Source organism: Rhea pennata, chromosome 1 (genome assembly GCF_028389875.1).
Source record: "Rhea pennata isolate bPtePen1 chromosome 1, bPtePen1.pri, whole genome shotgun sequence".
Taxonomy (NCBI): Eukaryota; Metazoa; Chordata; class Aves; order Rheiformes; family Rheidae; genus Rhea; species Rhea pennata.
In genome coordinates, this window is record NC_084663.1 from 17356486 (window position 1) to 17420587 (window position 64102).

A 64102-nucleotide genomic window follows, 5' to 3' on the forward strand; every position below is an offset into this window, starting at 1 on the left:
AGCTCAATATAGCTAGCATAAAGTTGGATTGCATGGTATTGCTGAGGGCTATGGAAGCAAAAAGTAGTTCACCAAGTAGGCTGGGAATTAGAGAGACATGAGTTACAATATGCGGAAGCTTAATTATCATTGTAATGAAACCCAGAGTGTGTTTGTGGCAGCAAAAACATCTCTGTTCCCTTATACATATATATGCATGGATATATCCTTACAGAGAGAGAGAGATTTTTCAGAGTAACACACTACGTTCATCTGCAGAGGAAGCAAACCATATCCATTTAAAACGCTATTGCTTTGTTTGATTCAGGAAGAGTACAGCAAGCTCCTGAGGGAGCCATCACTAGCTTCTCAGTGCCCCTGAGAGGGATGGGGAGATGTAGGCTCCTTGGTGCTTTCATAAGAAATTTCATAAGAAGCAAGAGAAAGTTTGCTTGCCTTATTTCAGAACACCATGGGATATAACGTCTCAGGCTGTTCAAGCCCAAATTTTAGACTTTTCTATTCATACAGCACATGTAGAAATTCTTAAAAGTGTTTATAAAAAATGCATAGACAAAAAAGGAATGATGCAATTTTCCTGTTTTCTTTTCTAATTCAAATGCCTGCTCTTATGCAACACAGCCCACTGTTGGCCACTTGTATGTCCAGTAGAGCCTATGTCCAAAAAGGAGCTTACCTTCCTTTTGAGACCTGACCTGAAGAGCAGGTAGGAGACAGTAAGTACAAAAAGAAAAATTTGAACACAGTGTTTAGGGAAAGGGAACAGTGTCAAATTAAAAAGATGCTTTGAAAGAGATGGCTGGGGAGAAAACTGCATTAGCCAGGCATGAACTACAGTTCATGTAATAACTCCCATAATGATTATAGAAAGTAGCTCCCCGCCACCCCCAATGAAGCCGCAAGGAGTAATATAGACCTCTGTTTTGTGAGGTCAAAACAGCCACATGAAACATTTTTTAAGAACAGGAACAAAGTAGTGAAAATAAATGAGCTGAAATGACACAATATTCCCCAAAACAAGGAATAAAATCCTGACCCTCTTACCTTCAAATGGCCAAGTCCCCTCAAGACATCACAGATTGTAATAGAAATTGAATTATTTGCCAGATTTTTAAGAACTCATAGAATCAATAAAAGCCCGTGATATTTGTAATATTTTTAAGAGAATATAATTCTGCTGTGTTCCTCCTAAGGGCAGACTTTGGCCCCAGGCTGGGTACGTGCTTGGCAGATACAAGCACCTTAGCATGGAGGAGGAAGGCCGTACTTTTAGCTGCATCATTCAGCTCCATTAAGCCTATGGGGTAGCTTTCATTGCAATTTCATCAAGCCACATTGAACAGTGAAAAAATATCACAAGCAATCTACTCTGTACATGAATTACTATTTTAAGTAATTTAAGAAAATGAATACAAGAGTAAAAAATGTCTGTTCTGCAATAAAAGACAAAGAGAAAAATGACTTAAATATATTGAGAGTATTATTCATTGTATACAGGTGTCGTGATTGAGTTTCTTGTGCCCTAGTTTAGACTTCCAAAACACAGTAAACCTCTCCCTCCAGTTGTGAACCTACATTTAGACACAGTGAAATTTCCCCAGACTAGAGAACTGATTTCTCTGGATTCCTGACACCCCACTAGATGTCTAGGCATTCGTTCCTAGCAGTTCAGCCCCACTTAGGCTCATTTACTATCTACGCCCTCATGCCTGAAAGGTGACTGTAAGACATGTAAGTTCATCACACTCTACTCTTATCCTCTGCTTTTCTTCAGCTCAATACACAGGCACATTTCTTCCTCACAGCTCTCACAACTTCTTCTCTGAAAAAAAACCCAACCACCCTCCTTCCCCTCCCTTCCCCCAACTTAGAGACATATACTTCCTTCCTGGCAGAAAGATGTCCCGTATCACAAGTGTCTGGCAGGCAATAAAGGTGCACAGCATGGACAGAAGAGGGGCTAGCCACAGAACTGAAAGCAGAGCCATGGTTATCTGTCTGTGGAAATCCTGATCAAGAACAGTGCTGCTCGCCAAACTTCATTTTTCCCTAGCCACAGGCGTTGCAGCACCCAGTATCCAAAGAGATAGGTTGTTGCTGTTGCACACATTCCAGCCTTGCTTAGTGAGTCCTCTGTGCTTAGTCCATGTCGTAATTTCCAGATTGTCAGGCTACTAGTGGAAAAATTTGGAAACCTTGGTCTGTAACTATCCTGGAGTAAGATGGGGCCAAGGGAAGGAAAACCTAAAGAAAGTAAACAGTTTTCCATACTCAGTTGCCCATTTTTTACAGGTACTGTCAAGGAAATGTCCCAGGAACACAATCAGAGGTCTCTTCAACATCTCCAAGAACATTACAGATGGAGTTTAAGCACTGCCACTCGCCAGGAGCTTTGCACCCAAATCTGATTACTATGGCAAGCTTTCCCCCATTCATAGCATCATGAAATACTTTGCCATCACAGATTACACTGAAAGGAGGAAAAAGCTGATATTGACAGATTTCCATACTCACAGGTTTTCTCAGGTAGGACAAAAGATCTCTCTCGTTCCCAGCTCTGCCCTTCTCCCAGTGCTCCTGCTTCATATCAAGTCACCAACCTACTCCATATCCCATTCTTCATCACGGGCCAAAGTGGAGAGCTGTCTGCTAGTTAGACACTTGCACATGTGCACGCCAGCTTGCCCACGTCCCCAGTAAGCAAGCTGGGGCAATGGCACAGAATCTGCTTCTCCTTTCCAGCCACCCTCATCATAGAAGGAGCCCAGGAGGTGAGTAGATGCACAGCACCCTTGGAAGGTTGGTCCATGAGGGCAGCTAGGAGGCAACCAACACCTCCCCACATTCAGCAGACTTCTAACTCAGAGGTGATGCAGCTCAGACAGTGCCAGGCAGTGACTCAGTAGTCATTCAGTATTTTGGCAGGGGTTAGGTGTCCGGTGCAGGCTTTTGCTACTGCCTTGCAACACACAGACAGTGCCAAACTTGGCTTGAAATGGCAGTTGCTAATAAGAAGATCCAGTAAGCAACATGGAGACATAGCCCGGCACTTGTCTTGTTCAGAGATGTCTAGTGAGAAAAGGTGGCTCCAGGAGGAGCAGGGGGACCACAATGGGCAGTGTCGTGTGACATGTCAGGGATCAGCTACCTCAGGAGGAAGTGTGGGGCAGCTCCATTTAGGCTGGGTACGTCCTGATGCCATTCCGCCTTTGGGAGGGTCAAGCTGAGCAGATGTCATTGGTAAGATCCTCCTTGAGGCAGCATCGAGGAGCTTGGAGGAGGTAAGGAGCTGGGAGGTAAGGAGCTGGTGGAGAGCATACATGTGGAAAGAGCTAATGAAGGTGAGGAAAAAGAAATGAAAAAGAGAGAGAGGATTCTATCAGTGTTTAGCATACAAGAGGGCACTAAGAAGGGGTCTGGGTAGGGTACCTATTACTGTTGTCTGAGGGCAACAAGTGGGAGCAACCTCCATTAGGCAAGAGAGGGTTAGCCAGGGCTTGTTAATCATGGGGGCAGGCAGTGTGAATATCTCTCAGACTGATTCAGTGACAGAGAGTGCACTGGGACTGACCACTGCAGAAGAGCAGCAGGCATTAGCAAGAATTTGGCAGATGTACTCATGAAGTGCAGCTGGTCACAGCAGATGGCCCTTGCAGTCATGGTGTCTAACGGTGGAAATAGCACTGTGGGAGTGGCTTACAGTCAGGTATCTTCCATCTCTCATTCTTGGCTTAGTGGAATGGACAATGAAGGAATTCATGGTCTAATTTTGCAGCCTCCAGCTAGGGGGTAGGCTAACAAAATATTTCTTGATGGACTTGAAGAGTGTATTCACAAATTTCCCCGAAGACCATGGACTAGCTGATACTAGTCATTAGCCTGGTCATGTACTGAAAAGGCCAGTGGTCAGAGTGATTAAGGTAGGGTTCACAGACATCTCAGGAAAGATGATGACTAATTCTGCTGAGAACCTGTCTAAAAAACATCACAAAGATACTGTATAATGCACATGCCATGCCTCACCTGGACTATTTGATGCAGGCTTCATCTGTGAGACCTGAAAGCTGGATGAAAGTCAAAGGGTTTAGTGACCAGGCTGTCTCCTGTCAGGTGCAGTCCTGCTCCTTTAACTACTCCGGCAGAAAGCTAGTGATAGGTGCACCAGGACAATTAGGGCAGGTTGCATGCAGGTCCTGTCTCTGCCTCTCACTCCTTGTGTCCTCATGCACAACACCCTTTCCATATGCTTTTCTTCCCTATTAACCTTCTATTCCTTTTGCTCCTTAGCCCAGATCCTGTCCTAAGCCCAGATCATCACCCTTCCTGTCTCGCTACATGTAGAGTATACCCCATCACCTTGTCCTGCAGCCTTAACGCTGTCCCCAGCTAGAAGAATCCTGTCAAAACATGCAGCCAGAATATCTATAGAAGTATAACAGGTTTTATTTGATTTAACATTTGTTGTTACATTTTCTCCAACACTTTTTAATCCAAGCGATTTCAACAGAGACAACTGGGGTCTTATCTGAGCACATGACCCAAAAAAAAAATCGCAACTCTGACAAGAGCTGTAGACTCCAGCTGGTTAAGCTCTCTGGGCCTGAGTAATTAGCCTGTGTAGATGTGGGAAGCTCACACTGAAGTGTTAGACTACAAAAGAATGGGAAGACACTGTAACAAATTCATTTACAGCCAAATTCAAGCCCCCAATGTTGGCTTTTTAGCTGGTGACCATGTGTTTTTTGTGAAAATCTGAACTGCCAAAAAATGACCCTGGTTATCAGCATCATTATTTTTTCTTTTTCATTGTTTTTGTTTCTTTGTGTGTGTGCGTGTTTTTTTTTTCTTAGATATTGGCATAGGAAGATGGCAATAACATGGTCTTACACATTTAACACCATTAGTTGCATGATATATTTCATGTACATTGTTTACTTCTAGCACAAAGAATATATTAATTATTCAATATGGCAAGAAATGCCTCTGGTATATATGAGTTTTAGACTGATCTGGTTACATACATCTTTTGTTCTTATGAGTTGTGCTTTTAGACTTTTTCTCAACGGACTGTTAGTCAATACGATCCTAATTCATGTCAGCAATAAGCTAATAGTGCAGGTGCAAGCTTTCTCCGTGACTGCCTTCAGCTCTCTGTTCCTGCTCCCTTCCTTCCAGCCACAAAGGTTCAGGAATGCACGTGCTACCTGTGCAGCCACTGTGGCCACATATGGAGTGGCTGTAGAGCTTCCATTGCCATATTGCTCATCTCCTAAGTCATGTTTAACTCAGGCCTATCTTGACACGCAGCCTGTCAAAGTGCAGGCTAAGCTAGCCAGTAGAAATTCAACAGAGCTGGCAGATGTTTCCTCTGAGAGAGGTAAGATGCTGTCAGTCAGTGGTACCTTGCCTCTATGCAAGGCTCTACGCAAAAGCTCTTCAGTTCCAGCTGAATTTGCGCTTTTTTTGACTGATGCCCTTCTCAAGGCTCTGTAACTCCCCTGTCCTCTCCCTGCAGCAGCTTTGCTGTGTGCTGTTTTGTTCTTACTGGAGAATGCAGTTGCCCCTTGCCTTAATGTATCTATTCCTAAGACCACAAGATCTTCAGAATCCTGGTTATGCCCTTGCATGTGTTTGCACAAGGGAAGCCTGATGCAGACTGAGGTAATGCTTCCTGTGGTATCAAGAAAGATAACCCCTTCTCCTGCTTCCAAATGGTTGACTTTCTGAATCCAAAAAAATGTGACAGCCCAAAGCAATAGAACAGTGTGAATTAAAAAGTGGTTCATGGATCTGGAATGTCATGTCAGGGAATGAGTTGTGGGTAAATGTTGTATTAGTCAAGTTGAAATGGGAAAAGCTTAGTTTATCAGTTACCACCAGTTGGGCCATTGGACCAAGTCCAATAAAGAACCAAGTACCCAGAAGGTTCCTTATCGATCATTGTCCTGTACAAGAACAGACAATGTCCTGTTCCAGACAATGTTCTGCCTTCTAAATGATGGAGTTGTAACTACGTACATGCATCTGCTGCCTCAATTTTGAGTATAATTGTCTTCTGGTTAATGTACGGTTCATTCATTTTCTCACAAATGGTGAATGACAGTGGAGTACTGGCCAGGTGATAGGGGATGCAATTATGTACTTTTGAAACTGTGGGAGTGCTCAGAACCCCCAAGAAGTCAGGTTAGGAGTCCCAAACGGAAGGGCATTCCTTACATCTATGAAACTATACAGATTTTCAAACATCTGGTACTTGATACAGCTGAAGGTAATTGCTCCAGTGCTGAAAAAACAAGATCATTCTCAAGGGACATTAGCATGCTTTAGTTAAAATCCCAGGAAAATAACTTTTTCTAAAGAAAAGAAGAAAGTCATTTAGAGCTGAACAATCATTCTTAAAAGGTAGCGCTTGTCTGACACAGCTACAGAAACAGTATTCTTCTCGGGAAGGAGCTTGCAGTGTTATTATCATAATTCCTGCAGGTCCAGCTGCCTTGCCAGCAGAATGCAGAGCAGCTTTAATCACAGTTAAAAAAAAGCGTGGTAGATATTTATGGTAAGAACAACAGCGGTGTCAGCTGTGTCAGATGCCGTAAAAAACCCTCCAGTCAGCTATCAGATCCACTGATAAAAAAGAAAAAAGTATTTTCCTTCCAGAATGTTGAGGTAGTTTAAAAAGTATATATGTAAAGGAGAAAAAATAAATTGAACCAAATATTTTAAATGATAAATTGTGGCTAAGAGAGTCTCCTGGGACTTTAATGAACATGTTTGTATTGTCAAGTGTGTCCACAAGACGATTAGATGGAAAAGAAGGGGAAGGAACCATTACAGCATTCCAGAAATACGATTTCTGACTCAATATGGCCAACTGATGTCCCTTGCCTGCGGTCTGTCACTTGCACTGATGAGGATACCTGACCCTGCAAAAAGAGGAACAATAGTTAAAAACAGTAAAAAGTCATCTAATATCTTATTTTTATGAGTCTGCTCTGAAAATGACAGTTCTTTGTATAATTATATAACATCAACCAGCAATAGCTGTCCTACTCCAGGGTCACAAGACAGCGGCAACATGCGTCTGCATGTTGCTGTTATCTACATACACTTACACTCCTCCTCTCGCTGCCTTGGTGATGATGGGCTGAGATCATCTCAACAGAATGTCTTCTTCATCGGGGACAGAAAAAGCAGGCATCTGAGGGACAGGTTTTGCAGAGAATATATTTTGCTGGGTAGAGCTCTCACAGGGAAATATCTTCTGTCTCTGTGTATTTTCCATTCAAAAAGCTAAGGATAATGTGTATGAAGATGGGGCTAACCAGTCTGGCTCATATGGTACATGCAGTAATCATCCATTATAAAGAGTTTTCACATTAAAAGGGACAGGTAGGGAAATGATCAGACAGCCCTCCAGAAAAATTTTGAAATTAAAAAACTAATTAAATTATTTTTCTTTGCCATTTATGCCTTTTTAATAGCAAAATTAATATGCAAAAGTATAAAAATGAAATAGCCTAGTCACCTATTACCGTACTTTGAACATTATCATTCAAGAAGTACACTATATGCTGCAGACTTGTCAGAAAAGGTTCGATGTAACTGAAATAACTAGAATCTAAGTTCTCCTCTGCTCCAGACAGAAGAGCTAGAAGTGTCTGATTTAGTTCACGCTGCTGTGCTGTGTCCCTCTGCCTTGTAAGTCTGTACTTATTCTGTTGCAAGACCTGTTAACACCTCAATTCAACCTTGCAATTGGGAATTCACATAATGCAGCCCTTCACTTCCGATCTTAGTTGAATACCAATGCCATAATTTTATGCTTCCTTGCTTTCTGTACACCCTGACCTTTCATGTTTCTTGAGGGACATCTCATTTCCTCTAGCTTTCGAACACCTCGACATTTATTTCTTTGTATTGGTGATACAATTAAGTACACATACTTAATTGAGTTACAAGCAAATACATAGAATAATAACAGAGTGTTTATCTTTGTCAACCCTAGACAGGTAATTAAACAGTCTCCTTCACACTCTTCTTAGCAAACAGAACCCTTTAAACTGATAGCCTCCTTTACATAATGTCAATAGGCTGTCTTCTCCTCTCTTCTGTTTAGATGAGCTTGTGTATTCACTAGAAAATGCAAATTTGCCTTACTCATTTGGAAATGAACCTAACATGTCTATTAGACTGGTACCTCTGTTCCAGAGTCTATTAAAGCAGAATAAATAGTGAGCTTCTTGCTAGAGCTGACAGAAAACAATTCTGGGGGTAATATCATAGATACAAAGACTTTTCACAATTTTGCTGTAGTACAGCCTGATACATGCTTGAATTAAGCAAATATATTGACTAAACAGAGTGGCAGAGTTTCCTCTATGGTGAACTGATATGGCTCTGTCAAAAATCAAAGGAGCTATGCTGATTAATATCAGATGAGGATTTAGATAATTTACCACTCGTGTCTGGAGAGGTTGATGAAATCCAATTGCTCGCAGAATTGCCACTGTTTTATTTAACTCCAAAGGCTCTCTTAAGAGAGTGGCTGATTTTCAACACATTTATTTAAGACTGTTCAGGTGGAATGGTCATACGCCAAAGGCTTCAAAGCGTAGTCCGTTTGGATTTTGTAATCAATATGCCACTGGCTGAGCCTTGAATGCAACCCAGGATATGCTTGCAGAGGGCTGGCTTTGATTTGTGCTTTTCTCTGTTATGTGTGTTCCCCCCACCGCTCCCCCAAGGGCAGAAGGAGCGGTACTTCTTCTACCTTTTTGATAGTGTTGCGTTCTCTCTCTTCTTTTTCCACGATAGGCCCCAGGGGTCTTAATACTGCTGAATTTAAAAAATGTCCATGTTCAGCACAGAGCACACAGCCCTTTTGGCAGTAGAAGCAGCCATTTTCCTTTTAGAGTTTATGGTTTCTGATGAAATCCAGTTACAAACATTAGGATGCACTTCAATCGAGTGTTGTGTGGATTTTGGATCCCATTGTAAACAAGGCAGTTCATAGCAATAAATGTTGAGAATATTTGCACTGAAATCACACTATCCCATTTTCTGCAAAATTGCTTTTTCACATATATCATTGCTCTACTATACAGGAGAAAATATGCAGAGCATAAATATTGACATTTATATTGTCCATACTTGCACATACTAAAGAAATCATTATTTTTTAAAGGCTTTCAATAAAGAATGGCTGTTGGAAGGTTAAGAGTGGGAACAAACATCTCAGTGGCACCACACTGTACTTCTGTTTCCTTGGAGATTCCTTTTAATGTAGAAATAAGTAAGGAAAATTCACCATTCACAGTGATGTGCTTTTCTTAACCCATACTTTTAAACAGAAAAAAGTAGGAACAGGCCAATATGCTATCCTAATAATGATGTTATACAATGTCATGTCAGTGATGTTCAGTATTTAAATACTTCCTTTGAGAATATACACTTATTTGTACTCTGAATCCCAGATAACTAATTATGATTTAGTATTGCTATTGGGATTCATTTATTACACACTCAATATTTGCCTTAGATGAAAATAGTTTTAAATAATTTTCAAGTACTCAGACAAAAATCATTCATAAATCTACAAATCAAAAGCTGATCAGTATGGCTTGAATATACAGTAACATAAGCACTGGTGCACAGGGATGTGTCCAGATACCAAACAATTCTCTCATCTCTTGTCAGTGGTAAACAAGTAGGTCCCTTGTTTCAGATCTAAATCTGCATCCCAAAATCAAGGAGAAAAGTTCTGGAACAGAGATAACATCAAGAAGAGCTTGATAACGCTGTTTGCTGGAGCAGTAGGCAGCTGGACCAAAGGAGCATCAAAGATGGACCGAAAGAAATCAAAAGATGAGAGAAGTGTAATCAAACAGGTGCTACAGAAACCGTATTTTCATGGAAGAAGTGATCAGTAAAAGAAGGCAATGGGAATAGTAAAAGGTCAGGATAGCAATGAGGAAGGGAAAAAGTGAAAAACCAGAAGAGCTGAGAGAACATCTGTCAGGGTAAGTCGGCTAAGTGATAGGAAAAGCTGGGGCAGAATAGCGGCACTCAGAAATGTGTTAAAGCATAAAGAAGCAAATGGGGCTGAGCCCAGACTCAGAAACTACCATGAAGAGGACAAGCAACACCAGATCTAGTAAATTTTGATCCAGCTTTCCATATGCCACATGGCACTGACCAAAAATAACATATAGTACAGTGAGGGAGTGACTTCCTGGGTGTTAACTTGAAGAATATCAGCTTATTTTCCATATTTATACTGCATTATGAGATTCTTTTACTCTGTCTTGGTGTAGAGCATAGTTAAACCTGTGTTAACCAGAAACTAGAACAACGTAAGACCTGATGGAAAGGAAAATTTAAGATGTCTTTACCAGTGTGTCAGACATACTTACAACACTGGCAAATTCTCCAGGAGCTGAGAAGATTGATACCCAAACAAGAATTTAAGGATCCCACACACTAGAATTTACATTTATATTTTTCCCTGATTTGAGTTAAGCTTTATGCTTTTTTAATGAAGATATTCTTCAAATCATTCAGTTGTTTGGGACAAAAAACAATGGTGCAGCATCTATCATTGTTTGAACAGAGTGAATTTTGAAAAGAGAATTAAAAGTTGAAGATCTCAATTTAATATATAATTTGAATTGAAGCATATGACAGCACATCTCATCAGGAGGGAACTTGCCAGCCTACCTTAAAAATTAATGCTGTGTTTTTGAAATGTGGATTTATTTTCAAGAGAAATAATTTTCAGTAGAGGGAGCTGCAGGACTAAATCATACTTAAATACAGAAAAAGAGCCATTGCAATAAAGCGGAAAAGTAAGTATTTACATTAACATGTAGAATTATTACCAGTGTACTAGGGAGTTTATTATCATAAAATAATTTAACTCTAGAACTCTCCACTCCTACTTAGGCTAAGGAGATAACAAAGGAGTGACACAAATACAGCTGAATGTAAAGGCATTGCTTGACATTCTACGGAAAAAATAATCTCTTCTTTTCCTGGATTATAGGCATTGATTTAAGATACAAAGTTTCTGAAAAGAAAACCAAATATTCTTTATATTTCTTTCTTTTTTGAAAATTAGTGGCAATATTTGCAATAGGAAACTTTAGACTGTATATTCAGAGATTCAAGTAAATTGCATATGAGACAATAACAGGCACAGCACATCTATGCTCTCTTCCATCCTGTTATATTTGTATGCAAAAGTCTGCTTCTACCTAAAAGCAAATCGTGGGCATGTGCAATTTGCCATAGATGTGTCATTTTAAAACTTTATCTTTTAGACTCAGAATTCACTGAACATTTTTTCTCTTCAGAGGGCTCTGCCAGCATAGGCCAGCTAGCAACACTTGAAACACTGTGCCATTTACAATGTTTAATAGCCCTCAGTGTTAGTTACTCTTCTCCATAGGGAACCATGCGGATGCCATAGGGAAGACTGAAAAACAAGACCTTGACAGAGGAAGGTAAGGTTACAGTAAAATACCTGAAATTATTTACAAGTCTCAGAACATCTCCAAGAAAGCATTAGAGCTGGACTACATCCTTTTCCTCAGCCTCCAACCATGTCAAGCAGAGGAAACTGTTCTGATATCTCAGTAGTCCTTGTTAGGACCTTGGTATAGATCAGTACAAGGAACAGCAGTCTCCTACTCACCTTGCACGTGTAAGATGCATTGTGTCAGTCTTTCATAAGGGATTGGGCTAGTTACCTAACCTTTCATTATCTTTTTTTCTCTAAGTTCCCATAAAAAAAACTGAGCACAGTCTACTTTGCTAATAAATTTCTGCTGTGCCTTTTCAGAGCTATTTTACAGGACAGATTTGTCCCAGACTAGTCAAGATTCCTCCAAAAAATTAGGCAGGGTCGACAGCAATGGCCTTCAGGGCCAAAATTCAAGCAATTTACAGAGGTGCAGTGCAACTTTTTGGTGACATTTTTTGGACTGTTGAGTCTGCATAGCCACAGATCTTTTGATATTCCTGCTCATCTTGTCCCTCTTCGGCACTAGTCCACTCAAAGGAAGCATTAAAATGAAGCATAGCCTCTGCCTGCTGGTCTCACTTTAATAGCCTCAGGGTGGACTCCTCCAAGGACAGACAGAAGTAGGCCTGTACTTCTCCCTGGGCTCATTTTTCCTCCACTGAGTCTATAAAATCTTCTATCTATGAAAAATTGCATTAACTAATACTCAAATTTTGTTGTTAGCCTACAGCTTTGCTTCCAGAGGAGAACAAATAACAAAATTAGCCCATTCTGGGAGGGAAGGGGCCTACATTTATTATTTCCTTATCCTGCTACCAGTATGTCGAGGAATTTCTGAGAAACTTTAATAGGAACTTGCAACTAAAACAATACTAAGGTGTTCAGGCTTTGCGAATTGTCTACCAAGATTCCAGCATTATGAGAAGAAATGTTGTTCAGAAGATACCCCCTCCAACTCTCCGAGAGCTGCTTATTTTATTGGGTTGATTTTTCCTGGGACGGAGCGACAGACTCTACCAAAACTGTAACCCTCAGAGTAATTACTTGTTTGATAGGTATCATTAACATGAGATATCTATTCTCAATACAATCTTCAGAGCTTCAGACACCACTCTATGAAACATGATACCTGACCTGACTGAAGACCTTATGCAGGTATGCGTACCTTTTTCTGAAGCAATCCTGTTAATACCAGTTTTCTGTCTAGAGTTACTTCTTTGGTGACAAATAGAAATCAACTTTGGGCAGTTTTTCTTGATATCAATATTCTGTTGTCTTTTTCCTTGCCTATCTGAATATTAATACTGTATAGGCAAAGAACAAACAACTGAGAAGAACTGAGAAGAAACATAGTAACATGTGGGGAGAGGGAACTGTTATCAGTTTCCACTGTGGATTGAACAAGCAAACTTAAATATCCCAACCTTTAATAGGATGAGATATTCAGTTAAGATAGCAAGAGTGACTCCAGAACTCTAACTTTTAAAGATCTATAAAGCAATCTGTTCTGATAATTAAACTACTTCACAGAATCCACACCTCTGAAAGCTCACAAACATCTAGCAGGAATGGCAAAGGTACGTATGTATGCAATTGGGCTTTGTGGGAAAGGACGGTCTACATGACTTCGGCTTTTCTGTCCCTGAAGTTACAAGGTTTATGGGGCAGATCCTTAGCTGGTGTGAATTGCATCACACAGCCTTAACTTCAGTACTAACACATTCATCTTTCCTATTGCTGCACAATTGCTCCTTCCTGAAATACAGTTGCTAACTATTAACATGAAATACAAGGATTTGGCAGATTAAATACAATAGCCATTTCAGACTACCGCACATTACTACAAGAAGATGCTTCTTCCATTCTCCTTTAATACCTGTTCTAGTGATGCTGCCTCTTTTCCTAAAGTTTGTGAGCAGCAATATAAAGCATGACCATTATTATTTTTAGCAATATGTCTTCACAACAGAGATTTTTTATTCTGCCTACCAATTGTAACAAATTTCTGGCAATATACTCCAACCTTTAGTGCCAGCTCTACTGTGCACTTAAAGTACATATGACCAGGTAATACACTCTAGCAATTTTTTTAAAAAAGTCTTCTGTTTTGTTTTCTTATTTCTTTTATTGTACTTTTCCCCTTTCTAAAATTTCTTTTGCATTTGTTTATTTTCATTCTTTCCAGGATTTGATCATTTTATCTCCATGTTTTTGTATGCATGTGCGTGTGAATGTGTGTGACTTCTGCTATTCTTCCACTATTTTTCCTTTATGAATGCTTTTTCCTGTTTTTCCTGTTCTACATGTAAAAACTGTTTCTATAATGTACGAAACGAAAAATTGTTAGTCCTGTCATTTTAGAGCATCTGAAAGGCATAACTGATTGCAGAGAAAAGCCTCACCTCCTTCAAATTAATAGGACCAATCATACGATAATTAAGAACAAGCATAAGCCTTTGTAAGGTGTACACTGCGTGTCAGAGGATAAGGCAGAAATTTTGGGTGACTGGCAATTCATTATGCACAGAATTCATTTACTGCAACTTAAATTATTTGAAACAATAGCAATGTGACTAATGAAAATAGAATGATGGAATTCTTATTACTCTTTTACTTCACATGGATTAAGGCAGGAGTTAAGGAAATAACACTTGATCTTGAAGTTCATATCTGAATTGCAAGACAAAAGCACTGAGAGACATTTCTGATTCTACATACCACCTTCCAACTGATGGGTAAATGTGAATTTCTTATGAAGCTGTATGACATCCCTGCAAACATGGGTTTGTTATGTAACTTCAAAAGGAATATCTCAAATGTTGAAAAGCATATTCTCACACTGTGCCCACTGTTGAATTACAAAGAACATTATAGTGCATTTACTACTAAGAAATATAATAATTATTAGAGTGACATTTTAAAAATACACTTTTTTTGGCATGTAATAGGTGCTATTTGTAATTTTCATGCTCCTTAGGATGGTAGTTTGACTTTTTACAGTTTAGGGTTTTAGATAATCAATCTAAGTATTTGTATTATAACTACATTTCCTTCTCCCCCTTCCATCTTTATCTTACATAGTTAATTTTTTGGCTAATTTTAGTAGAAGTCTAACTTCTCTAGTTGCTTTTTTTCACTCTTGGTATTTGTGCACACTCACACTTGCTACAAAGTTCTAGTCAACCCAAATGGAAGCTTATGAATTACTTCTCTGCCTCATTTAATCTGCCCATTTTGATTATACTCAGCTTGATATCTTTATTAGGAAGCTATCTGGTGATAGACGTTGCTTCAAATCAACTTGTGAAAATAAGAAAACCACAGAATTACTGTACAACATAATTTTATTTTTCTGGTGAATCCACTTAGCCTCATAAAACAAAACACACTTTGTAATCTTGAAGCCAGCAAGACTAGGGAAAAAAAAATCAAACTTGGTATTCTCATAGTTTCCATACTGAGACCACATTCAGAGAACAAATCGAGAGTTAAAACATAAGCAGATACTACTTATGTAGCTCTCTTAAAAGGAAACTTGACATGTCATACAACTCACATATGGTGCTTTGTTAGTATAATATGCTACAGGTAGAATTATTCGAATGCAGCTATGTACCTTGTCTACCAAGACATTCATTCTTATGTTGCAACATGCTTATTATTTTCTTTACACTTCATTACCATATTACATAACCTCCTTTTTCTTCTTTTTTGGTGTTTTTTTTTCCTTAGAATGAGGACTTTCGTTGTGGGTTTTGTTGGAAACACAAAGTGCACAGTTCAGGTATTAAAGGTCTTCAAAGTTTTTCAGTATACATTCATAACTAGATTAATCCTCCCATTTTCCAAATAAGAGCCTAATAATTTGCTAGTAAACTAACCAGGACAGCTGGTTAGTAGTTATTTCTGATCTCAGAAATGAGAAAATGCAGCGCGTCATGAACGTCATCTGTTGGTGAGCTAAGCACACACTAACATATCCTGTGTATCCTACCCAAGAATTAAAATAATTTGAAGTCTATGTTCTTTCCCAATACTCACTGACAGACCAAGCTAACTGTAGAACTTTTTAAACAGATGACAGTTTTACAAAATATTTGTATTTTTAGAACTGCACAATTTTCAGTGGGGTTCTTCATTCAAAAAACTTTCATTTATTACACATGGCTTTAAAAATACAGCATAGCATAAATAACTTTTCTATATTGTCTGAAAAACATTGGATTCATCATCAGCTCATTGCATTAAAGAAGACAGTAAATAGCACTACTTTTGGAAAAGTATTCAAGTATTTTTCTGTAATACTATATATAATAAAAAACAGATCCTAAACTTTGTATTACTGTACTTTAAGCAAAAATCATTTTCATGTGTTTTATCATATATAGCAGTCTGAATACTTTGTAGCAATGATATAGCACACCATTTTGGTATTATACAAGACTGGAATGTAAATCTTTTCAGAGGAAAAAAATAGCCTTTTACATCACCTGTATTTTTAAGTGCTTTAGTAATAAACTGAACAACCAAGACTTACACTGAGAAATATATAGGAGACATGAAACTAATACAAGCTGAATGACAGACGTGTCAATAAATATAGATGAATATTTATTAGTGAAATAGTGAATCATTAGCTGTTCAGATGCAGTCAGATGTAGTGAGTTTTAAAGAGACGTACATACTTAAAAACAAAGTTAGAAGAGATCAGGGACTAACTTCTGATCCTCTCTGAACAGGCATAAATCTGTAGAAGCAGAGCAAAATTTAGCCCCAAGCCTGTACACAGAACACATGTCACAATACATAAATTAATACACAATTTAAATAAACACTCCATAGCTGTACAGGATAGTCTGTTTTGGCTATAAAAACAAATCAGCATAGTAAATGAGATTTATCAGATTCCAGATTCTTCCCTTGACTTCACAATGTGAATTATTTTCTTTTGTATTTAGTTAAATAAAACAGTACTTAAAAAACTTTGAATCATCATATGATATTTTTAAACTTAACATTACAACATCTTATTTTGCAAAGACATTTTAATGTATGTAGTAGAATCTCCAAAGAACTATGAACTTAAGAGGGAAACTTTTCATATGTTAACTGTATTTTTTTTTTTATGTAAAACTTGCTGGTGTTTTACAACACACTTCTATTGTTTCCTTGTCTATTCCTTCCTGGTACTGTAGGTATTTCTGTTTGCTGCTTGTAAGATATTTCAGTCGCAATGTATGGTATTTGGTATCACCCAAACATCATAAAAACCCTTTATAACCCAAAGAATAGTATGCAAGGAAGCATTTATAAATAGGGTATAAGGTATGATGTATATACAGGTGTGCTTTTTATTTTTCAAAATATTTCTAAACTCTCTAACTATTTCTTAAAGCCAGGAATGTATCTTTGAATTGCATTGATAAGTTGCAAGGTAGAGACAGAATTGCAAGATGAAAGATTTTACTCAAGAAAATGAAAATAAAATGATGTAAATGACATACTAACTTCCAGTACTAAGTTATAGGCAACTACAGAACACTCCCAGGAGAGAACATCTTCTTGGACACCAATAATATCTTGTCCTGATGTCAATGGGAAATCCAGTATTTTATAGCATTTAGATATTACTGCAATGCAACTGCTAAATTAGCTTTCTAGAAAAGCGTATTTATTATTGTGAATATATACATACACCAATCCTCTCTTCTCTAACATACAGAACTAAAGATTACATTACTCCAAGATGTATTTTAATGATTCAAAATCTTTTTTTAAAAAAAGTACACAGATGAAATAAAATGTCCAAAATTATACTAAATCCATCAAAAACAAAATTAAAATTTTAAAATACTTGTCAATTTGACTAAAATGCATATTTACTCAATTTCCTTGAGCTTTTAGTTTTTCTTCTCCCCATTCGAGGAACAGTATCTATAGTAATTGTTCAACTCTACTCTGGTTGCTCGCAGCTTCCTTACAGTTCTCCTCAATACCCCTTGCAAATAGCTTCATTAGCTGACAGTGAACCCTGAAAAACACAGAAAATAAAAACATATTCTAATTATTTGATAAAAAGTAAATGTGTATTGTACATTAAACTCAAATAATCCAGGAATTTCTAGCAGTTCGGCAAAGCTCCTTGCTTCTGACTGCAAAAATACTTTCTTATTCTTGATACAATCCTCCCCTGTAAAGGAGGCTGCTGCTTCATACATTTATCACTCCTGATACTCCTCCGCACAGAAAGTTCTATGGGCGCTTAGATAAGTAGATCTTATACTATATAATCCAGGTTTATAAAAATCACTTTGGACTGCCAAGAGATTACGTTTTAACTGAACACTCCCAGATGTATATATTTTGTATTGAATCTTTGTTTTTTTCACGCTTAAAAAATCCTTAAAATTTCACCAACTACTATTCCCTTCTCAATTGATTTTTTGAACAATTGCAGACTTCTTTCTTCATATGCCAAGATTAGAAGTAAGATTCTGTATGTGACAAAATGCTCAAAGTATGTGTCACATCCAAAATTTCTGCTAGTAGATTGTTTTAAAAAAGCAACGATTTCAGTTCTCCAGAGACTGAATTTTTTCAATAATCAGATCTGTGATCCTTCATCTCCGATTAAAATAATACATAGGAATAGAAGTAAACATTAAAACTAGCTGATTTTGTCAGCTGTAGGCAGAATATGAATTATATTCTCAAAATAAGAACCATTTGGAAAGTAATGTTTCAGAGTCAATTGTACATTTAAGGTATCATCTATGTCTTAAGCATAATATATATATATTTTAAAAATATTTTTACCTGTAATAATTTTAGTTTAATAATATGTATTTAAATATTTTGTATAGAAAAACTGAAAGCATTATTGTGAATACTGACATCTCTCACAGATCTTATCTAGAAGCTTGGAAATTTTTGAGTAGGATTAATACCACCCTATCCAAAGAGAAAGTTGTAAATGCTCCAGTGTAACGTCATGTGGAATTTGCTCAGAACTGTGCAAGATTAGTATAGAAACGTAAGATTTGAACTTTCTAAAGTTCTTTCTAAATGTTCATATCCACAAATATTTTCACTGAGTTTTACTGAGTAGTCAAGCAGGCCTTCCGAATGATATCCTATTACAGAAACATCCATTAGGTGGCATTTTAAAAACTAAATAATAATAATTTGTTTAATATAAAAAGGCAGTACTCAGAGTAAGGAGGTGTTCTAAAAAAAAAATCCTCCCAACAATAACTTCAGCACTTCAAACATGCAATGTTAATTTCTAAGTAAGTAGGACTTCAAAAGTAGGGCCATATTTTTATTTTTGTATCTATATATATGCATGTGTATGTATATGTATGTATAAACAGATATCTCAAGGTGATCATTTTCAATACACAGTTGACATATTCTTTCAAAAAAGTTACAAAAAAGTGATTTTATAGTAGACTCAAATTTGCTATGCAGGGGCACTTTCGTCTTTATCTTTTATCTCTAAATCAAAAAAAGGCTTAATATCTTTTCTGGAACACAAGGAGAAACATGGACGCTCACCTCACTTCAATTGCTGAGCTATCCAGAGTCTCTCCATCACAATTCCAGGTGCTATTAGCAATATTGCAGCAACAGGCCGGGTGATCTCTGCAGAACTGGCCAAAATGTTTCTTTCCTATGTCCGTGACATCACTTTCGTTGTCTTCCAAAAGCTTTGATGTAAACTGAAAACTCTTCACCCGATAAACATCTACAAATGAGAAGTCAAACTACAAAGAAAAAGTAGAATCAACACAAGCGATTACAACTAGCTGGATATATTTAATGCATAGAACAACTCAGCAAGCAGTGTTTTGTATTCAAGAAAATGTGTCCACTCCAATTTTCTAGAGAAGCTTGCTTGAGATAATACAGTGATTTTTGTTTTAAAAGACTACACAAGTCAAAGAAAATTACATGAAACTGGAATCAGACTTTTCAACAATACTTTTAAAGTAGCAACAACACTGCCACTTTACACATAAACAGGTAACAGGTTCTGAGATTATGAGTAAACAGCTATATTGTTCATGATGAAATCAAAGTAAAAAAGGCTTGGGCTGGTCTCTTGGTGTCATCTTCAGGATCTGTTCAACTGCACTGCTTAAGACATACAGGCTTTTCTGCAAACCCGCTGCTTTCACGTTTAGAACAATCTCCTGAAGATAGGCAAATGCTACCCTAATCAAAGAATTCCATGGAAATATAATCACATTAGAGAGTTGGGTGTGTAGGAAAGTAAGAGTATTATTACATTCCAACAAAATAAAATCACTTTAACTAGCTAATTCAGCTAGAAATAGGTAGGGCAATTAAGAGATTGCTCTTACTAACAGAGGTTTGCAGGATTACATTATGATATTATATAAATGCTTTAAAATGGGCTTTGTAAGTTAAAGGAACAATCAAATTAGTGGGTGCCTCTACCTGACCTGAAAACAACTTAGTTGATACAGGCTGAAATGCTTAGTAAGCAGTAATAAAGACAGACATGCCATTTAGCAAAGCCAATGGAGTGTGTCTGTGTGTGTCTGTAGGAAGCGAATGGCAAGGAAGTAAAAGTGAATACAGAACAACAGAAATGCTTTTATCAAGAGTTACCCATAAACTTGTCTGTATTAATGTATGTCCTTTTTTTTCCTCCACATTTTCTCAAGTTTCCCAGCAGGATTTCCCATTATAGAAGACAATAACTTGGCATGAGAAAAAAATCGGCAACCTTGCATCTAATCTGCATTTTATAACCAATAAATCTCAGTGAGAAACACTGGGGAATCACTGGAATGGGAATTTCTCTTGCCTGTTTATACTACAGCCACAGTGGCAATCCAAAAAAACATCAAAGTTGAAGGAACCTCCCATGTCAGTAAGTTAACCACAAGCAAACATCTGAAGTTATCAAAACTCCACAATCTGGAACAGTAACTTAAACACAGTGAGGCTCACTATGCATGCTAGAGAAAACAGCTTATTTGCAATTCTGATAAATGATGAAATAGGCAAGGTAGTTGTGGAAGGCTTCAAATAACAAAAAATATCGAGTATACAAGGAGAGAAGGTGGAAAGGATGGAAGGGAAGAAGAGCAAATGAAGAATAATTTGGGTGGAGATACATAGGCATACACAATGTCCTAGGGTATGTTATGAGGAAATATAGGAAAGAGAATCTATAGCAACTCTTCTATGGAGTAGGAAGAGTAGCAACATGAACAACAGGTGAGTTTAATTATCACTTTTATACCTAGATATGCCATTATTCCACTGTTCACCAGAACATGTTAATAATACCAAGTTGTGACAAATATTAAATGTGTGCCTTCCCATAGCTATACATATCGATAGCCACAGTTATTGTTTTAACAGATAGTACACTCAAAACACTGATGAACCTTCCCTTATCATTAACCTTGACAGCTGTAACAGCGTATGTGAGGAAGAATTTTGAAGCTGAATGCATATAACTCATGTTATGGTCACCTATATGTGTTAAAATACTGCTGAAAGCCTGCAGCTTATGGTCAAATTGCAATTTGTAACTATATTCTAAACTAAGTATTTTACACAGTTTACAAAGACTGAATTATCATTCCTCACTACATCAGCCACATCATTTTGCTGCGTTTTCATACCAAATACAAGTATACATAAGTGATAAACTCCTTCTAAATAGTATCCAAACAGCAAATACTTGGAAAATGTTGTAAGATAAAATTCAATTAGCAAAAGAGGAATTTGGGTCCGATACTATGGCTAAAGTCCTGACTTAGCTAAAATGTTCTGGGATTTTATTTTTCATGGTACACATGATAATCTTATTCATGCAAAATATATGAGCATTTTTTTTAATCTGTACTGCAGATATTTTTTGTGTCATATAAAAACGCCAGTATTTACAACTTATACAGCTTCTGAAGAATTCATAGCCAAAGGGAAAACACACCTGATCATCTTGGTTTGTATGTCTGACAAGATACCGTAGAAAATCAAATCTGGAGCATTTACGAACTAAAATGAGGTCAGCCGAACCATCTGCCAAATGAGCTGCTGGTGAAAGACCTTTTGGACTTCGTGGACAGGCACAGCTCATATTTACTGCATTGACAGCTAGAAATTTTCCTTTAATAACCTTCCATTCTTCTTCATCATCTGAAACACATAAATGAAAACATGCAAATAGGTTATTTGATCTGCTCACAGGAATGCTAAGAAGCTAACATTCCTGGGAAATTAAGCTTTTACCAGGCATGTTCCTGCATCGTCAATACAGAGCTACGACAAGTTACTTAAAAAAAACCCCAAACACTAATTTTTCCTATATTGACAGAAGTTGCTTCCTCCTTCCAGAGACCATGCTTATCTAAAACTTCTGACTATTTGTGCCATATGCATGTCAAATTTGGGATTAATGCTATTTGAGTAACCTATAAAGCTTCAGGCAGGGACAAAACAGAGACAGGTCATAACTTTTGTAGCTAGAAGTTGAGGGAATTTTAATCTTGCTCTTCAATCTGTTAACCTTGAATAAATAATGATGAGGGCAGAGTAGATCAGTATTTGCTTTCTAGATCAGTGTCCCTACTTCTCCTCAATGCCACAAGCTATATTTAAAAAAGTGACAGAAAGGGAGGGTATGACTCAGGGTTCAGTAGGACCAGAATATAGCAATCAGGAATCCATTTTCAGTTTTTGGTGTGGTTTTTCTTTTTTTTTTTTTTTTTTTTTTTTGGAGGGGGGAGTTCCACTCTAATATTCTGCAGATGAAAAATTATTAGCAAAGAGTTGAACTTGTCTCTGTGTAAATCCTCAAAGATTCCTGGAAAACAGAAGACTATTTTCAATAAATTTTAACTATGCTGTTGGAGATTCTACCAAGACCAAGCTTAGATGTGTGATGGCATAAATTCTACCAAGGGACAGAGGTATTTTCTGGAACACTGTCAGGCTCTGCACAGAGTTATCACGTAAAATTTCTTTTCTTGTATGAGGTAAAGACAGACTAAAAAAGCCTCTGTATTTTTAGATTAAACACATTTGCCTTCCCCACTACAGTAAAAGAAGTCAAAAAGTAGCCATAACACTCCTTTCCTGTTCTACATATAAGTGGACTCAGATATTTAAAAATGAGCAATTCCACTGAACTAACGATTTCAGAATAGTCTATGGTGGTGCAGACAGTTCTAAGACTACCGCTAAGGAGTAAAGTTCCATTATAGATGATGAGGATAAAATTAACAAACAAACAAACAGGTAAACAGACAGACAAGGTTTGTTAATACAAACTTGTTTAACAAGTTTGATCAAACTATGGTAAGATAAAGGGTTTGAAATATATTAACTAACAGAGCCTTAAAAAAAAATCTAATGTTTTCGAAGGGGTTCTTTCATGAGACTCTGTATGACATAAATACTATGTATTTCGTATGTCCTGAAATTCTGATAATCTTTACTGTCTTAGTTTTGTAAACTTCACATTTACTTTAGAGAATCATTATTACAATTGCCTAGATGATTTGAAAGTTGGATATAAATTCTATGCTGGGTTCACTCTGAATTAATCTTTTCCAAGCTCCCAGGAGAGAAAAAAAAAAAAAAAAAGTCTGGAAAATATTTTGTAGCTCTTCTTTGCTCTTTGAACTTCTCCAGTGTCCTTGATTTTTTTTTTTTATTTAATGCAGCCTCTTACTATCCACACACTCTGCAGCAACAAAACTAAGAAAGATGTAATTCAAGGAATGGTAGAGTAGTATTACAAAGTGACAGAAGACTTAAAGGAGATTAGAAAACTTTATTCTTTTTCTATCTAGAGATATCCTCTTCTATCTCCTAAAAAAAAAAAATACAAATTAGTAATAAATCACAGGAAAATGCAGCTTTGCTGAATTCAACTTTTTGCATCATTTACCAAAGTGGTTTTAACATCAATTATATACTTGCTTCAATGCTGATCTTCTTTCATGTTGCTTTTGAACAGGATATTGCAGAAAGAAATTGCTCAAATTAGATTAAAACATGTATTGTAAGAGGTCAGAAAGCAATTTTACATATCAACCTGCAGAAAAACTTTCCAAATCACAAGGCCCTGCTCTGAGATTAAGCTAATCAAACAGAACATGAGAAACTACTGGATGTAACATGGGAAATATTTGGACTTTACAGATCATAGAATCATAGAATCAGTAAGGTTGGAAGGGACCTCTGGAGATCATCTAGTCTAACCTCCCCGCTCAGCAGGGTCATCTAGAGCATGTTAGACAGGGTTGCATCCAGGCGGGCCTTGAATATCTCCAGAGAAGGAGACTCCACAACCTCTCTGGGCAACCTGTGCCAGTGCTCTGTCACTCTCACATAACAGAGAAGCTGACAAAAGCTACAGATAGCACCATGAAAGACTCCTGGTGGTTAAGGAGGAGACAGCTGAACTGTGCAGAGAACCGAAGGAAGGCACTGAGGACCTCCTGGGGAGCTGAATTTTGCAAGACTAACAGCTCCCATGTAACTGTATCACATAACGCTGGGATTACCTGGGTAATGGTATCAGAAATACCTAATTTGGGTATAGATGTAGCAAAACTGGAGTCAATAAAGAAAATGCAGTTAGGGGCAGTTTTTTATTTGGGAGGAGGCAAAAGGTGGAGTAAAGGAAGGATCGAGGAAGGACAAGCATGGAAAAATGGGTGACAAAGGGGTAAACAAGCTGCTGGTTAGTATGTTCATCTGGCCAAGCCCTGCACCTGATCACTGTAATTTGTTCCATCTTCTTTTTAAACTTTATTCCTTTACTCAATCTGCATGATGTGGTAGTGCAAAAACAGCCAGCAAATAGGACACCATAGTCTGTAAAGATCAAATTTCAGATGCTGGAGACTAGCTAACAGGGCATGGATTCTAGATTTATTTCTAGTTTAGGCCAGAGTTAGAGGGACCCACATGTGAGTGGATATGAAACGAACAACCGAGTGTGTGTTCTGCTAGCAAACTTCAGATTAGACCAGCTGGAAACTACAAGGAGATCAGCACCTGGAAAAACCCAGGTCTGAGCTGGAAACTGAGTAAAAGGTATGCCCATGGATATAGGTATGGATACTGGACAGAAATGCTGGATTATTTGGTAATCCACAAAGTCTGGAGACCCTCGCCCCCCTCAAACTTGAACTGATATATATTAAAAAGTTGTATAACAAGTAAATTATATAATACTAAGTCCTCTTACTTTTCATTATAAATTACCTTCATGTTTTAATCCACGTTTCTTGCGCTGTTCTGCCAGCTGTTGCTCACTTTGCCTGCAAATATGACATCTGAAAACAAACATACTCTGTTTAACTCTAGTGTTTTACTCAATCATTACAGGACAGTCCCACACCACAAGATGGAGCATGGCACTGATCACCCTGACATGGCACTAACCGTGATAGCCCTGGAAGCTGTATAGCTAACTAAGTAGAGTGCTATGCTCAAGACTTCTGGAGGTGAGATGTTATTACATGCCACAGAGTCATCAAATCATGCAGTTTGGAGGCCCAAAACTGTTCAAAGCAGGTCCAAAGAAATGAAGTTTCTCAGCGTCTTGTTTGGTCAAGTTTTGAATATCTCCAAGGATGGAATGCCTGAAAGTTCTCTGAGCAACCTGTTCAAATATTTGTCTATCCTAATGGTGACAGAATTTCTTCTTTTATCTTCATATTCTTATTTTTTATATTGCAAATTTTATCTATTGCCTCCAGCATTCCACTGGAGAATGCACCTCCAAGAAAAGCCTGTCTCCGTCTTCTACAATCTCTCATCAGGCAGATATAAACAGCACTAAGATCCATCCTCTGCCTTCTCTTAAGGCTGAACGCATGTAGCTGTCAGCTTCTTCTCAAATGACACATGCTCCAGTCACACAGCCATCTTGTCAATCCTCTACTGGACTTGTGCCAGTATGCCAGTATCTTTCCTGCATTGAGGAGCCCCAAAGTGGACAACTGCTGCAGATGCGGCCTCACAAGCGCTGAATGGAGGGGAACAATCACTTCTGACCTGCTGGTTACCCTCTTGCTAATAAAGTTCCATATATGGTTGCCTTTCTTGCTATGAGGGTGCACTGCTGACTCAAGTACTACTTGTTGTTCACTGGGACCCACAGGTCTACAATTGTCTTCCAGCCAGCTGCTGCTGTTGCATGGGGCTATTCCATTGCAGCTAAAGGACTTTATATTTGCCTCTCCTGAACTTCCCAAGGTTCATGTCAGCCCATTTCTCTGGCCTGTCAAGGTCTCTCTGAATAGCAGTCCTGCATTCCAGCATGTAGATCACTTCTCTCACTTTGGTACCATCTATAAACCTGCTGAGCGCGTACCCTATGCCATCCTCCAGGTCATTAATAAAGACTGGTTCAGCACAGATCTCAGACAGATACTGTTATTAATTGGCTGCCAGTTGGAGTGGGTATTTACAACACCTCCAACTACAGAATCCAGCCAATTTTCTACTCATCCACTTATCCAGTGCCCACCTCATTGATTTGGTCATAAAAATAGTATAGAAGATAGTATCAAAGGCCTTGCTAAAGTCAATGTATGTTGACTGTTCTCCCCTTGTCCATGGGGACATGTAAGGCCTGGGGACAGACTACACCAGTGAAAACTGGGGCAAAGAAAGCACTCAGCTTTTCAGTCTTTTCCATATTCTTTGTCACTATGTCTACTGTCCCACTAAGCAGCAGGCTCCCATCTTCTTTAGCCGTTAGTCAATATACTTAAAAAAATCCCTTCTTACTGCCCTTTACATGCCTCAATGTTCCCTTCAGGTAGCTCACTCCAGCTTCCACCTTCTGTTTATTTCTCAGTTGCATCTGGCTTCATTCAGGAGACTGCTGTTCATCCATGTCAACTTTCTGCCGTGCTTGCTCAAGCAAAAGCTCTGCTTTTGACACTGTATGTTGGCAGCCAGGTGTTGACCAGCAGGATGCAATCACTCCTTCCTGAACCTTTCCCTCCCTGGAACAATTGAGAGGAATACCACACAGGCCCAATGTCCTCAAAGTTCTAGAGTCACTCTTGATATACTCAGGGTTGGAAGAATCATTGCTGCCCCTGTGGACAAGCAGCACGGAGTAACAGTCAAACAGCTGACAGACCTCCACAGCTTCCCCACCAACATTCAAGCCCCTGGCAAACAAGCTTCCTGAGACATCAGGCCAGGTTGAAAGATGGTTTCCTTTATCATCTGCCTCTTCCTGCAGGTTTGATCCCCTGATCAGTTTTGTTTCTCCTCACTTTATCCCATAGGACTGTGTCTGCTCTGTAATTTCAGACCGATATGTGGAGGAGGAGTCTTCTTTTGGCAGAAGGAACAGGTTTTCTGTCTCCCCCATCTTGCTGGTCTCCACCTTTCTGCAAAATCTCTAGCTGCCCCCACTTCCTTCCACTGCTGGATTGGAACTCTTGCCTCTGCAGGTTCTCTGCAAAGACCCTCTCAATCTACAGGTCATCCCCTCTGATGTTAATGCAGTCTGCTCACCTCCTTTCTTCACCTAGCAGTTCTTGTGTCTTGACCAAAACACACCTACAGGTAAGGCCACCTTCAGGCCCAACTTCAGGGAGAGGTCCACCAGCATGGGACCTGGATGGTAGCATCCTTCTTCTGGAGCTCCACCTGCATCAAAGCACCTGATGTGTCAGGGTAGTTGCTCCAGCTGGTGCTGGAGAGCATGTCCTGCAGTATGTCACTGCCCCAGCACTACACACAGGCTCAAGAAGTTCTTCACCAGAATTTCTGGTCCTCTCTGTATCCTGCTGTTCACTGTGGTGACAACTGCTACATCTCTGTTAGCTTCCTTCATATAAAGAAGGAGAATAAATACTAGTGCATAATTTCAAGGAACTGGAAGCAAAGAGAAAGGAAGATCAGGCCACCTGACTGGAGAAACAGGCAAAGATCATCACACATGATTTGCACAGGATATTGGAAGTTCATAAAGAAGACTAAACAAGGAGTGATTCCTGAAAGGATTTATCCTCAGGACACAAAAAATGTTGTTATGACACTAAAACAATTACTGAAATTGCTGACCCAATTAAAATGTCAACATTTGAGCAATCTTGAGCTTCTACTTGTTGAAGCTATGAGGCACCCAGACTTCTCATTTATTAGCAGTAATACAGTATCAAACGTTCAGCATCTTGCAGTTGAGCACTGTGCTGTTATATTTGGTTTCATTTACAGTTAGGTGGGAGGGAGTGGGAGAGGAGTTACTTTTTTCTCTTTCTACTGACCTCCTAAAATAAGGTGTTCTGTTTAATCCGTCAAGAAACTTCACTTATTTTTTAAAAATTTGTCTCTTCCAAGGCAAGTGTTTTGATATTAGAAAAACAAAACCACTGTAACATCTTACTTATGGGCCTTTCCACAAAGTTCATGTAAAACATCCAGAGATAAACATTAGCCTACCCTGTTCTGCAGCTATCTTTATCTCGTGGAGATCCCAGTGTGTGTTTTGCTGGTTGAAAAGAAATTGTTCCTTCATAGCAATGATGAGAAAGAAAAGTCTTGACGCCTGCATGAAAAAGGTGTTAAGTAGCATTAAGTTATTATAAATTCTATTGCAAACATCTCTACATACACCTCTCTGTCGTTCCACCCTTTCCCTTTCTAAGGACTGCAAAATAACAGTGGCTCTTCTCAAGCTTATATCTGTTTTCTGATGTTTAGATTGGAGAGGAAAGGAAGTAAAACTGCCCAAACCTGAGACTTTTTAAAACTTGCTTACGATGCCTTTGATTGACATCTTTAAAAAGCCAACTAAAAAATTCGGCTGTACTTCTCTTCTGAATCTTAGAATTAGCCTACATTGGTTAAAATCTGCTTTTGTAACTAGTTTCCCTAACTCAAAACAAAGTAAAGAACAAAGATAAAAAATATTTTCCACTAGCATAGTATATATCTAAATACTAGCTAACTAGATGAAACCAGTCAGCTCTCCCTAAAATCAGTAAAGAAAAAAGGACATAAATAACATAATTCATTCCATCAGCTGAACATTTAAGACAGAAGAGTGCCTATCCCTCTTCAACTGACTGTAAAGAATGTCAAAATGATTAGCACAGAAAAGCTATTACTTTTTAGGCAGCTAATATTAGGCAAGATCTATCAATACATTTCTATTAGTAATATACAATAGTACTAGCAATTATATTCATTAAAGAAAAGCTAATTAATTGAATTTGGATTAGGGTTGCTTCAAGGGTTAAAACAAATATTTCCCTCAACAACATGAAAATTACAGTAACTATCATTTAATACAGTTTAACATAAACTTTTAATTCTTTATATAGCTCATATAACACTGAAAATATTAACTAGCAGTTAATTTATTAATGATACTAAACAGTCAATTTCAAAATAACTTTAATGAGCACACTACTAATGTTATCCCCAGGATATAGAGTTCTACATTACGTGATTCAATGTGTTCAATACGAAGAGGAGTGCAAAAATCATGTTCCATCTGGCTTTTATGTTTAAAAGCTTCAGAGAAGGATGATTTAGAGAGAGAGTATCAATTGTTCTAATATGTTTATATGCAGACAAAGGTTGTAATAATTACACAAGTTACCTGAATAGTCATATCTCATCGGACCCATCCACCGCTTTTTCTCACTATCTTTCAATACGTCTCCATAAAAACCATAACCCAGCAATGACACAGTGTACTTCAAAAATGTATTGTTATGATGTACAGAGGAGACATCCAGAGGCTGAGAGTCACCTATAAAGATTTGAAGTTCAAGGTTCTATTAAGGCTTATTTTTTTTCAAACTGCAAACAGGACATAGTAACTTTAATGTTATAGATTATTTTTCCTGACTGTTCCCTTGTAACGTACATGTAGAAAAGGAAAAACATTTTTAAAGACCAGTAACAATTAATACTTAAAAAGGATTAAATAGTAAGTGAAAAGAAGGATTGTTATACTAAAAATATATAATGAAGAATTTATACTCATCGGAAAGGAAAGTGGAAGGTAATTTGACAGGAGAAAACCACGAAAACCACATCTGCACAATTTTTGAGTATTACTGAATCCTACATTTCATTGAATCAGAGTAAAATTCAAGTTGGAAGGGGCCTTCGAATATCATGCTCAGAACAGTCAGCTCTGTGATCACACCAAGTTACTCAGGGCTTTATCCAACCAGATCTTGAAAACCTCCAAGGCCAGGGATGGCACAACCTCCTGTGGACAGTGATCTGCTTGGCACCACCTTCAAGCCACTGCTTGTCATCATCTGCTGAAAGGTTTTTCTTTTTATCTGAATCAGTGCGAACACCTCTTGTTTCACCTCATTGTCTCTCACCTTCCCTTCATGCACTACTGTGAAGAACTTGGCTCTGTCTTCTGGATAACCTCCTCATAACTATTACAAATGTTAAATATCTTCAGCCTTTTTATTAAGTGGAGAAATACTGTTTTAAAAATCTAAATATATCTATACATTTAATAATCCAACTAAGATACTAGGATATACTACGTACATATTAGAGCCAGATCTTTAAACTTAAGTCTGTTGAGCTAAACTTTACATATGCTGAACAGATGAAATCAGATTAGTAAACAGAGAAGCATGTTCAAAAGACTTTGTAACACCAGCTCCTAAATTGCACCTGTTACGCACTCAAAAAGCAAGTGATAATGAAATAAAAATCATCTAGAAATTCTGTCCTTTATGATTATGCAACATTATTATGGTGAAGAGTACAGAATCATAGAGTAGAGGACAATGGAAGGGACCTCTGGAGATCATCTAATCCAACCAACCTGCTCAAAGTAGGATCAACTAAAGCAGGTTGCTCAGGACTGTGTCTGGTCAAGTTTTCAATGTCTCCAAGGCTGGAGACTTCACAACATCTCTGTGCAACTGGTTCCAGTGTCCAGCTACCCTCATAGATTTTTGTATGTTCAGATGGAATTTCCTGTGTTTCAGTGCCCATGGCCTCTTGATCTGTTAGTGGACACCATTAAGAAGGCTAAGAAAAAAAAAAAGTACCACCTTGTGCAATTTTTCAAGTTCAGAGTGACTCTGATTGTTCAATACGTGACAAATGGGATGGAAGACACCATTCACAATGCACTGAATATACCAAGCTGTCTCTACACCAAGTGATAGGACAAGAGGCAACGGGCACAAACTGAAATGCAGGAAGTTCCATTTGAATATGAAGAAAAATTTCTTCACCGTAAGGGTGACAGAGCACTGGAACAGGTTGCCCAGAGAGGCTGTGGAGTCTCCTTCTCTGGAGACACTCAACACCCGCCTGAACGCAATCCTGTGCAACATGCTCTAGGTGATCCTGCTCAAGCATTTGGACTAGATGATCTCCAGAGGTCTCTTTCAATCTTGACCATTCTGTGATTCTGTAATTCTCTTAGTTCCTACACAATTCAAGGTCTCCATTACCAGAGGACTTCGGTAAGTGGCAACGATGGGTGGCTGTCAGCATCCCTACTGACAGCATGCCAAGAATTGGCAACTTCTTACTGAAGAGTAGCTGTTTCTCCCCCCTAGTTCCTTTCAGTTGAGTTATCAGCTAATTCCAGTCAAGCAGAAGACACATTTCTAACTTGGCATGGAAATATGAAAAGGCACAGGATAATTAGGCAATTAGTACAGAATACTACTTCAAAAGTACATGCATGTATGATAGCTTTCTCTAAAAGAGATATACTCCAACAACTTATATTGCTTACTTTATTTTACTGTTAGTCTTTATGCATACCAGAGCCCATGAAAACTTAAGCACTAGATGCAAAGTTTCATAGTTATGATCTCCTGAAAACAGTGAATTACAGTAGAGCAAGAAATTCATTTTTAACCTCCCTGCATTTCATATCATAGAGTCCTAATCCCAGACAAAGAGTTCATATTTTAATTTATCCATTATATTAAAATAATATTTCACAGACATGTAAAAAGAAAGAACTGAATAAATTACTATTTTGGGATATTTTAATTATTTTCAAAACAAAACAGTGAACTGAGACTACCTACCTACAATAATATGTAGAGCTGATGTTACTGGATCAGAAATGCCAACTGTTGAATAACATATGCAATCTGTTGACCCTGAAAAATGAAAAACTAAAAATTAATTTATATCTTTCAAAACAAGTATTATTGGCACATTCCCTCCAAACAAAAGCATAATGTTCTCTCAGCCTGCTCCCTTTTTACATTATGAAACACTATACAGGCACAAATATGATCTAAATAGTAATAATATCTTTTTTTCCAAAAATTTACTTCTCTCTATATAAAGTACAAAGACTTATTCTATGCAATAAATGTATAGCAGTTGGTATGGGGAAGTAAGTTGTTAGTTCACAGAGAAGATTTCAGGATTAGATTAAAACTTTTGTATCAGTTATGGATTGCTGGAAGAAAGGCATACATTGATTCTCCTCTGCTTAAGATTTCTTACTGACATTTCATAAAAAGAAGATATTATGACCAGTCTCCAATTTTCTGGCGAAGTGCTGTAAATTCCAGGTTGTCAACATACTCAACTTCTCCAGATGCATTTTAAAACACAGATTCCTGCTTAATTCTATTATTGAAAATTAGTAGATACTTCCTTTCAGGAATTACTTTATAGATACGGAAGCAAAGTGGATAGAGATATATCTTTACAGTCTTGAGTAAAATACCCCAAAGCAGACGGGGGAAGATTTAGGTTCATCTATATTCTCAGTCATCACTACTAACTAGCTTTAGGTGGCTCTACACTCAGTACACTGGCTATGCTAGGAGCCATTTAGAGATAGCCACGCTCTCCAATACCTACATGAAGAGCCAGAGAGTCTAACAGAGTTCTAAATTCTACTCTGTAGCAGGGACTTGGAAGTCAGGGCCAGATATATCAAAGCACATAATTTGTTGCAGCACCTAACTCCAGATCAAGTTTCTCCTTTCCCTGCCCTCAAAACTAATTCATTTAAAGTCAGTGCTCGCAATTCTATCATCTGCTTTCAGGATTGCTATTGATGCACTAGAGGTTGAATACCTCAGATACAAAGCTTTTTGAGGTCTATTCAGATTAAAACATAAAACTAAAAATGGAAGAATGATAATGATCATTTTAAATCCACTTTTGGCTCTTTCTCACTTTGAAGGCAGACAGGGTATACACTATCAATAAAGGTGATGAAAATCCTTTCCCCTCCATCTCACTTCTCAGGAAATGGACATAATTTCCCCTATCAGCGAAGGGCATAAAAGAACCTACTATCAGGTAAACATTATGCAGAAGCAGACACAGTGAGCAAGAAGCCCCAGTAACCAATTAAAGAAAAGATAAATACAACAGAACTGCAAAACAAAAGAAAGAGTCTGATTAAGAGCTCTCTCTACAAGACAAAGGTTCACAATATTGCAAATGTATCATTATCTGTATAGGCTGTTGCACAGAAAACAGGACTCCACTCTCAGTATCATACCAGATGTGGTATACAGAATATGCTATCGTGCCAGATTTGGAGTTTTATAGCAGAAAGTGTTCATCAGAGTTCAGATACTGAAGCTCTGCATCACTTTCAATTTTGCCAATTTTATTTTGTCTCCTACTCTCATGAATTTCAGATAGGCAGAAAATTCTCAGTGGTCTCCAAAAGAAAAGCCAAGAAAATTAATTACTGAGTGATGTGGCCTGAACTTCTACTGCTAATATATAAGCCTAATGTTTCAACCAACTCTTCATTTCTTCAAGATCAACTGTATTCTGTTGCTAGAATTACCCCAAATTCATGTTAATTCCAGACACATACAGATTCAGCTTCCAGGTAGTCTTGCACACTAGGTGGGAGGAGGAGAGGGGAATTCATACAAGCATTTAAACACAGGAGGCTTGTCTCCCATACTCTTCTGTCGTCGTTTTAAAAAGCTGATTTATCCATTGGACAGTTTCTAGAACCCCTGTTCATTTCCATTCATAACCTTTCTCATAGAGGGAGGCCACTGAAACTAGTTAACACCTAAAATTAGATCTAAAGTCTGAAATTAATTCAAAGATTCTAAAATGTAGGCTGGGAAAAGATATCAATGTTTTACCGACAGTCAAATTGCTCCTATTTCTTAGACATGCCAACAGAGTATAAAATATTAACATAGCTACAAACAGTAAAATATCAGGTTTTTTGCTCTCTCAGACCTGGTAGCACAGCAATAAAATCAGTATTATCCCTTACACACATTCTAAGAGAATAAAAGTGGTCATAACACCACATCACACCAAATATGAACCTAAAAGTGCTGGTTTCAAGGTCACAAAAATGTTTAACTAGTATTTGAAATATATCATAAGCATGATGATTTGAATCTCTTTGAACACTTTACAACTAAATAGAAAATTTATATCATTTTGGACAAAGTTTGTTTTTCTTCTTAGTTTTAAATTAGAACGGTCTTGAATAGATTTGGAATCTACTACTTCCCAAACAGCACTCACAGTAACTGCACCAAAATCTAGCTTATTTCATCCACATACATCTAATTTGCAGGGGCATTAGAATGTAAATCTAGAATTTGACTTACATCCCTTCTATTCTCTGGAATGATTAACAGCTTAGGGTTGCCAGAGCTCTCAGTCTAGGCAAGAAGTGTAAAGTGTGATTCTTGGATAATGGTCAGGTGATGGATGTTATTTGTTCTGGCTAAACTGAGAGAAAATGTGATAACACATCCTGCTAGAATTTTTGTGTATTTCAAGGGCAACAGTAGAAGAGAATGAAGGAAAATAATTCCTTCATTGTTCAGAATTGTATGCAGCCCTTTAAAGCAAACTGGGAAGAAAATAGTTGATTCACTTGTTAACTGAACTCTAACTCATTAGAAAAAGAAAGATCTTCTGTATGGAACCTACATTTTGCTTTCGTGTCCAGGAAGGGTAAAAAACGGTATGTAGGGAAGGACTGAGTTTCAGGTGAATGCACTAAAAGTAGTACACATGTGCATGGACACGCGATTGTATGTCTAAGCTCCCATTCTGGTCAAGGAGGTCTTGTCAGGAGAGTTGAAGGCAGCCTGGGGTTGGCCACACACAGGCATTTCATACTATTTGAGGTGCCTCAGGGGACATCTGCTCAAGAAGGGCAGATGCATACAGGACATATGGGCTGTTTTGACCAGACTCCCCATCCCCATCTATAACATGAGTTAAGATATCTATCTTACATGCAGGTACCTAACCATAGGCATTACAATTTGTGTGTAATTTCAAATTGAAACCTACTTTAAGTAGGGTAATTCCCCTAAAAATGACACCAAACATCAATGGTGTTCAATGCTGCAGAGTCCTATGCTTTGCTTCTAAATGCTATCCTAGTATAAAACATGTCTTGCATAGCACTCGTACATCTCAAAGAGCACTAAGCAGCCCCATATAGCTAGCTAATCCCAAACTAAATGTTTGAAGTCTTCCAACTAGGAAAAGCTCCCATCCCAGGTATCTTGCTATTAAGACCTGATTGTAAGTGTGCAAAGGGCACAACCGCTGCTACAGTAGCTAATCCTTGGTAGAACAACTACAATCATTTTGAATCTTTATCATACATCTATGCAGACTAGAGCCCTTTTCCATTATTAATCAATTTCCCCAAAGTCTGTTATTAGAAGGTATCACATAGCCACACAGATGCTACATAGTCAAGTTCTTCTGTTTTCTTTTTCTCCCAAATTTATATTAAAAATGCATTTTAAATTTAATCAAGATGATTCTTCCTTTTAACTAATTATAGAGAGAAATGGTCAAGATGTGTATTTAAAATATTAAAAAGAGTATAAAAGCTTATATTCCTCATCAAGTACATTTTTGCCACAGCAAGATTTAAGAAAGCAAAGGGTTGAGACTGCACAGAGTAAGATACAACTAAAATAAATCAGTCATTTACCTGCTCCCCTCTCTATGCATGCAAATATTGTTTAACTATGCTTGGTTAGAGTGTGGTGCTAATAATGTCAAGGTTGCAGGTTCGATCCCCATATACGCCACTCATTTGAGGGTTGGACTAGATGATCTCCAGAGGTCCCTTCCAAGCTTACCAACTCTGTGATTCTATGACTAGGTAAGTTGTGCAGATGGGTGCTCAGACAAACACCTCACAAGCTTTAAATTGGTCATTAAGCCACTAAAGTGATACGTAAGACCATTCTTACTGACTGCATGGAAGAGTTCATATCATATGCTACTGCGGACAAAAAATGGAAAGTTTACCACGTGCAACAAACAAGAGGACAGGCCAAGTGCTAAAATTTATCATTTGAAAAATGCTTAGGACTACTACCTTGCAATTAAGTTTTAAAACAAAAAATACACACGCTACTTGGACTTTTTTTGGGGGGGTGGGGGGGGCTTTTAACGGTTAAACACAAAATGAAACACATTCCAGAGAACTGGAAGATCACCACTGTAGTTCCAGCTGCTAAAGGTTAGAGGGATGACAGAAGCAAGTCAGCTAGACGTTGATCCTAGAACAGACAGTGAATTTAGTAGAGAAACAGAAATCCTCCTAGTGCTTACAAGCATTCCTCTATACTTCTGACACGTCTGGTTACGGGGCAGGTGGTCCTTTAGCATATTCAGACTCAGGAGCAAATTCAGACTTCTCAGGAGCAAATTAGCATGGCAACACAATTCTGTACAGCAAAGATGTAAAATTAATAGCTTCAATGTAGGGTCTGTTCATTTTGATTATTTTTGCAAAGTTGCAGAGTTTATGCAGTTCCCCAGTAAAGAAATACCAGTCAAGTCATGCTACTGTCAGAGTAACTTCATATGGAATTATTTTTAGTTCAGCACTATTTAATATTTAAATCTAGATGGCATCTTTTCTGAGAAGAGATTTTCAAAAGAAAAGAAACAGACACATTCAAAAGTAAAGATATTAAATTATTTTTTAGAGGAAGAAATAAATGGTCTGTACATACAGTTGTGCTTCTACTCAAAGTTTTACACATCTTCCTTTTAGCACCCAAAAAACAATTCAGCATTTTCAGAATGACAGATTGCTTAAAAAGAAATAATTCAGAAGGACTTTGGGTTGTCTATTTTACTTTTTTGGGGGTACATAATCACTTTAGCGAAAGTTATAGTACAAGAAAAAAGGGATAATGCAATGCTGATAAATTTAAAAGGTGAGGTTTTATCAATACAGGTAAAAGCAATCTTGATCTAGTTGCTTTTGTAGTAGCTCCACAATACTGGTTGTTCTAAGACTCTCATTTCCGGAAGTATAATTGATTTAGAAAAAATGCTGCAGGAGAAATATAACATATTGGACCTAAGAATTGAAATTAGACCTACCTTGGACAACCTTGAAATGAAACTGCTAGTTAAACTACAAAGATCATTAAATATTACAAACTTTATGACAAGAAAGGTTGTGGACACATTGTTCAGCCTTTTAAAAAGAAAACAGCTGTTTATGATATCCTTTAACGCATTTTCTAAGAGAAATTTTACAGCCTAGAGAAAGCCAGAAGGAGCAGAGTCATCTTTATAATCTTACTTCTTCCTAGTTTTGAAATGTGTTAATGAATCCCCGAACATTTTTCTATATAAACTTCACATAACAAGCTGGTGGTGTCATCTTCAGCATTCTCAACTTCTACAAACACATCAACACTCTGACGTCTGATTATAAATCACAATGCATGTTCAGTACTTTCCATTAAAAAGATCATATCCTTGACTGCAACAAAAGATTATATAGTGAGAGGCAGCTAGAAACACTGTAAGTCTAAATTACTATAGCAATTAATACTTTTCTGCACTTTACTCAATTTTCCCTAGTGGTTGGAAAACTTTTACTCTATTCCTAAGGGAGATTAGCAGACTTGTTTTTTGGAAAGAGTATGATTGTATTAATATTATTCTATAGCACAGAGTGTAGTAGTATTTTCCTTCCAGTTGCTGAGATCACAGAGGCATTTAATATAGTCAGTACTCTTTTACTAAAGAAGCCTCCAACAGCAATGACAGCTTTGTCCAACCATTCCATGCCAGATATAATAATAAGAATGCATTATTTTGGTTTATTCTAGAGGCTATTAATTTTAAAACTAAAGCATCAAGATGAAACTTCAATGCTGCACATTAAAACCACAGAAAAATAATTACTTTAAGTTCTATGGCCGTATACTACCACTCTGAATATAGCAAGAAACCACAGTTGGATGTGCTTTAAGGCTAGATGACATTAACAGGAAGTAATAACTCAAAAGTTTTTGCATGTGCACTGACTTGCAATTTCCATGCTAGAGTACCAAATTTGGAAATTCGGTCAAGTTGCTAAAGCCCCTAAGTATCTTAACAACAAATCTGTTTACAACATCAGTCTAATTTATCTCAATTTACACTGGCATATTTGAAGAATAGCTGCAGCTAATATAGAAGTTCAGCAGTCAAAAATGGCCATTTGAATAGAATCCTTTATACTCATTAAAATACAAGTTATTTAACAAACCAATGTACAATGAAGTATAAGAATCATCGATATTTTAACCAGAAGTCACATGAAGGAAATAGACCAGCTGCACACACAGATCAGCTGGATACACATTGATCACAAAAGGCTAAATAAGTCCTTGCTCCGGAGTAGGAATCATGGCTTAGAAATAGCATTAATATTTAAAAAAGCCTAGAGATTTCTGCCTACGAAATAAAGCTAATTCCTCCTGAACGTGTTTCAGTATGAAATCTTTCTTTCATTTTCAGTTTCAAATTTCTGTGCAATTAAATTAACAATTTCTGAGCTGAATTGAACATTAGTTTGACTGCAGATTGTAGATGAAACCTGAACGAAATGCTATGCTTCACACATTGGTTTTACGGTCAGTTCTTGATTACACAACAGCAGAAGCTGTGTAAATATAAGTAAGTGATGAAAAGATTAAGTGTGTCTTACTACTATTTTAAGACTAAGCAGACTAGAAGAAATGAGGTAAGGTTTAAGAAGTAAAAAAATGTAAAGTTAAAGAGTGCTATGTTTAAAAGTATCTTTTTAAAAATGGAAAGCATTTCCATGCTTTCCATGGAGGAGGAGGAATAAGAGAGAGAAAAAATGTGACCCATCAGGAATTTACACAGATAAGGATTCATCCAGAATAAGCTTTAAATAGTATGGCCTGTACAAATACAGTGACAAATCTATATCCTCCCTTCAAAAAAAGCAGATAGGCAATAGTGAAATTGAGATACACAAAAAATAGAGATTGGTGGGCTGCATTTATGTGAAAGTCTGATTTCCCCTCCCTCCCTTTTTTTTCCTTCTCCTCTCTTAAATCCAGTTGGAAAAGGAAGACAGGGTATATGAACTTGGATAAAGATGGGAAAGAATACGTTTTCAAGAGGAAGAATTTTCTATGTACGAACTAAGCCAACTTAGATACTGGTTCTGGACCACAATTTGTTTCTTTTTATCCAGTTTTCAAGGAGCTGCAGTTTCAGCAAGAGTAGAGAACTCTACTACTGAAGAAACAAAAGAAAAAAAGCAGGAGTGAGCTGCCATGTTCTTATTTCACCTCAAAGGAAAGGAAAGAACACATTTATGGTAACATCTAAAGGAACAGACCTCTTAACAGAAATCACGTGGTTATGTGATGATTCAAGGCTGAAACCACTATTTCCTGGTTTTAAATTTTAATTTCATCTTAAACTACACTGAGGTATATAACTTATTACAATGAAGTTGTGAACTCTTTAGTATAAAACTACGTTAGAGAAATGAACTGTGAATGTAACAAACTAAGAAATCAACAAGATGCGTTTAACATGACAGCATCTGGCATCTTTGTGGGCAGGCCATTTAGGAGGCTTCTCAGAGGGGTAAACTACAGTGAACTCAGCAGGAAAAAAAGAAGGCAGGCACACATTTCAGCTCAACCAGCAACATGTAGTTTAATCACAGCAACGAAAGTAGAAACAACTACTTGCTATGTTTCAGTAACACAGCTAAAGTCAGGGTCTAAATAATAAAAAAGTTGAAGTCCCTGAGTTGGTTTTACCTTACCTCAGGCTGTTACTCCAGGTTAACAGTCTGCATTCATCAGAAGACAAGAATACACACAGAGCTTTAGAACTTAACCTCTGAAGGCTGGGTAATGTTTGCTTTTAGTCTCCATCAGTGTGTTCTTAGGATTTTAAGAAAATGTTTCTTACACTGAATTAAAAAGACTTATATAAGACTCTGGACTTCTTAGAAATTAGTCAGAAGAACTTCAAGGCCTGCTTCATTAGATGCTGTTATAAAGAATTTTTAAAGGATCTGAATGAGTTGAAGAAAAATATTCATTCAGAGCACTGATTACAAGGTTACATCTCCTGTTAGTTTAAGCATAGAACATGCAGCATACATTCAAATAGCAACTCTCTACACGGAATGAAAGACAAAAACCAGAACATTGTAAAAAATGTAAGAGAAGAAAGTGACTTGATACATGTTAGAAATATTGAAATATCAATTAAGCTCATACTTTTTGTTTGTAGTTGGAAAAAATGCATTAGAATTTGTTGAAAAAGCAAGATTAATCTTTTATGATGCTAATAGTTCCTTTTCCTCAGGGCAAAAAAACAATTCTTAATACTGAGGTTCTGGTATTTTAATTGTGTATTCTTACGGTCACAAAGATCACTGGCAGAGAAATTCTTCTCAAAGTAAATTACATAAACAAAAGTCCTTAATTGAATAAGTTTGCCTGAATAAGGGAAAGGGCAGAGCACTTCTAATTCTATTTTTGTAAGTTTAATACACAAATTGATTTTAATATAATGCTTTAACAAATAAAATCATGTAATATTTTAATATAGTAATTATATATTAGCTAACCATAGGAATGAAAGGCAATATAGAAACATAAAAATGTATCACATCACAACTTCTATGTGCCTAACCTTCAGCATAATACACATGGAAAGGGTTAGGCTTCTTCCAAGCACAATTTAGATGAATAGCTTGGATATCTTCTCAAAGATAAAAGGAACATAAAATCAGTCACCTAAAGCATAAGAGTTATAAATATTTTACTTCAACTTGGTCAATTCTTGTAACCTATGTCAAATGCTCTCATGAAGTCTCTGTTTTAGTCAGCAGCTCATAATAATTATTTCATATCAGCGTTGAATTCAATTCTCAACCATCTGATAAACAAACCCACCCACCTAAACACACACACACACACACACAACAGCACAGAAGAGACACTGACTAGTCCGTTTGTCTTTTAATCTGGACTTTAAAAGTGTAGGTGCTATTAAAGAGCTGCAACTTTGAATTCAATTTTGAGAGAGAAAATCATCTCAATTACACACGCTACATCATACACAGTTATCAAAGAACTGAATTCTGAGAAAGTTCTCATCAATGCCTCTCAACAACCAGCAGTAGTCAGGATTGCCTGAAAAAGTGACTGTCATTTAAAAGTGCAAAGATTTAGAACACCTAAACACCAGCAGGGGCAACTCTGGATCCTGAGGACTGTTCCTCAGCTATAGTTGCTCTTTGCTTCTTGCAATGACAACTAGGAGCTAGAGAAGGAAGAAGCCACAAAATTAAAAACAAGAAAGAAGCAACTAACTACTTCATTATTAAATATTCTAAAATTGTACATTTTAGACTTGCTTTCTAGGGTCCTTTCTAAATAGGATTGCATAGGATCATTAAATATACTAGGATACCAACAGTTTTAATTAGGTATCTTTACGGAATAATATTGCTCATATTTTACATTTAGGCCCCCTATCGAGAAGTTAAAGAACCGAATAAAGTAAATTGAAAGTCAACCCTTTCTTACCAGCAGGAATTATGCCAATCCTTATATTGCACTGGACTAACGGTGCTTTGGGATTATTTTGGTCTATGCCAGAGTCCTTCTGCATTCTTCCAATGAGACCATGCATCACTTCACTGAACATGCCGTCCCCACCAACACAGACAACACTGCCAGGAAACACAAATTAGAATGCACACTAACAGTCAATAAACAACACAGGAAGTGTTCTATGTAGGGCATGCGCTGCACATCAAATAAAGTTGTTCTACTCTGCTCCTCCATCTTTACAGATTACAAAAACACACAGTCAACTTGGGCCTAAACAAAAAAGAGAAAAAACAAATTCAAGCTATTCAACTGCAAATGCACCTAGACACTTCTTTAATGTTAGAAAAATGTTGGAATGCAGCCAAATAATAATAATTCTCTATTTTCTTTTGCTATGTGCAGATTAGAAGTATCAGTGGAAACTCACTACACAGGGAAAACACAGAACAGGGCTGTACGTACAGCTCTGTAAGTATATTAGGTAAATAAAATGTAAATACGGTACTTTTACTAAAAAAGGAAAGTGTAGTTAATATTTGTAGCTTCAAGCAGAAGTGCAATATTTAACACTATCCATTTAACAGGGACATACAAAATTTAAAACAGACAAGTGCATGCTTGCATGCTGTTCTGAACATGCTGAACTTCAGAAGCCCGTAAAACAGAAGTCATGTAACTTACATAGCCATTCATAATGAAATAGAGTTCTAAATGTTACCAGAAGCAAAAAACTGTTTTGCAAAAATTAATTTGAGTCAGAGCCAGTGCAGCAGCTACACAGATCCTCAACACTTTAAAGTTCAGCAGTCCACAGCCACACAAATACTAAGAAGTAAAAGACTATTTTTCAGCAGTATAACTTTTACGCACAATAATCAAATACACACTCTGCACTCTAAAAGCATAGCATCTTTAACTGAAAAACTGTAATTCGAACACACTTTGAAGGAACACATGACAAATTCAAAATTATGCATATAGTCCTCAGCATACATGATTATAAAAGTTAACTGTTTAGCAATCTTTTCCAATACACAATCTAACACTTGCTCTTTCACAGTCAGCAATATATATTGCAGAACGAGCACTTGTTCCATAGGACAGATCAATTGATTTCATCTTTTAAGTACTGCCAATTTAAATTTAGCTATCTTTGTTTTATTTTCAGCATAAAGGAATCCTGATTCATTTGTTTAATGAAAATTCATTTGTTTAATGAATGGAGAGGATAGTCTTATAACATACACTGTCCATCTTTCAGTCCAGGCCTAAGAGACTGGGAGAGAAGAGGGTGTTTGTTTTTCAGTTTCACAATGAGTTTCTCTTTTCAAAGCTTAGCTGCATTACTCCTCAACTTGAGCAGCCTGTTCCATCTTTCTGCACAGACTCTAAAAGATGTTAAGTGGGCAGAAATTTCTGCCTCAATTTAAGAGCAATCCTGTATCAATCTTGTTTGAAATTCAAAAATCAATACTATTCTGTTCTTAACAAATAGTATATCCAGATTCAGAGATGACAGAATGAAATGGATGTCTCTGCCTACCAACAGTAAATGCTGACAGATAAAGAAATTCACATACACACTATTAATATGTTCAAATCAATCGCAAACATCAGATGGTCGATCTGCAAGGCCTTAATGCTTAGCAAAGAAACACCATCAAAGAGATTCTGCTAGGATGTTTTTTCCATTTTTTTTCCAACAGATTAGTATCCCACTTTTTAGATAATAACAGTAAACTAGATATGCTAAAGGATTTCCAGCACATGAAATAAATGAGTTTTAGAATTATTCTGACAATTTGTTTCAAAGTTTTTTTTCTAGTTTTTAAAGACTTGTGCAACTGGCATATGGATAAGGAAGTATAGTGATTCATCTCTATCAGTTATTCTGAACACAGTCATTGCTTGTGCAATACTACAGCATGCTGTAGCTGCTCTACACAGTGATATGCAAGAACTTGCTATTTGGTAATGGTATTAGTATTTTAAGTAGCTGTCTTCAAAGGGAAGCTGCTCTATCAATGAGCTGTTGGATTAGTATCCACACCATAGGAAATTTTTTTAAGGGAAAATGGGAAAAACAAAAAGGAAACTCACACAACAAGAATAAATAAGCTGTCTCAAGTATACACTTGGAAGGTAGTGAAGTGATTAGCCTTAAGAAATCCTATATCTAGCTTCAAAATTGCAATCATGCCCTTCCCTAGTTGGAGATCTGCAGATTAAATGAAGAATCTCATCATCTAAGTATTTTCTCTTCATTATCAGAACTAATCCAAGAGGAGAGGTGGACAACAATTAGATGAAGGAATCAAAACAAACTTTTCTTGTACGTGAGAAAAGTCAATGAAACTTCATGAAAACAAGCACATTTATGTTGTTCAACTATTTTAAAACCTTATAACCAAGCAATCTTGTATTAAAAAAGTAGTATTAATACAAGAGAACTGCTTCAGAAATCCAAAAGCAAAACCCACCACCAAGACACTACAGTAAGATAAATTTGATTCTACAGAAAATGCTGCCAGTACCAGTGGTACCTTCTGCACTGGCGGTGAGGCTTACCTCCCTCTTGTCATTCCTCACAAAGAACCTCAATCAGATGGTAAATTCACCTCTGTTTGGAACTTAATTCACCACCTTATCTTACAGACAATGCTAAGCTTCAAGTTATTCCTCTTACCTCTGAAATTCCTTGGGCATCCAACTTCTTCAGTGCAATATAAGGGTTTTTTTTTTAAGCTACAGAGTTAAAATAATCTTAAAATAAATAATAATAAAAATAATAAGAGAGGCAAGGACTCTCTCTTTTCCTCCACCAACTTTGATGTTACAACATTTCCTAAATATTTTAGCTCTTCTCTCCCAAATTATATAGCTTTAAAAGCCTAAAGTTTGTTTAATGATTTATTTTTCTGTACTTCCTGAAAAATAATCATTTTTAGTTTTCTGAGGAAATGGTACATGGACTTAATGAGAAAACAGATAGGCATAGCTTGTGATGACACATGTAATTTACATCAATGTATTTAGAAATTACATGCTGAACTACTTCTCAATACTTTAGTTTTATAGTTTTAGCACAGTAAGTGCTGAAACATTTTAGTAGAGATAAAATACTCCGACCTATACCAAAACGTTTAGCTACATATTCTTCCCATATTTCATGTGAGTGTCCTTTCTTTTGATTGTTCCTGATGAACCTTGCCAGGCCAGAATGATTACAACTTTGGGCATCTCTTTAGAGCACAGACAATTCTAGACATTGGCTTGCTTTCTTCCCTCTTCTATTCTGTATTGGAATTTCACCAAGCTTCAGTGTTATCCTACTTCAAATCATGTAAGTCACATTAAAAGAAAATACATAAATAAATAAATAGGTCTTTCAGGACCCTGGTTTCCTTGCCTTACATGGCAAGAGGAACTAACTAAAAAATAGCTATTTATTTCTAAACAGCACACAGCTTTTATACACTGCTCAAAAACTACTGACGCAACGTGCTGGATCCATGCATGGGTCAAGCTCACCTGTACCTCAAAATGCTTCAGAATATCTTTCATGCTGCCACATAATATTAGAATGCTTAATGTCTGAATGAGCAAAAAAAACTTGTCTGAGATTTGTGTGAAGAAACAAACAAAAAATGTAAAAATCATTATATTAGACTTCTGTATATTACATGTTAAACAAGTTTATTGAAGTAATCCAATTTTCCTTTGACCCTCCTAAACGTAAAGCTCTTCCTACAGAAAGGAATGCACCCCTAAACTTTTCTCTGTTGCAGTCAATGTAATATCCATAAAGGTTGAAAAAAGAGACAATAGGACAGGCCTCAATATATCAGCTAGAAGAGAAAAAAAAAACAAACAAAATTACTTACCCATCATATTTATTAATATTAACTTCAAATAAGTTGTCCTTAGCATGGTTAGCACGTTCAGTTACTATGAAGAAATATACACATAAAACAATTTTACTCAAATAGTTTACAAAGAACAGTATTCATTAAAGACCATGATTCTATTACAGTGTGACCATAAAAACAGCTTACCTGTTAGTTTTGTTTCAAATGATATTATGCCAAAGAAAAAACTGAAAGAGGCATGTACTACCACAAACACAGAATAAATATTTTATTTAAAAAAATGTGCAAATAAAGATTGTTTTTAATTGCTTAGGCATATAATATCTTAATATTTAAATAGTAAACTTAAAAAGAGGAAAAAAGCAGTGTCTTATAAATAAAGAACTCAAATAGCTCAGAAATAACAACTTACTAAATTAAAATTTAGTAAATACAGAATTGATACATCATCTTCATTTTCTTGGCTATCCATACTTTAATTAAGAGTATCATCTCCCGTATCGTTCATCCACTCGATAAGTAAAGCCAAATAACAGAAACAACTTAAGCTATATGGAGATATTTGAAAGAATTTATATCATGTTTATTAAGAAACTAAAATGCTCATTACTCACTAAAAACATCAGTGGAGATAGAAGCCAGACTGAATAGTGGAGCAACTTTCTGTTCATAAATCCTCTTCCCTTGTCGTTTTCCTCCGTATGGATTAATATACACAAGCAACTGCTTTGGTCTAGCTTCTGCCAAAGGGAAAAATAAATTGCAATACATTGCTTCTGGACAGAATAAAAAAATTTAAACAAGCTAAAAAAACCTACTAAAGTGAACAGAGCACAGAAACTTTTTAAATGTTTATTAACTTATAACTCTAACTTTTTATTATAAAGAGTTATAGAAATTTGCTTCATCTAAGCAGTTTACTGTACTGAGTATACTCAGCACAGAGTGAATGAGTAACTGAAATTCAGAATCAGTAATCTTGATTACTTATTCTTTCACACCAGTAGAATCAGGGGCAACAAATAGATTTTTTATTTGATATTGAAACAAAAACCAAGCATTTAATACATCAATGAGTGTGAAATTCTACCTTCCACTGTGATGGTTTTACAAGTTAGATCAACTCCAAAACAAACAAACACCCTTCCCAAACCTCATCAAAAGAAGTAAACTCAACTTGCAAGATAAAAATCATTCTGAATCAATCTCAGCCTCAGGAAGTCTTTAAGACAGATTTGTGGAAGCTGGACCATTGTGCCAGAACAAGTATCACTGCAGCTTTTGCATACTCTTCCCTAAGCTGCCACTGGCCATCAGACACAGGATATTGCCAATATGGACCTTCAGTCTGACTTCATGTGGCTATTTTCACATTCTTATGCATATTATTTTTACAGTGCTTTTCCATAAGATAGAATTAGTATCTCAAGCGTACAAAACAAAAGACAAATCAAGGGCAGCAAGGGAAGGGCACATGTGGTTGTGGCACACTTTAAAATAAATTATTTAAGCAATAGTTTCTGCTTTTGTAACATATATTAAACACAGTTCCTTCATGTGATAAAGGAACAATAAAAATACCTCACAGAACTATATGCTGTAGAGCAACAGCTTGCCCTCTGCATCTAATCTTCTTCTCCCTCCCGTACCAAGAAAAGACCTTTGATATTATTATCAACTTTGGTCAAACAGTTATGGATTTGCATCAGCAACGCCAATCAAAATTCTTATATACTCATACTGACAAATAGTTGAAATGGTAATGCTTGCTACACTTAAAGACCCTCCCTTTTTTGTGCGGAATATAAAGATGTGCTATAAGATTTGCATCTCCTTGGATAGTATTCTAAATTATTATTTTAAAAGAAAAAAACACAAGCAGAGTTTAGATCATCAGCACACTTGTACAGCAAATCCACTCATGCTACATTGTTTGAATTGTTTAAGGCTGCCACACATCCAGATGCTGTCCTCCTTTTCTGAGAGTACTTGTTACACTTTTCCAAAAAATTTTATTACCAACAGAATGAACATCTGCACTCGAACTGAGACTGATGTTATTTTCTTTTAAGCTCATAAAGACATGTGAAACAACTCAGAAATAGTTAGATGTGTGGGTCCCTCCTCCCCAGTCACAGCTACTGCTGGCCTGGCCACATTTCTCTCACATGTAGTGTATGGGTGCACAAGATCAGGAGTGCATTTTTTCTTTTTCTAATTGCATTCAGAAAAGGATTTAGTTGAAGATTTTACTGGAAGCCAGCTACTTCATGAATAGTGTATCCAAAAGAAAAACTTTAATAAGGTATATGCATCCAATGTCTATACAGCAGAACATTTTTTGTTAAATATCTACATATGGCTTGCATCTAGAAGCCTTTTCAGTATCAGTATTGTATTAGCTTCAGTACAAAGCACCGACAGAAAAGAAGTTCAATCTTGTATCTGATTTTGCTTTTAACTATAAATGTGAATGAGACAAAAAAAATGGGAAACAGGAACCGTAGCCAAGTTCTTTGCTACTTAACTCGGTGATATTTGGAAGAGTGGGCAGAAACAGAGGAAAAGACAACTGCATTGCACTTTGCTAATTTACGAAATGTACTGTCTCCAGCTGCTCCTGACTGGCCTCCTTGGACTCGATTACCTTACTTTGTCTCAGCTTTCAACATGACCTTTTGCTAACCATACGGCTGCTCTGCCTGCCCTGCTCAGATACAGTGGGACCACATCTTGAAAGGCAAGGGCACTGCCTCTGCTGTCCTCACCCTCAGTTTGCCCTCCCTCATGGAGCTGCCCTGCTCCTGCTCCTCCCTAACATACGTTGGGGTATTTCTTTCAGCCACAATGCCTGCAAAACTCTTTTTAGCATTCCAAGAAGCAGATGAGAGTCCTAAACACAAATAATGGGAACATTTATTACATAAGGCCCACTATTGGCAGGAACGACTGGACAAGGGATGCAGACACACAAAAAAGCTGTGCACTTATCTTACAAATGCTATAATCCATTGATCTCTAGAGGACCTCAAATCTCTGAGCTTACACCTGCTCTATACTTCTTCCAAAGCTAAAATCCATTAAAACCTCTGCTAAGCTTCCAGTGTGTGTTATTTCATAAGAATAATTTAACCTCTGGGAAAACGGGTACAAGACAGCTATAGCCCTGATTGGATTAAAACACTCAGTACAGGTTAAAGATTATAGAAGTGCAAAATAGTGGCTACAAGAATGAGATACTTCAACTCCTAGCTTCCTTACCTTTTGAGCATGAGCTAGTCTTAAGGGTTCAGGAAAGCAAATATATCAATACAATCTTAACTGATGTACATGCCTGGAAAATTATGCTGTAAATGATAGTAACTTAGTCAAACTTACTCTGCAATTCAAGTAATTCTTTCAGTGCCTGTATCCACTGGTTACACAACTGCTCATCAACACACCAAAATGTCACGTCACTACACCGCCAGCGGTGATTTCGGGCTTTTTTCACATAGTACACTATTAAAAAAAAGGGGGGGGGAGAATGAGAGTGCCATATTTCCATATTTCCTGTATTTTCTGTGAATTGATAAATGCATTTTGAAATGATCTCAGGAGGCGGTTAAGGGGGAAGGTAGTTAACTCCCACTACACATTTCTGCAAATGACAGAAGCATTCAGAGTGTGACCAGGACAATATCTGTAAATAACAAAGATAAAAACGTAAATGAAAGCATTTGCTTCATCTTTTTTAACCTTACAGCAAATACATAAACATAGAGATATGCAAAAGCTAACTGAGCTTATATATTTCTTTAACCATATTAAATAAAATCTACAATGTCTACACAATATATAAGACCATGACCTTAGGAGGATAAGTTAAGCCCTTGCATCAGCTCCCATGTAACCTACAGAACTGGGTGAATTTATCTTCATGAAGATGAAATTTGAGAATGCAAAAGAAAATTCCAAATCTCTTAACAACTAGGCTGATGAGACAAGATGAACTCTTACTCTTCCATTTGAAGTATCACCAGTCATCATAACTGGAAGGATCAAATATGAAGAAAGTACTCCACAGTATAAATCTCCGGCATGAGAGCATTCATTTTTTTCCAGCTTTGCAGCATAGAAGGTATTCACTTTTCCACAAAAACAACCAGAGCAGTATCTTTTGCCACTTTTTTGTAAGAACGCAGTCAATAACACAAAAAACATTCACATATATATATTCCAAAAAACATGGATACTAAATAAATAACGGGACTCATTTTTCCAGTCTCTCTTTTCTGATTTCCTAGTTAAGCAGTAGAAAATAATTATCCTGCCCTAGATTCATTTAGCAGCAAAAATGTAGAGACAAGTTAGCACATAATTATATAACCAAACACAGCATGTGTTCTGAAAGCAAGGATTTCTTTTCTTTTTTTAAATTAAAGAGCTTTAAATAGTAAATTGGTATTTTTACACATCCGTTCTCTTAAAAAATTATACTATTTCTAAAGATTCCTTTTGCATGTGAATTCTCACAAAAATATCTCCAACAAAGTAATTAGCACAAGCATCCTGAAACCGTTAACTGCCTTACCTGTGAAAGCATGCGGCTTTGCCATTTTTTGCCATTTGCCACTGTTACGCTGTTTCTTGTTAAGATCAGTTTCTTCTACTGCAATTATCTCAGATGTTGGTACAGAACAGTTTTCTGTATGAACACAAGATCCTACACATTAGTATCTTAATAGCATCAGAATGTTTATTTCTACATATAATATAGACATGCAAATAGAGCAGCTACTTATTAAGTATATCGAAGAACATAAGAAGGAATTTGCTGAGTATTTCCAACTTTCTTCTGCCTTTACTCAAAAAACACTTTATCCATAAACACATGCAGACTACTTTGATTACTGTTTAAAATATCTGTGATTTCTGATAAAGCTACATATTGCAAGTATGAGAGCTGTTCTGTATGAAGCCAAAATCCAGGAACACCAATTTCAGAGTAAGACTGCCCCTTCAGTGACCTCCGATCTAGATATTTGATAGTGAATAGCACATATTTTTTCAAAGAAGGTGCAACTAAATTTACTGGTAGAGTGACTACAGAAGCTATTTGTTATTCTCAAGTATGCAGCTGGCTTATGAAAGAGAAGCATTCACATAAATTCTTAAGTCCTACTAAGCTTTTAAATCTAATTCTAGACATTATGATAATGTAATGTTAGAAGTACTTCCCTTGAGTCAATTTAAAAACTATTGTTTTTCAGAATTAAAGACCTCTTGCTCTTATATTACGAAAGAATTTCTTCTACCTTCAATCTTTTTTTCCCCTTCATGGTTCCTCATCACATTGTTTTCTCAACCCTCCTCAAACTAGGCTTCTTTTCCTCCTCATTTTCACTAGTGATTTTAAAACTTCTGTCTTTCCACCTTATATACTGTGGTCACCCTATCTCAAAAAAGGAAGTAAAACTGAAACCACATGCCATACATTTTAGTTAGCACATGTATACATAATATTTTTATATTAAAAATGTATTAAAATCAAACAGTAATACCTTTGTTACTGAGTTCTATTTCACATTTCATCTTTCTCACCATTGCAAAAGCACCATGGTGGTGGTGAGGAATGTAAAATAAGCAAGATTTTTTCATGACCTCTTCACAGTGATGAATACAATTCATTTGTTACTAGTTCAAATTGTTTTTCCCCTTGTAATTTATTACTTTTAAATAAACAGCCATACTTAATTGTTAGTGACGGCATATTCTACTGGCAGTCAGCAGAGTAAACCAGCATGTCTTTTCCCTTTACAGGTGTTTTACTATTTTACTCAGTGCATATTCTTTTAGGAATTTTATCCTTTAAGACTTTTTAAGCTTGATTCTAAAGAATCAAAAAAGCTTAGCAATCTCCCAGCTTTATTCTGACCTCATTTATGACCACCTTTTTTTTTTTTTTTTTTTTTTTTTTTTTTTTTTTTAAGGAATACAGCTGTATTCAAACACTGTTAAACTACTCATGAAACAAATTTCAGTTTGTAATAGCTGCATTCACTATATTTAAAGCACGATGGAGAGATGCAACTGTTACAGAATCTCTTGATAAAGATCCAAGAGCAAAGACCATCTCACTAGAAGTTTTACATACATGCACACACATTTCATACATATACATATGTATGACTACATCAAGTCTTTAATATTGGACAGTAACAATTAACTGGCCTTCCTGACACACAAAGAAAAGATCTGCTTACTCAATGTGATCTAAGCATGCTTATCCACTTATCCATTTATCCAAGGAAAAAATGCAGAACAGAGAAGGAATGTAAAACTAACAGAAGGGAGCAGTTTGTTTAACTTTTCTTTTCTAGAATTGTTTTTAAGTTCTTATTTTTCTATTGGCTATGCCACCTACCATATATTAGAACATGAAAATAAGTTTTGTTGCATTTATAAAGATTGCACTTTAATGACAGATCTTTTTTATATTGCTCACAGATATGCTATCAAAGTAAGAAATTACATTTAGATCAAACTTTAAATTACAGTATTGTAATGAACATTTTGGGAAACAGTTTTATGTATTCGATACTTATTGGCATGCATGCTAGGAGCAGCAATAGAAGTCATATTGTTTTATTATGCATTTTCTATATAATGAAGAGATAGTCATCCAACCCCACAAATACTTTAAAAACACTTTCAAATTAGTATCACTGAAAGCATTTATTTTGTGTACATATTACACAGCTTACATTAACAACCCTAGTCCTTGAAGCCAGAGATAGTTTTACTATGCTCTCCTAGTTCTTCAGGTACGTTCTCTCTCTCAGGAACACATCATTATGAAATCCCTACTCTTCCAGCTAATCTCTTCATAGATGAAGCAAAAAAAGCAAAGTTAAATACATGAATTTAGTTAAAAACATGCATTTTATTTTTAATCTTAAGCCATGAGAATTACATGTCCAGGGTGTGTGTGTGTGTAGGGGGGAAATCCTGAACATAAGCATGATCTCATCTTTCCTCTATAAATCTTAAGGGTTCGGTGAAAGTCTTTGAGATACTTCTTTTCTATGAATGCCCCTCATAAGGCCCCTCAGTACTAACAGCTTACAGACATCAAGCAACTCCACTGCCCTAACAGAGTTCTGCAATTTTAAGTTAGTCAAAAAGTCATACTCCGTAATACAGAAATTGCATGGGGCTGAAAATATGCAAAGCTATCTCAAATATAAGAATGTTATTCAGAATATTCCCTACTGCACATAAAAACTAAACTTGGATGCAATGGCATCTGTGATTGGACAGAGCTTAAGAATTTCCAACATCCTAAATATGACTCCTACAACGGGACTTAAAAGTTATATAATTAATTGTTTTACTGGCAAGCAAACTACTTAGCCCCTCTCTCTCCCTCACCCCCCAGTAGGAGTAGTTTTCCCTGTCAGGACACCAAATACAGATCCACAATACAAGCAGCAAAATCCTGCTCCAGTAAACACAATGCCCTCATCTGCCAATTGTCACATGGTAAAAGTGACCCCTTAAAAATAACCAGAAAGGTCTGTATCTCCCTCTCTTTTGAGAAGCCAGCAATGTGTTGTACTGATTATATTCCCTTTCCCACACCTATATTCCCAGCATTGACTCTATTATCAAGTAGCAGAAATCATTTCTTTCAGTTTTTCAGCATATCTGGTGCTCGCCTTTGAGTCTTTCCCAAAATATGAAAAATCTTTTGCTACTTTTATGAAGAAGTGTATTGACACCAGCAGTACTCGATGAATATTAATGAAAAACGTTGAACTATCAGCACAAACTACACCAAATAAACCAGTGATTTTACTTGGCTCGGTATAATACATCCAACCGCTTATCACATAGCAGAATACTAGGCAAAACTCCAGGCAAACATACCACTTTTTTCCAATAAACAAACCTAGATTCAAGAGACTGAGTTTCAAGCTCAAAAATGCTGTAGTTCAAATTTCTCAAAGTTAATCTCCTCAAAGAACTATACACATCTGAAAAACTTTAATGTCTCACTACGTTCAATGTCTAACATAAACAACAGGCTAAATAGAATAACAAGTCGTAAAGCCAGAGGAGCTGAATAGAGAGGTATGACAGAAGAAGAAGAAAAAAAACCCAGACAGACCACACCGGGCACACAACAGTCCTCCCAGGACACTGGCTCTGCCAGTCAGCCCTAGCTGAAGTTCCAGGTCACAGTGCTTTACCAGCTGAGTGTCTTACAGCATCTTCATACTTTTATTGAAGTGCAGATTGACAGATTAGAAAAATACTGTGTCAGATGCATAATACTATTTCCCCCCTCACACTTGCTTCCCCCCAAAAGCACAAACACACACTTGCTTGGGAAAGCAAGTATATGTGTGTGTGGTTGAGCTGGGGGGGGGGGGGAAGAGGGCACACCACACAAATGCAAGGGGAGGGGGAACACCATACAAATACAAGGTAACCGCACTAACAACAGGTCTTTCTTGGGAAAAGATGAATTGCCCAGTATGACGTGTCCTTTTTATGTGTGAGAGAGGCTTTTTGGTGCATCATGTCTGCATGCAGTTCCCATAGAACACTTCCTGAGGTTACACGCAAACTCATTTAGAATCAAAGTCAAGATTTGTTCAGCATAAAAACATCTCTGATCATGGCAGATGAAGAAGTTCAGTTCATTCTCAGCCCCATGGATACACTGACATTCAAAATTAAATTAATCATTAGCCTAATCTTGTGACTTAAAAATGTAGATGATTAAAAAGCTTGGGTGCAGGATTAAGGAAAAGGTATTTTTGAAAACAAATACAAGTGTCAAGTGAACTTTTTCCATCACTGAAAATTAATTTATTTTTACAGACTTCAGGAAGAGTAAGTTATCTTAATTTTAAGCTTTCCCATCATCTAAGAAAAAAAAAAGCTAAAAGGTACATTGCATTATGCACGTACATACCTTATGTATGTGTATGTAGAAAACCATCCATTTGTTAACGTTGTGTGCATCTATATTTAAATAACATATTTTCTAGTGAAAGAAACAATGAATTCCAGAGCTGTTATCTTACCAGCTCAGTGTAATCATCAGAATGGCCTAGAGAAGAACCTGGTTCAGATTTCTATACAAGCTTGCCAACTGGGAACAACTGATGCCAGATACTCTTTGACTAAGGATGTGCCAACATACCACGGGAACGGCACAGACCTTGTTCCCGAGCAGGCACACCTTCTCTGTCTCTGTACTGTATTTCAAGCTGAACATTGTTTAGAATCCACAATAGCAGAATGGCAGCAGGGAGGTTTGTTAGCGCTAATGCTGAGACTAGGCGATGAGCTACTGGGGTAAAAGGATGGTAGCAGCAGTCCCAAAGAAGTGTTACAAGAGAAGCTGGATGGCCAAGTAGTCCAGCACTGCGTACTTCCTCAAGTGGCTGTTTTGAGGCAGGTGGGGAGGGAGAGACGGGAAGCTGGAGAAGGGGAGTTGAGGCAGGAGACAGTGAAGAGACAAATAGAAGGGTTAAAGGAAAGCACACAGAATAAGTGAAGGTACACTGAGCAGCGCTTAGTTCAGCCACTCCCTTCATGCTTTCACTTTACAATTAAAAAACAAAAATCTCAGAGAAGCCCATTTGGTGTTTGTGATCTCTTAATGCTACACATCATACAATTTGTGTGAAGACTCCTAAGTACCCATAAATACGTATGTACAATACATAATCTTCTACCAAATTTGGCATGCAAGTTTTTCCAAGAGGTTACTCCAGAAAAACTGATTGTGGCATCAATAGCAGGATATAATAGAACTGATTAGCCCAGCTTTGTATAAGCTATTTATGATTAACAACTAAATCTCATGTCCTGCATTTAAAGGTTGAAGAACGTTCTTTAGAACACTGAAGATGAAAACATGTCTAAAAAGGAAAGGTGCTAAAAGTACCTTAGTACCTTAGCAAAAAAGCTAAAAGTAATGGAGGAAAACATGAAGAATTTAAGACAAAAGTTTTTCTCTGAAAGTTCAGACAAGTCTAACAGAAAAGAAACACTTCTCAGGGAAGTACAAGCCTCATTATACTGAAGAGAGCACTTGAAAATGTGATTCTGTTAAACAAGCTCCAGCAGGAGCAAAGGAAATAAACAATACTTAGGATTTAAGGTTTTATAAACATACCATGACTTGAACAAACCTGCTAAAATTAGGTTATTGTTGGCATTTTCCCAAAGTTTGCATTAAAAATAATTCTGCTGCATTAACAGTTTTCTTCACAAAAAGCATTTTGACAGAATGGATTTCCCCCCCAAAAAAATTAATATTTTGCACAAAGATGAGAAAGCATAGGAATCTCTCCATACTCTACAAAACTACATTTTTCTAGACAGCAAAGTCCCTACCGTTTCCTGTCTGTTCTTAAATTTGGATGCATTATAGAAAGACAGCTATTTCAGAACTTTTATAATAACCCACTATATCTCCAATTTCTTATCTGTGCAAGTCTGAAAACCTTGACAATATATATACACAAAAACATTTTTACCCATGTGCCTAAATTCCAGACAGTAAGTAATATTTAAAAGACGAGCAATTCTCAACAAGTTGTTCAGTTTAAAAAGACTGTTTTACTGCAGTAACTACACTAACTACACACTAAGCAAAAAATACAGGATTTTTATACTGCATAATTAAGTGTATTTAGGCATATTGCACAGCAGTCACATAGTCAAAAGCTAAATGGTAGAAAGGTATCAATCTTGGTTAAGCTACACCTCTTAAATTATATACTTCTAACTTACCATCTTCTATATTATAAAGTTTATTTATATGCATACCATCATGTATGTTGCTTTTATTTCCAAAATATTTGTAGAGAACACAATGAACTGTCCCCAGTCTCAAAAAAGCTGGCAGACAACAGAGTACTAACAATATAAAGTTGAGATGGTATTAAAGCACCAGTGCAGGAAATACACACATTAAATCAGAGAGTTAGGAAGATGATACACGATACACATCATCATATTATTCTCTAGATATGTTGTATTTTTGCCTCTAGAACACTCAGACATTTCTCTTTTTTCTTCCACCCTTGATTCCGTTTCATATTTTCTAAAGCCTTGTAAACGGCTACATTACAGGACAGTAGCCACACTCATTAACCAGGCTTGTCACCTTGGGAAGCTCCAACCTGGTGGGTATTACTTCAGAATGTGTCCCTCTTCTACCATTACCACCATACACATCCACTTTGGAACAGCCTTCAGGTCAGGCTCCTATTCAGCGTGGCCAACCATGAATAAATTGAGAAAACTTATTTGTAAGCAGCTGTAGCACTAGCAATAGGGCCAGTGGGATTTTTTAGCAGCATTTTAAGATCTCAAAAACTATTGTACAGTAGAACAGAGCTGCTACCGAGCTTGGTTTGGCCTACATGTCAGCCGATTAGTAACTCTGGAAAGCCATGTTTAGAAAGACTTTTCAAAATTCAGCAGTATCCTCTTCAAAGCAAGGATTACTTTATCTAATGGGAGTAACTATTGCAAAAAGGCTTTGAAATTTCGTATTTTAAATTCAACATTCAGGTAGCTTTTCCTACACTCACTTTTTTACAAAAGTATACAGTTTATCTTTCAGAACAAAATATTAAGCTCAGCAGAATTAAAAAGCTAGTTCTTTGGAGTCTTAAGTTCATTTAGGTGGGCAATTAAAATTTGTAATTTTAAAGTAATTTTCAGCAGTACTGATGAAAAGAATCAGAGCATATCAGAGTGTATGCAGCCAACAGCAACACAAGGATAATAAAATATACTGCTTTATGTTATCAAGAATTAGAAGAGAATTATTTAAAGACTTTCCTTAAAACATAACTGATTTTCATTACATAAACCGCAACATCAAACTCTTACATGTGTTCTGGGGTCTTCCTTTCTCTTTCACTCCCTCTCCTTTTTCAAAAGGCCTTAAGTCATTAAGATATTCTAATAAAAACAGGAAAACATTTAAGAAAAATAAACGTTCAGAAGGAAAGGGCTATTTAACTGTCTGGGAACTTGCCTGGTACTGAAGACATCTACATTCAACTTTTTTCAGATAAGCTTCTAGCCAACCTTTCTATCATTCACTTAGTTTTTCTTTCTCTGCCTCATTTCCTCCACCTCTAAAATGGAGATGACAGCAGTTTCTCACTTTACAGCAGCTGCTGTGAAAAGAAGGACATCAAACATTTTCAGATGTTCACCTACCATGCTGATAGGGCTATATAAGTACTGGTAAGAATAACTGTTCAAAAATTCACAGAGAATCTAACAAAAATAACACTTAAAATATAGCAGCAAGCTTGTACATTTCATATACCTAAGTTCCCCAAAGTTATCCAGAAATCTTGCCAGGGACTTTTCTTCCAACAGCACTCTCTTCCATTTGCAGTTTTGTAAGTAAGCACTTTTCAGACTGCATAAATTGCCAACTATAAACAATTTCCCCACATGATAAACCATTAGCCTATGTTTACTATTTCTAAAACAGGATTTCATAAAAGTTAAATTTTCTTTGGAAAGTTACATGAAGTCTTTCAGTAAGCAAAGAGCTTCAAGAAGAACTTATTTTGAAAGATAATGAATGGTTGAAACACTACTTCCGTATGAAAGCGGTTTTTAACTGCAAATCAGTCGATGTAATTAAAAAAGTTACTTTTAAAGTTCCAGAAGCGTATCACAGTATCAGTGTATCAAAATTAACCTAAATACAGCATTAAAGGCTTTATGCTTCTGCATACTAACATTGCCAGAGAACAAGAGGGTTAAACTGCACTAACGGCTGCTTCTGTCACCCAACCACAGGGACAGGTTTCCTCTCTTTGTTACCAAAAGCACGTTCCTAGACCGGATGCTTAAACTGCGTTACCTGAACAACAAGGGACTTGCTGCTCTCACGTGTAACGCCTAAGCTTCCCGTGACGAGCTTTCGTCGTGATTTTGAAAGGCACAAGCTGATTACCCGGCTGACACGCTCAGCGCAGCCAGGCGCCCGCAGCGCTCCGTCCGGTCGCCGCTCTGCCCTCGCGCTGCAGGCGGTGCCTCCGCGGCAGCGCAGGGCAGCGCAGGACACCGCGGCGCAGGCTGCGCGGAGCCGCGGCTCCCCGGCCCGCGCTCCCCGAGCCGCGCTCCGCCGCCGCCGCCGCGGGGCTCGCAGCCCTGCCCTCCGCGTGCGCTCACCGCTCCCCACCCCTCCTTCAGAGGGGAACGCGAGCGCGGCGGGACCGCGCGGGCTGAGCGCCTCCCCCCGCCCGGGCCGGGCCGGGCCGGGCCGGGCCGGGCCGGGCCGGGCGCGGCGCCCCCCGCGCAGGCCGCCCGCCGCGGCAGGTGCGCTAACGGCCGCCGCGGCCCTCCCGCCGCCCCGCCCCCACTCACCGCCGCCGCGCCGCGGCGGGCGCGGGTCGCGCCAGGCCAGCAGCCCCCGCTCCTCGTCCAGGGTGACCTCGCAGCAGCGCTGCCCCAGCGCCAGCGCCGAAACCAGCCGGCGCCGCCGCCCGCCCGGCGGCTGCTCCATGGCCGCCCCAGCCCGGGCCCGGCGAAGCCCGCTACCGCATGGCCCGCGGAGGCGGCGCCCGGCCGCCGGAGGAGCGGCCGGCCGCGACGGGGCGAGCCCGGCAGCTAAGGGCGCCCCGCGTCCGCCGCTGGCCGGCCTGCGCCCGAGGCGGGGCGCCCGCGTCAGCGCGTACGGCGGCGCCGCCGGCCCGGCCCGGCCCGGCCCGGCTTCCGCGGGCGGGCGGGGCCTGCGGCGCCGCGCGGCTCCCGGCGGGCGCGGGGGAGCGCGGCCGGGCGGGGCGGGCGCCGGGCTCGGCGTCTGGCGGCGCGGCGAGCCGAGCCGAGCCGAGCCGAGCCGAGCCGCCCCAGCCTGCCCGCCCGCCCGCTGCGGGGCCGCTTTGTCCGCGCCCCGCGCAAGCCCTCCCGTGCGAGCCGCCCCGCAAGCGCCAGCAACGCCAAGTCTTCCCATCCGGGAAAAGGGCAGCTTCGAAAGACTGACTCGGTGCGGAGAAACGTACTTTTACGCACGCACTTAGGCTTTCAGATCCCGTTCTGCATTTTGCCGGAGCATCCAAGCAGCTATCGCCGTACTGCTGAACTCGGCAAGGCAATGAAAACCTAATGACCACGTTCATCTGGATGAGCCCACAGACCACACGGTCCACTCCCGCCTTCTTTTCCCTAAAGAAGTCCAAATTCGGGGTATGCCTTAAAGATGCTGACAATAATTCAGTATGATTAAACTCTTAATTCTTTGTTCCCAGACTATCGCTATGGACAACATCAGTATCTTAGTCAAAATACTGGCCAAGAGGGACAGGCAACTGCTCTGTTTCACAACTTGCTCTAACCTACTGGTTCCCAGTATTTTCTGTAGAGAAATTTTATTTGAGAAAAATGTCTGGTCTGTTCTTTTTGGGGTCCGTCACAACCCTTTGCACCCCTGCCCCTGCTATGACCTGCTGCTGGTTTCTGCAAGGACAAGGTCCTATGCTGACCCAGCCCATTGCTTTGCAGCTCCGAGAGCATGAGGCAGACGTGCCAGCTGGCTTGCTTACAGCTAGCACAGGTCTGAAAAGCCTCTCTCTGCACTTGAGCCGTGAACCTTGTACTCCCATTTCGTTTTCTGAAAACAAATGAGCTAGGCACTATCACCCAAGTTACCAGGTAAAGACAGTCTTTCTGTTCCATACATACTCATCATCTTATACTTCATTGCAACAGCCTTTCCTCTGGCCTTGAAAAACACGATACGCTCTGCTTTATCTTTTAAGCTGCCTTTCATGTTTTCAGGGGAGCACTTTGTCCCTGTCAGCTATGTTGCTCTTTTCATTTTGGATTTACCTTCCCCCAAACACCTGTGAAGTTCTTGGCCCTAGAAATTCTTTGTACTGAGGCTCAAATTAAATTAGCCTATTGCTAATAAAATCCACTATTAAACCCCCTGCTTACTGGTCATTAATGCTTTTTCCCTGGTTCTTCCTATTTTGCCACTTACACCACACTAGGATTGTACAGACCTTGGGCCAGGAATGGTTTCCACATTCCATTTCCACTGTTTGCAACTATTTGCACAAGGCAGAACAGCTGCTTGAAAACCACAGTCTAATGCTGATACTCCCAGTACAACAGTCTCAGTGTTTACCACCTCAGACACACTCCAGGAGCCAAGAGATCACTAATACAAAGCTCTGTGTTTATATATATATATATATATATATATATATATATATATATATATATAAAAGCTCTGTGTTTATATATATATATATATATATATATATATATAAATATATATATAAAAACAGTAAGTGGAGGTACTTACTGTTTTTTCTCTGACTAAAAACTAATCTTATATTCTCTATAGTCACAAGAATCAGTATTCTTATACTGTGCTCAATGTTGGCTGAAGAGGTAGAAAGTTCATTCTTTAGAAAGTTCATTCTTTCTACTGTCCTTACATACAACCATTTCCTTTCACTCTTACTTCCTTGACAACCCTTTTGGCTTAGCTAAGGCTAAAGCCTCATATTGTTAGAACATAGAATTGATAACGTATTTTTGCTCTACTGAAAGTCTATTAAGAGTCTATTAGCATCACTGCTAGTTCTTCTAGCACTCCCCATTGATATTTCCTACTTGTTTATGTAAGGAGAAGTCTCTTTATTCCTTGCTCTTATAACATTTTAGCCTAACAGGGTTTTGGTCTATGATTTGGGCTCCTCTGCACTGCTATAGGAATGTCTTGCAGGTGTTCTTAACAGTGTGTTGATCTGCTCTGGCACTCTCTTATAGTCCCCTGAACATAAAAATTTGCTTCTGTCTTTAGAAAGCAAAGGTCCACTTCGAGCCAATAAAGCTCAAAACTTTTTTCGTTTACAGTCAAGATAGAGAATCATAAAATGCTAAAACTGAGAAAGAGAGAAAGCATTTCAACAGAATGACTGACTATGACTGGAATACTAGGCATGTATATGTCAGTAATTGTTTTACTGGTTATTACATAAGCCTTTAACTACCACTGAGGGAGACAGAATTGCAGATGCAGAGACGCTAGTGAACTGCAGGATTTATAGACTAAAATGCTGGTCTGAAGACAGCTGATCACAGTGTTCTACCCCAAGAAATCAGAGGGTTTCAAGAACATACAATTTTGTTTACAGGTCCAAAAGAGGCCATAAGAAGGGTTACAACTGTAGTTAACTTGGGAACAATAATACATTGTGTAACAAGTATAATTCACAATGTCAAATGAAAAAAAAAAGCCCAGGAAGGTATTGCAATTTACAAGGTTTATAACATCTCTATGACCCATTTGTTTTATATATAGCAAACAACAAAATTCTTAAAGCCACCTTTCTCTCTCCAGTGTCTGATTTTATAATAGGTTGTTCATCTCTATAAGAGTAGTTACTCTGAGAAACTTTATGTTGTACTGAACAGGATCATTACATGAAAATGTGCACAATCAGTTAAGGAGTACTTCTAAGTAGGTACATCTTTTTAATCAAGAGGAGCAGTCAGATGTTCTTCAGGATGACCTGCATTAACAAAATATTAATCATTACTAATCATTTAAATCATTACAAGCTTGCGCCAAATTTCAAAGTAGTTCTGCATTTATCTTGAGAAAGATCAAGTGAGTTCATCCATTGTCAAAATAATAATCTAGCTCTCTTCCAACTCTTTTGGAGTTCATTAGGACCTTGCAACTATTTTTATTCACAATGAAAATCAAGTATGCCCTTGGCAGAAGCAGAAAGTATTGTATGCCCAACATTACCTAAGAGGGTCTAAAGTGAAAAACATAAAATGTCTTAACCAAAATGAAAGCTGGAAAATACCCACAAAATTGCACCAGAAATCAAAGAAGAATCACAGTCCACTGTAATTTCTGTAATTTTGCCACTGTATTCCATTCAGTGTTGAAAGTAAGAGGGAATCACAGATTTTTTTATCAAGAACTTCAGAAAACATAGCTACTTACAAGCATGTTATGGAGCTCTTCCACTACACTACTGAGACAGCACTGCATGTGCTCCTTGTCAGAGCCAGGCCCTTCCGTCAGCTGAGACACAGTGAGATGGCTCCAAGCCTATGACTCCTCTCAGTAACTTAGAAAAATCAGCAATGGTGCTCAGTCCCACTAAGGGAAGAGAAGGATGTTCACAATCCATAAAGGTGGTCCTTGTATTTCCCTTTGAGCACTTATGTGAGAACCAACTCAGTGTTGTCCAAATGGCAGCTAAGACAGTTGGCGTGGAATTGAAATTCTAATCTAATCGCTTTAGGAATTTAAGACTGGATCCACACCTTTTTTTTTTTTTTTTTTTTCTTGCTTGGCATATTATACAGAATCACAGGTTGGAAGGGACCTCTGGAGATCATCTAGTCCAACCACCCTGCTCAAGCAGGGTCGCCTAGAGCATATTTTTCACTGTTGATTGATAACTAAGAAATATTTCTTCTCTTCAATAGACATAACAGATAAACTAAGAAAGTTTCTAAACAACTGTTTGGTAATTTTTAAAGATTTCAATCTTAGTGCATCTCAGGAAGACTGAAGCACTTACCTTTGAACCAAATTTTGTCCTTTGAACCAAATTCTGTCCTGTCCAGGAGAGGCAGGGTTGGAAGCTGGTAGCAAGAACTTTATCTTGTATTCCTCAAGGGATGGAATCTGTCTCCATATGCAGCTCCCATTAGAATTGCATGAATAAGCCTGAAGGCTAAATAGGTTCACAGAAATAGTTTTGGAAAATGAAAACTAGGAGACAAAGATAATGAACAAAGGCAAATAGCTCATTTTCACATCAAAATACTGTGTTCTAATGTTCTTCCTAGCTATCAGAAAAGACAAAATAGTGGAGTATTATTGCAGCTCATGGAAAGAATGACATCATTTTCTTTAGAAAAATACCTAAGCTGTTTTACAGCATTTTTATGCTTATACCATAGAAGTATTAATTATAGTCATTATTGGGAACAGTCTGGAAAAAACAATTCTAAAAGCTGATCAATAAGGATGAATGCAGCTTTTTTTCATTTGAACTAAAAGGTAATTGAGGCAAAATTACTGACATACTGGAGGGTGTGGGAATGGATCCAGAAGATTATTTCTTGAGAAGGGAAACATTTCATACTATTCCCAATCTGTGGAAGTTTAGAGAACCAGGAGAGGCAGGGTTGGAAGCTGGTAGCAAGAACTTTATCTTGTATTCCTCAAGGGATAGAATCTGTCTCCATATTCTCGGCATAAACTACCTGCTACTGTAAAAAATACTAAATGTGGTTTGTTTCAAGCTGCTATAGCTGTAACTCCAACTTACAGGTATACATGTTAGTATTTGAGTATATTGAAATCCTTATTCCTTTTTTAATTATGAACCTCCCTCCCATCCATCTGCTTCTATCAAAGGAATAAAGAAATTAGAAGTTTCATATCTGGAAGAATGGTAATGGTTTCTGGCAGTGAAAAATTTTGGTCTTCAGTTGCTAAATGGGAACCACATTCCTCTTAGTTTAAGAGATCAATGCAGGAATCTGAGATTTATTATCTTCTTGAGGGCCTTGAGTATGACAGGGTGTGTGTTGGGGGTATACAGGAAATGTTTGCTCTGGTAAGAATGACCAAAAAAGTGGGTCTTTCCCTGCCATATTTGTAGGCAAAGGTAACTGTGGAGAGGCAGAACTGAGAAAGTGCTGGAACACCCAAAAGTTTCTCTCTTCTCTCTACCCCTCAATTATATCGTTTGTTATAAAATATTTCTTTCTGCAAACTATGCTTTGCTGACATC

The 64102-nt window shown here is 37.7% G+C and overlaps 1 protein-coding gene across 2 annotated transcripts; it reads right to left on the reverse strand.

Moving 5' to 3' along the window:
* Window positions 1–14847: 14847 nt before the first annotated feature.
* On the reverse strand, window positions 14848–58852 carry CERK (ceramide kinase). Of its 2 annotated transcripts, none has more exons than XM_062582737.1 (13): window positions 58689–58852; window positions 49852–49965; window positions 48657–48779; window positions 45893–46018; window positions 45294–45357; window positions 41383–41528; window positions 31591–31665; window positions 29157–29309; window positions 27992–28097; window positions 24785–24855; window positions 21498–21703; window positions 19079–19287; window positions 14848–17552 (listed from the first exon to the last, which is right to left on the reverse strand). In XM_062582737.1, the coding sequence occupies exons 1-13, from the start codon at window positions 58825–58827 to the stop codon at window positions 17456–17458; spliced, it is 1629 nt and encodes a 542-aa protein (XP_062438721.1). In that variant the 5' UTR covers window positions 58828–58852; the 3' UTR covers window positions 14848–17455. The 2 variants fall into 2 exon arrangements, with proteins under 2 accessions (XP_062438721.1, XP_062438731.1); XM_062582747.1 differs by lacking the exon at window positions 58689–58852 and adding an exon at window positions 58183–58264.
* Window positions 58853–64102: the final 5250 nt, after the last annotated feature.

What these genes read in the sequence shown, in the direction of transcription:
- CERK (XM_062582737.1), bottom strand. Translation starts at nt 58,827, where the DNA reads ATGGAGCAGCCGCCGGGCGGGCGGCGGCGCCGGCTGGTTTCGGCGCTG. An exon ending in TATCTCCACTGATGTTTTTA is followed by an intron (nt 45,358 to 45,892) that starts GTGAGTAATGAG and finishes ATTTCTTCATAG; the next exon opens with TAACTGAACGTGCTAACCAT. An exon ending in ATACAAACCAAGATGATCAG is followed by an intron (nt 19,288 to 21,497) that starts GTGTGTTTTCCC and finishes TTTTCTTTGTAG; the next exon opens with TTTGACTTCTCATTTGTAGA.